The sequence below is a fragment of the Vicia villosa genome, linkage group LG7, assembly GCF_029867415.1.
Source record: "Vicia villosa cultivar HV-30 ecotype Madison, WI linkage group LG7, Vvil1.0, whole genome shotgun sequence".
NCBI classification, from domain to species: Eukaryota; Viridiplantae; Streptophyta; class Magnoliopsida; order Fabales; family Fabaceae; genus Vicia; species Vicia villosa.
The window spans coordinates 118,747,210-118,819,298 of NC_081186.1; the positions used below are offsets into that span (position 1 = coordinate 118,747,210).

The following is a 72,089-nucleotide window of genomic DNA, read 5'->3' on the forward strand; positions in this document are numbered from 1 at the left end:
GCTATGGCATCCACCACTACTGAAATAGTTTGGTTACGTTGGTTACTTTCTGATATTGGTATCATTCTTTCTGAACCAACTCCCATGTATTATGGTAATAAGAGTGTCATTCAAATTGCCCACAACCCGGTCTTTCATGAACGTACTAAACACATTGAGATTGATTGTCACTTCACTCGTCATCATCTTCGGCATGGGACAATTATATCGTTTGTCTCTTCCGCTTTACAAGTTGCTGGTTTGTTTACGAAGACACATTCCATTAAACATTTTTGTTTTTTGATTGACAAACTCTACTAATGCAGCTTAAATTTGAGGGGAGATGTCGATTATATAAATTTATTATATATTTGTAAGGATAATTTGATACTTTATCAACGTATAGTATTTACACTCTGGTGTAATCCTTATTCTCTGATTTTTATTCATTCTATTGAAACTCTAAGTTAATGGAGTCTTTTTCTTCTCTATGTTTCTATATATTTACTATATATTTACTATTGTTAACAATCTCCACACTTATTGTCACACAGGTAGTTCAAGCATCATTGTCCTAAAATAATTTGAAAACAAAGAATGAAAAGAAAAACAAATACTATAGAAAGTTGAATCATACTCCTATTCTAGTACAATACAAGATCCGCAGCATAGTTGTCTGGGTTGTGTCTTGTGATTAGGCCTCCCTATGCTTCTATTGACAACAAAAGGTGATAATCTATTCTAATTCATGACCCTACTAGTTCCCTCCAACCGTGCGGTCAACACCTTGGGATGATAAAGAAAATTATTTAACTATGATTACTTACAAGAATTTCAGTTTGAATAATTGTGTCTTGAACCAAAGGATGTCACCTGAACAAGCGGCAAATAAGCTGCTTAAGAATGTTAATTTATGTAGCTAATTAACGGGAGGTCAAAGAAAAGGCATGGACCAAATCAATATAATGACATCAAAGAATCACTTTTTATACTTTCATAATTCTTTATAGTCAAAGTATCTATAAATCTAGTGGCTCTAGCTTTGTATTAATTGTATTATGATCTCTTTTTCTCCCCCTTTTTGGTGTGATCTCTAGGAGCTATGCTTCTATTGTATGCAAAAGCCATTTCCACTCATGAGATATCTTCCTTTCTATTGTCAATGAAGCATGACCTTAATTATTACTCTCATTCATATATATATATATATATATATATATATATATATATATATATATATATATATATATATATATATATATATATATATATATATATATATATATATATATATATATATATATATATATATATATATATATATATATATAAGTTCATGCACCTTGTTCGTAACTACTTCTAACATTACAGTTCAATATGACCAAAAGCAACAATGACTTGTAAAGTTGAAAATTAATTAAGTAAAGACTTTCTTCTAAATGGGAAAATAATTTGACTCTTCTTTTTTAAAGGTAAGCTAGTTGAGGGAGCTCCTGTAGATCATCATCTACTCAAGATGATTGAGTATGCGAAGAATTTTGACATATTGAATCGCCTCCTCGAAAAAAAAAAGCTTGTGGCTGATCTAATCCTGCAATTATTGTTGGAGGGCTTTAGTTAATTTATCCTAAATTTCAATATGAATAGTATGGACAAAACTCTACGAGACCTGCTAAGAATGTCGAGAACTCCTGAGTAGAATTTGATATTAAAAAGGAAGACCATTCTCATGGTCAATAATGAAAAATTCAAGATATTATTATGGGGATGAACTTGTTAAAGTTCAACCATGTTCACATTAATGGTTTTGATAAGACCGTGTTGTTTCCCGAGCCCAAAGATAGTACATATTAGAGATTTCCTTGAAGCAGAATAATCAGGTGCTCGTGTTGCTCACTTGATTGAGAGTGGGTAACAAAGCTATGATTGTTGATATGCTTGTTGTGTGTGAGTTCCCTATTGTTTTCCCCAATGATATTAGTGATTTGTCGTCGGACCGTGAAGTGGAGTTTGCCATAGATTTAGTACCTGGTACTAGACCTGTGTCGATGACACCGTATAGAATGTTTCCATCAGAGTTGAGCGAACTGAAAAAATAGTTTGGAGATCTGCTGGCGAAGAAGTTTGTTAGGCCTAATGTATCGCCTTGTGGAGCACCAATGTTGTTGGTTAAGAAGAAATATGGGAGGATAAGGTTGTGTGTGGATTATCGACAATTAAATAAGGTTACTATTAAGAATAAGTATCATCTTCTTAGAATTGACGACCTTATGGATCAGTTAGTGGGAGCTTGTGTATTCAACAAGATTGATTTGAGATCAAGCTACCATCAAATTTGAGTGAAGTTAGAGGATATATCGAAGATTACATTTAAAACTCGTTACAGTTATTATGAGTATCTGGTTATGCCATTCGGTGTGCCTAATGCGCAAGTAGTATTCATGGAATATATGAATAGGATTTTTTATCCTTACCTGGATCAATTTGTCGTGGTGTTCATAGATGATATTTTGGTGTATTCTAACTCAAACGAAGAGCATGCGGAACATCTGCGAGTTGTGTTGAAAACCCTGAAGGACAAGAAGTTGTATGATAAGTTGTCCAAGTATGAATTCTAACCAAGAGAAGTAAGTTTCCTTGGTCATGTAATCTATAGTGGTGGAATAATAGTTAATCATGTTTAAGGTAAACACGATGTTGCAATGGGAGACTCCTAAGTCGGCTACCGAGATTAAAAGTTTTTTGGGTCTAGCCGGTTACTATAGAGGGCTTATCGAAGGCTTTTCGAAGTTGGATTTTCCTTTGACTCAGTTGACGCGGAAAGAGCATGCTAATGAGTGGAATGTTGAATGTGAAAAAAGTTTCAAAGAACTGGAGAAGAGGTTGATATTGCCGTCCGTTATGATCTTATCATATGCGAATGAATCTTTTGTTGTGTATTGTGATGAATATAAGATGAGTTTAGGTGGTGTACTTATGCAAAAGAGTCAAGTTGTAGGTTAAGCTTCTAGGAAATTCAAGACTCGTGCGAGGAATTATCCTACCCATGATTTAGAGTTGGCTACAGTAGTCTTTGTGGTTAAAGTTTGGAGACATTATTTGTATGGTTTGAGGTTTGAAGTTCTCACTGATCATAAGAGTCTGAAATATCTGTTTGACTAAAAGGAATTGAATATGAGACAGAGAAGGTGGATAGAATTTTTGAAAGATTACGATTTTGAGTTAAGTTACCACCCTGGTTATGATTTTGAGAATGGGGTTATGAAATTTTGGGATAGATTTTGTGTGCTAGATTTTCCAAATCTTGAGAATTCTAGAAGAAATTCTCAAGAGTAGTTTGAGCCTTCATACCAGAGCCACTAAGGTGTATCTGAAGGTGTAAAAAACAGTAGAAAGGGGGGTTTGAATAAGGTTTTAACGCCAAAACTTTTCCCTTTAAAAGAAGTAGTTTCTTAATAATAAAGATAGATATGCAAGAAGGAAAGAACGATGTATGTTTATACTAGTTCACTTGAAAAATATCAAGCTAATCTAGTCCACCCGCCAAGGTGATTTCGCCTTTTATCAACAAGGTCTTAATCCAATAATCTCAAGATTATTACACTTTCACAAGCTACCCGCGAGTGAATCACTTACAACTCTAAGACACACTAGTCTTAGACTTCTGACAACTGGTCCCTTAAGGGAAAATCAAACTACAGTTTGAAAAGAAAGTTTGTTTACAATATAATGCTTCTACACAAGCTGATAGTAAACAGTAATATGAGAGTTTTGACAAAAAGAATAAGGAGCTTAAGAACAGTCTTTCAAGAGCGTATGAGCGTGTAAAGTGAGCAGTCTTTTCTTTGAGTCTTCAAGCCTTTTTGTAGCCAAATAAAATCATATATTCGTTGGAGGGTGTTTCTGGAATTTCTAGAAAGTTGATAGCTTGAAATAACTTGGGAAACAAGATAGTACAATGCGCTCGTCCTTTCATGGTAGTGGAGCGAAACATTCGATTGTACTGTGTACCATGTACCACGTTAACGTTATCTTTCATTCTTCTTGGACTTCAGAGGCTTCTGATGAGCATGAGTTAGAAGAAAGAAAATAAGCCTGCGTCTTCAGAGATTCAAGTCTTTAGAGTATTCAGAACTGCGTCTTCAAAATCTTTAGCACTTGGTCTTCAATATCCTTTATCTTCAAAAACATAAGTCTCCAGCATCTGGACTGTTCCTCAGAACCTTTGTCTTCAGATCTTCAGAATTTGGTTTCTTTGATGGCGTATCAGAGACACAACTTCAGAGCCTTCTAAAGTGATTTACTACTGTTCAATATAACTTGTGTAGCCCAGAAGCGTAACTTGGTTTCTTCTGATGGTTTGGTAGCGTCTTTCATCAGATTCAGAACCTGTTTGTTAAATTATCAAATTAACAAACATTAAAGTACAAAAATTGTTCATACAAACACACTCATTATTATCATCAAAACTCAGAGGTATTATTGCAAAACTAAATCTTGTTATAAGAATCTCCCCCTTTTTGATGATGACAAAACTATCTATTTTGATGACACAATTTTGCACATAGTCAGAAAAAGTTTCAGAAAAGAAAGGTAAGCAATACTTTTCCTTTGTATGAGAAACTCCCCCTGAATCAAAGACTTGGTAAAGATCTGATAACCTGATTATGAACTGACTAAGTAACCCCCCTGGTTGCAATAGATCAAATACTGAGATCTTAAGAGTCTTGATTCTTGATATCAATTTTCCAATCGAGAACTTGAAAGCCCAGAGCTTGATGAGATCTTGAAATTTTCAGAAACTAATTTGCCAGTCAAGATCTTGAAATATTTAGAGCCTGATTATGAATTTACTTTTCTCAGAGTCTGATTTCCAAATAAGATCTTGAGTTCTCAGAGCCTGATTATGGATAAAATTTGAGCAGAGTCTGATTCCAAAAGTTTGATACAAACACTTGTTTATCACTTTCAGATCTTGATTTCAATTAGAGTTCACGTTACCTGAAAAAGAAAATGATTCTAACAGGAACATAGATTTTCATTGTTAGAATTTAAGCAGTTCATTTCAGGGAATATGACTATTAGAATCAAAATATTCACTTCCGTTATTACTCTCCCTTTTTGCCATAGTCAAAAAGGTAATTATGTGTTAAAAACATAAAAATATAAAAAGAGAAAGAAATAACATGATAAAATAAAAACTTTGACTAATAAAGCAGATTCAAACAATGACTGGAAAGAAAAACAAGGGAAACACAAAATCCCAAGGTTCAAATGCAAAAGGGAAAACAAATCCTAAGTGTCTAAGTTCCAGAAGATGACGACGTTGACAGCTTGGGCAGAATTTGTTGAAGCATAGTCTGAACAGATTCATTGACAACCTTCTGTATACCAATGCTTTCCTTGAAAACCTGTTGTTCTTCCCTGATGATACTAACATCTTGTTCCAGATGTAAGATAGCAGGATCGGCAAATGAGACAGCCAGATCATCTTTTCTTGCTTTCTCTGCTTCTTCAGCAGCTCTATCATCTTCTTCTACTTGAAGTCTGGCTTCTTCAGCTTCCTGAAGTGCTTTAGTTTGAGCTTCTCTTTCCTTAGAAGCAAGAAGATTGAAGAGTCTAATTCTTTCCTTCTTAGATTCTTCTCGTTCCATCACCATCTGAACATTAGCAAACCTGGATGCATCTAAAAAGCTCATCAGCCTCTCAAATTCAGTGTACATCCACTTCTGAAGATTTTTCCAAGAGTCATCCAGAGCCTGAGGATCAGAACTTGTACTAGCCTCTGCTCTGAGCGATGCAACCTTGTTCTTATCCTTGTCCCTAAAATATCAATGAACTCATCCAAGGTTTTGAGAATTTTGGGAACAGATTCTTGATAAATGACTAAGGTTAGATCTCTTTCAGAAATTTGGATTTCAGCAGATTGCTTGGTCAGATCAAGAAGATCAGAAATAGTAAAAGGTTCAGATGTTGATATTTCAAAAGGTTCAGTGGATGTTGTATTAACTGGTTCAGAGAGGATTGTGTCTAGAAGTTCAGTAGTGAGAGTCTCGAAGGAGTTAGATAAAATTCTTGAAGAATTTGGTGAATGTGGGTCAGAATGGTGAGAATGTGGAGAGGGCGAATCAACATTGATTGCTTCTGAGTTGGTGAAAGCAAATTCAAAAAGAGATTGTGAGGTGGCAAAATGAAATGTTTCAGATTCAGGTGGAGGAGGAATGGATTCAGAAACGAGAGTGATTATTGGTGAGGTGAATGTATGAGAAGGAGCTGATGGAATTTGATTGATTGAAGGAAAAGGATTAGAAGCTGGATTATTTATTATTTTGGGAACATTTGAGATTATTGTCGTAATAGGATCAGAGACACTTGTGAGAATGATTGTTATAATGGGAATTGTTTTGTTGGTTTAGATACACTTAAGGGAATGGTGGAGGGTGGAATTGAAAAAGAAGTAAAAGATGATGTTACTAGGAGTGAAGTGGTGGAGGATGAAAGTTCATTAAAAATATTAGCAACAGACTTAGAAATAGAAGAAGTAGCAGACTTACTAGTAGGTTCTGGATAAGAAGCTAATGATATGTTCTTAGAAGCTTGAGCTTTGTCCTTCTTCTTCTTCTTCTTCTTCTTCTTCTTCTTATTCCGAGGTTCAAAAGCTTATGTATTCTTCTTCCTCTTTCCTCTTGAAGGACCAATAGGTTCCACTGCAGGAGCCAAGTCTTTGTATGTGAAGCTTTACATGTCATAACCAGCTTATGTCGTCATGACCACATATGTAGTAATTCCTTCTGGACTATCTCCCTTGGTGAACAGAGGGAAATTATTAGCATAAATTCTTTTGCTAGTGATGTTGGAGGATGGAATAGTAGAAGGGTTAACACTGATTTTCTTGACCAGATCCATGTATCTTAGATTCCTTGCGTTGAAGAATTTTCCAATTGCAGGAGCCAGATCCTCGGTATATTTGGCTTCTTCAACCAAAAACTAGACCAAACCTCTATCCATGAAAAATATCAATCAGAAGCCTTCTAAAAGGAATATAAGGTGAAGTCTTCTTGCTCTGAGAATCAAAAATATTTTTTACAGAATCTCTGTTGGTGATCTTCTCATATTCTGTATACGAGATAGCACTTAGAAGTATAGTCCTAGCCTTGTGATGATTTCTGAATTCTTTCTTTTGTTGATCATTCATATTTTCTCTTTCGATCTTCTGACCGCTTTCATTGACCGGATGTTTGTAATGAAGGTGGAGAAAAACACAAGAAAGGGGGGATTGAATTGTGTTCTTTATCAATTAAAATTATCTTTCTTTTTCTTTGACGCCTTTTATTTCACTTAGTCATCTATTGGATTATGCTTGGATGTTGCGGAAGCATGCTTGGAATGAAGTTGCATAACCAATGAGACATTCAATTTAACTTCTTTACACATTATCAGAACATTTGACTAGCTTAGTACAGTTCTGAATATGTTTGCATGACTTGAATAGAGTTAATTGAATTGTGCAGAAAGTAAAAGACACGTTCATTTTTATCCTGTTTCACCTTCTAACTAAGGCTACCTCCAGTCCACCTTCTTCAAGTGATTTGCCTCTCAACAGAGGTCTTAATCCACTATAACCAATACTGATTACAACTGCACGATCCTCCGTCGTGACTAACAATCCTACACACCCAACTGATGTGACTAACCATCTGGACAATGACCCGTTCAGTGATCTCTGCGAGATATAATGTCCATTGACTCAGGAACCCTACACAAGCTACCTGCAAGTGACTAACCCCTAGGTAACTGAATCATTCAGTGATCCCTTCTGGATATAACGTTCATCAATCTAGTAACCTGCACAACAACGTGTTGTGACTAACTCCTTGCACAACTACCTGCTGTGACTGACTGCAATGGACTGTTCAGTGATCTCCACGAGATATAACATCCATTCACTTCTGGACTCCTGACCATCACATGGTCTCCAAGAGATTTCCACAATGACCGCAACCAATTGTCTTCTCAAGCTTTTGACCTTAACTGGTCGCTCAAGGCATCTTCTGGAGATTTACAGATGTGCTTCTTCTTCAAGCAGATGGTCTCTTATTCTCAATATGTAAGTTTACGACTCACTGACTCAAAGTCACTTCTGGAGCCTAAACATGTTACAAAAGATTCCTAAGAGATAACACACTTTGAGCAACAACTCTATGTGTTTTATAATTAATTACAAGAACAATACATAGTCTTGTAGTCTTCTATTCTTGAACTTCTGGATGAGATCTTCATCTTCTGAAAGCAGATAAGGAGCATCAGCTCTTGTCTTGATTGATTCTTCTTCATTTATCTTCTTAAGCAGATATGGAGCATCAGTTCTCGTATTGATTGCTTCTTTTGATAGATCTTCATCTTCTTCTTTTTGAATGCTGGTCATGTAGCTAGTCATAGCTGATAACATATTGATTAACATCAGTAAACATGAAACACTCTACGAGCAACAACTCAGTGTATTCAGTTTCCTCTGCTTTTCAACATGATTGATTAATGCTTGATCAAGTATTCATGAATGTCTTCATCTTCTCCAATGGAGCATTCTGCATAGCATGCATGTTTAGTTTCTTCATCCTTTGAGAGTTTCTTCATGGTAGGCATATGATGTATATTTCAACATTTAATCATCATACACATAGTATATGTTGCCTCTAATGGAGCAATTGAATTATCTTGTCAGCTTTCACATTCATGTTCTCCATTTCCATCTTCACACAGGCACATATTTAGTGTATAACAACACTATGGATTGATCACATACAGAGTATGCGTTGCCTCTTGTGTATTTTCTGATGTGTGTTAGCTTTCTCACACATATTCTCTCTTTTGTAAGGTACAGGCATATGATAAGTGCATTTCAACACTGTTGCTTATCACATACAGAGTATGTGTTGCCTGTTGTATCTTCTGATGCATGTCTTCATATTTCTTCAGTTTGATGTACATGCTTAGCTGCTTCATCTACAATTGCACAGATGTGTTCCACCCCAAAATTTGCCCTCTTTATTTGAGCTATAAGTTATTAACGACGTTTATTTCTTCGTTCAAAAATTGAAGAAAAATAATAAATATTTCTTATAGTTTTAAGGAAGTGCGACGTGAAGAATGGTTTAAACGATGAAAGTGCGAAGAAATTCATAAGTCCTATTTGGAAGGTGTTATGAGCTCGGTTCCCGCGTGAGTCGGGACTATTTTGACGTCCTCTACAACTTTCGTGTTTGGCTCAGAAATAAATTGTATGAGGAAGGTCCTCAAATTCGCAAATCACCTGAGTTTTTACAGTGGAAAATGGTGCTGAACCGCAGGTTTTCGGACACTAAAAAATTCATATCTCACAATTCGCTCGTTGGATTCGCTCGAAAATTTAACTGCAGCTCTGTGCCAATATTTTTCGATTCTTCTTCACACATGCTTGTTCAGATTCCGAGCCGAGGATGGAGTTTTATCGAGTTCTTTGAGCGGTACGCACAAAATTCTGCACAGTCGCGCCAGATGAATCAGCGTTTCTCGTCACTCAAACGCGCGTAATTTCTTCATCGCTTATCGAATTGAGACGATTCTCGCGGCTACGATCCACAAATCTAGTCATCTACGAGTTGATGTTGGTCCCATTCTTGAATTTCGCACCGAGCCACATTTCCTCGAAAACGAGCCAAAAAAGAGATAATTAAGGGCGTTTTGGACATTTCACCACTCATACTATATAAATCATTTTTCTTCACATTCTCTCATAACTTCACTTCACCCAAAATATCAAAAACACTTTCTCTCAATTCTCTCTCAATTTTCTTGGATCAAAACCACAAAAATTCACAAAAACTTCATCAATCTTCATCAATTCAAGATCAAATCTCAAGAACAAATGAAGATCAAAGCACAAATCAAGATCTTCTCATCCAATTGAAGGATCTCGCGCGCGCCTCTCCCCTCTCCTTGCGCCATACTCTCTCCCTTCTCATATCTCGGATTCGCGTTCGCGTTCGTGTTTCTCATGTGGATATTGCTTAATTGGTTCGAAGGTGAGAATTAAATGTGGTGTGTGTTGATAATTGTTGATGTTGTTCTTGAATTCAAAATTATCACATAACATGTTTGTTGAATTGAGTGTGAGAAGTGATTTTGACTATAATTGGTAGTATATTGAGTGGTGTTATTGTGGTTGCTAATTGATGATGCTAAATCATGGTTTTATGTTGATTTAGTGACTTATTATGTCATTTCAATATGTGTTCAAGTGCTGGAGCTTGTTGCTATATCATGCTTGTCGTTTTCTTTCCGAGCTTTTACATAATGCGCGTGATACGTCGACTTTGCTAAAAATGTCATATCTTTTGATCCGTGAGGAGTTTTTTCGACTTCTTTACATGTATCCATACTAACTCAAGGATTCTGAAGTTTTCTGCGCGAACAGAATTTTGATTCGGGTAATTTTTGGTCAATTCTGGAAGTTGTGACAGCAAGTGCGAAAACTGGCTTTTTAGGCCGAAAATTGACCGAATTGACCGTTTTGCCGAGTCCGATTGCGTGGAAATCATCACTGAAAATTCTGATAAATGATAATGTTTCTTGCTCGAATTTTGTATTGGTTTATATAGCGTCTCAATGCGTTTGCTTGTTATGTTATGTTTGCCGTAAATGAACGTAATTTGTTCGGTATTGTGTTTTATCATATCTTTTGATCCGCTTAGAGTTTTAACGCATGTGAATAACGTTTCTTGAGTAGAATAATGCTTCCGGAGCTGATGGTGAGATTTATTTTTGGTTTCGTCCGACTTTTTTAATCATTTTCGCTACTGTCCCGTTTTGGAAATCGTGCTTCCGAGCCGATTTAATAAATTCCGACTCTATATTTGAGTTCTTTGGCACGTTTCTAGCTTACCATAAAATTTTGGCTTAATTCTGACGAGTTTAGTTTTCACCGTTTTTACCCGGTTTCACCGTTTCGGTGTATCGTTGTGCATGTAAATACTTGTTTTGACTTCGTAGTTTCGGTATACATATTTGATTTGCTTTTGAATATTATCCCATGTTTCTTCTTGTTTGCTTTCGCTATGTTTTCATCCTCTATTCCATTATCCATTTCCGATTTAGCTTATCATTCAAATAACGTAATTCCGATTGCGATGTTTGTTATCTCTAACTTGTGTGCTAGTGTGCAAGGTTTTTGGATAGTCACCGATCGACGCTTATTACTCGAGTGTTCCGCTTTATTTGCGGGACACGATTCATTCACTCGTGTCGTGTTCTCATCTTGGAGACACGTTCCTATTACTTTATATCTGCTTGTTTGGTTTGCTTGTTCCTCTTGCAAGTGTATTGTGATTATGCTCGACGCGCATGTCGACCTTTGTGTGCTTTCATGGCTAATCGGTGTGCTGACTATTTGCTTTTGCTTTGCTAGCTCGCTCGCGGGATCCTTAGTTTCCTCGCTTTTCTTCGCTATAGTTTACGGATCATCATCCGTTTGGTATTGATCCCGTTTCATTTTATTTTTCTCGCACTTTATCGCTTTCTCGCATCATCCTTTAACATGAGAAGTAGGATTTAGACATGCATCTGGCCAAGCCCTCGAAAGAGGCTCTGTTTTTGTTGGTGTGTTTACATTTGTGCTTTGCGGCAGGGAGTTACGGTGTAATAAGTCCTATATGGCACTCTGTTAAGTCCTCATGGAAGGCATGCGGAAAGGGTTAGCAATCAACCCCCGCCCAGTCTCATCGAGTCTGTTCGGTATGCGCACGCTACACGTTGCTTGCTTCCGGACTAGCACAAGATCTTGTTATTGAGTATGTCAGGAAAAGGGTTCATGCAACCGGACCCCCGCATTTCCTATAGCTCGCGTCGCTCGACGTTGATGCTCGGTGTACGCACGCACCGTTTTCCTTTCAGATCCGTGACGGCTTGGTTACTGAGAGGGATCCGCTCCTCTTGTCTATGGCCCGATCATTTTCGCGAGGTCTAATGCTTGGTTGACTCGGGTGATTTGCTCCCCTTGGCTATGGCTGGACCACTTTTCTACCATTCGGCCAGTGCCGTTGGTTTGTTTGCTTTACGAGCGGAGCTCGTTTGCGTGATATTTTTGTTTGCTTTCCCTTTTTCCCCATAGGTTGCTAGTTTAGTTTAGACTTGTACCCTTTGTATGATAACATTAGGTAGCAAGCTTTCCCCCTTAGCTTAGGTTTTCCTCATGCATTCTTTAAAACATAAACCACACTCTTTGATTTTCTTTTCTTAAGAGCTTGTTATTTCCGTTCCATTCCCAAGCATAAGTCTCCAAAGGTCGAGCAGCAGAGTGCGAATGTAACTCGTTCACCTAAAAAACACAAAACAAATAGAAACTAGTTAGCCGAGCTACGGTACCTCTGATTCCGAAAAACGGATACGTAGGCAGTGGGGTAGGGCTCGTGCGAGCACAATCCTTTCTTTTCCCTACATTATGCATTCATTTTAGTCCAGATTAGCGATATTTGTTACCACCCATAGATTTCAACACTAGCGTGGATACCATCGAGTACGATGGGCGTGAGGGGTGCTAGTACCTTCCCCTCGCGTAACCGACTCCCTTACCCTCTTCTCTGGTCGTGAGACCGTTGTTTTGTTGTGTGGTTTGCTGGAATTCCCTTCCTTTTTAGGATAAATATGTTAGTGGTGACTCTGTGGTTGGTTGCACACAGAGTCTTTGGTTGCACACTTTCTTCTTATCTCCATAGATGATCCTTACTAAATATTGTCTTTTTCTCTTCGGATCTATTCAAGGGATGGATGATCACTCATTCTCCATTATGGATATATTGGTTCTTTACTTAGTGAAAGATGGATGAATTCCATATACTTTGGTCACTCCATACACTTCAAATTTGAATATTGGTTCTATTTATAGCTTGATGAGTGGTTACCGTTGGAATATAGTCGTTGCAATCTGATTGAGTATGGATTTGAATGCTTCGTATTGATTGGCTGCATGTGTCCATGACAGAACCTTATCTTGATGTCAGTTGGCGTGCTATTCTAGTTTTTCTTTCTTCAATGTGTTGCATGTAGCTTGCTTCTTCTTTCAACCTTGAGAGTTGTTCCTTTTAAATGTTGTAATCGTTTTGAACGTGATGATGTTTCTAACGACTCTCCCTTTGATTCTAAGCTCTTTATATTTTACTCAATTTATATGCTGAGCTGTAGATTCTTCATTGGATTGTATATGACTTCAACTGATGTTTGTAGTTTGAATGTCGCTGCGTTGTAGCTTCAGAACTTGTAATTTCAGAACTTCTGATCTTTCTACGTGCGTGATCTTCTGATCTCAACCCAAGCTTCTTATAGTTGCGTGCTCTTTCTAAATAAGTTTGTTTTCTTCTTTATCTGCTGTCTTTGGTAGTTGATGTGTTCTGGATCAGAACATATGATGAATGATGTTTAGCTTCGTCGATCTTCTAGATGTAGTTGTCATATTCTTTTTATGATGAATCCTGTATAAGATTTATAACATAGTATTTGCATACTAAATAAAACCATTAGTAATAAAATTTTTACTTACAAAATATATGCTTGTTATCATCAAAACTAGATTCTGAAAATAGATTTTCAATCTTGTTCTAACATGTAACCATCCGTTACCATACCCTAGAGATCAGCATCGTGAGCTAGAAAGAAACTCTCGATTCTGTCTTTCCAGTAATCGAAATTCTCTCCATCAAACACTGGTGGTCTACCATTGATTTTGTCTCTATCATCATGATTTTCATTGTTGTTGTTCTTGACTGGTTCCACCATGGTGTTTTTTGTTTAGGATCTTTTTCTGACACGGTTAAGTGTACGCACCCAGAACCAGGCGCTCTGATGCCAATTGAAAGATCGAAAAACACAATAAGGAGGGTTGGATTGGGTTAGTGATAAAATAAAACTTATGACACATTTGGTTATCCTGGTTCGTTTGAACTCAAACTATGACACATTTCGCTACCTTGCGACGTGAAAATCCCGTCGCAAATGTCATTATATATTTCTAATTTTCGTTCATTTTTCAGAAGCCCTTCCATTTTCTAGAAACGTTTTTCTCTCTTCTTCCACTCCACACATCAGCCCCAACTTCCATTCATTTTATCAACTCACACTCTTCAATTTCATTCTACATCAATTTAAAGGTATAGTTTTTGTTCCATCTCACTTCTTTCTTGTTAATTTTTTTTTTACTTTTCGTTTTTAATTTAATGACTAATTTATGATTTTAATTTTTTATTGAAGGTGAATTTTTTTTTCCAAGCTTTAAGATCCCAACAAGTTTGTTCATGCTTCATTGAGGTATTTTTGCAATTTCCTTTATTTAAGTTTTCAGATTTTTATATATATAATTGTTGGGTTGTTGGTTGCTAAATATATAAAACGTTATAATTTCGTTTTAGAATCAGTTTTTTAATATATATATATATATATATATATATATATATATATATATATATATATATATATATATATATATATATATATATATATATATATATATATATAATGTTATAAAATTTATTTTTAAATTTTGCAATTTCTTGTTTTATAATATATTATTAATATATATTTAATAAAAACAGATTTTATATTATAATTTTTGATATACATATTGTTATATTTTATTATAAAACGGAAAATATTATATATTAATTAAAAACATATTTTTTTTATGCATATATGTATTAAAAAACAAATTTATTATAGAAACAGATTTTTATGTAATATATTTATGTATTAAAAAAACAGATTTTTTTAATTTAATATTATAAAAAACCGTATACATGTATTAAAAATCATAATATATTATTAAAATAATTTTATTTTTATTAAAAACGAAAATTATTAAAATTATGTTTTATTTTTATTTAAAACAAAATATTTATCATTGTTTTTTTTTTTAACTTTATAGTATAGTATAAAAATAGAACATTATATATATATATATATATATATATATATATATATATATATATATATATATATAATTAAAAATAAAAATATATGGTTATTATATGTAATATATGTTATATGGATATTTTATTTTTATTTAACTAATGGAAGACCCGTGCGTCCGCACGGGTAAGACCATTATGAGTGATTAAATTAAATGATTTTTATTAGAAAATGAAAAAAAAATTACTTTAGTCATAGTGTAAAATAAATGACATGAAAAAAATAAGACAAAGTTGTTTATATTCATACATTGCGCATAGATTAGTTTAGGAAAAAAGGGTCATGGTAAATATTGTTGTTTCAATAGAAAAGTAATATTATTACATTGACATTAAAATAACATGTAGGAAATAGTGATGGAACAACGGTTGTACATAATAAAACAACAATAGTAATAACCAAAAAATTAATGAAAACTTAGACATCATTATGAAAAACTTTTTTGAATACCACATTAGTTGTTTGAGATAATGGATCTTTGTCTTTGGCATAAATTAAGATCTTCAAACCAACCTTACTCTTGACTCTTGACACTGTGACATAAAGTTGACCATGACTAAAGACATCTTTTGGCAAATATAAACCAACATAGTTTAATGATTGTCCTTGAGATTTGTTTATTGTCATTGCAAATGAAACAATGATGGGAAATTGTCTTCTAATAAGTTTGAAGGAACAACGAGATTGAGAATGAGAAAGAGACATCATAAGAATGTAAATAGTATTTCCAATATGGGTACCTAATAAAATTATTGTAGAAAAAATTTAAATCTTGACTATTGAAAAAAATTAGTAATTTTCATATATTGTCGCAAAAATATAACTCAACTTCTTTTACAATAAATCAAGCAATTGAAATTATTTTAAAGATGTATCGTCAAAGAAATAATCATATATATATATATATATATATATATATATATATATATATATATATATATATATATATATATATATATATATATATATATATATATATGAGGAGGGATCAAATTAAATCCGAAGAGTTACACCACGAGTTACACTCGCTCATAACTCCATTTCGAATCAATAATTTTGTAAATCAACCGTTGGATTGAAACAAAATATCATACCTATAAAGTTTTAGATTAATCTATGATGATTTACTATCATATAGAACATAAAGTCAATCGTTGGATAGAACGTAATATCATATAACGTTAATTTTGATGTAATTCGTTGACATAGTAAATCATTATAGATTAATCTCAAACTTTATAGGTATGATCTATATGATAATATGTTTTAATCCAACGGTTAATTTTAAAAAATATATATTCGAAATGAAGTTATGAGCGAGTGTAACTCGTGGTGTAACTCTTCGGGTGTAATTTGATTCCTTCTCTCTCTCTCTCTCTCTCTCTCTCTCTCTCTATATATATATATATATATATATATATATATATATATATATATATATATATATATATATATATATATATATATATATTGACATTTATATCAAATTATCTAAGATATAAATTCACTTACTTGATATAATTTTGGCTTTAATCACATGATTTGCTAGTCTCGTCAGCGTCAATCTTGTACCATTACAAAGTCCTTCCCATTGATCCAAATTCCTTATCAACATGATACATGTCCCAATTTTTAGCTTCAATGAATGATTTGGCAACCCAGAAATTTTCAAACAACTTAAGAATTCATGAGTTAAATGCTCAAAACCATCATTATCATTAGCTTCCGATCTGCCAATGGAGTCACTACTCAAAAATTATTTGCATCACCTAAAACATCGAAATTAAGTATTTAGCATAAATGGACTGAATTAAGGCATCATAAAAAGAATGGAGTAAGAAATTTAAAACCTTATATTATATGGTAGAAGATTTATGATATAATCATTAATTTCATCCATAATCTCAATGGTTGATGCTAATATAGCTCTACTTTGAAGGAAAGTACTATTTGTGTAATTTTAGGATATTATGATAAGTACTTGTAACAATAATCTCTATTGGATCATCAAAATTTGATATTATTAACTCAGGTGGAATACAAAATTCAGCATATCCATCATTTGGTTTAGATATCTTTCCATCTCCAACCTGTAAAATCCATTTAGAAAGCCTCTGTATCTCTGCTGCATTGGTTGGATTTGTCCCAGCTCTCAAACACATATTTTTGGTTAGTTTGAGAACTTTCCAATGATCCCAAATATATGATGCATTTATTATGGAATACACAATGTCAGACCTGGTACCTCTAGGAACTATGGGTAAAATTTGTCTAAAATGGCCACCAAATACCACAACCTTTCCTCCAAAAATTGTCTTAGAAGCAACTTTGTCATCACCCATTATATCTTTCAATGGCAGGTCATTGATCTGAGGTTCTCTGTTACAAACCATATATGTTTGATGTTCTAGCAAGTTTTTTTTTCCAATTATCAAGTTCATGGTTCCGTGTTATGACATGAATCTGGTTCTCCTAGTGAAACAACAAAGATAAGTAAGAGTTAGTGATAAATTCAAATCTGTATTCAAATTTGGATAATACAAAAAAGACCTTGGCATCTTGTAAAATTGCTTCTACATGTTGGTTACCATTTTGTTCCTTCACTATCCAAAGGTCGGTAACGCGAACCGCAATTTTCCATACATTGACATCAGGCTTCAAGTCAGTGATAAAAAGTGGTGCTCTTGACATGATGTCCTGAAATCAAGTTTATGATAACCTTATTAACCAATACACAAAATACATAAAATCAAATCAGAAATCAGGAAAATAAATCAGAAGGGCGCAGAACAAAAGATAAAAGTAACAAAAATGTTTATATACCAAAAAAATGTGAACAAAATATGATATCTAAATGTTTAAGGTTTGATATCAAGTTAATGAAAACAAAATATTAAGATTAAAAATAGGCTAAAGAAAAAGCAAATCAAAGAAAAACATCAAATTATAAGCTAGAATCATGAAACACACATTAAATAAACTATTTATTTTAACTGATACTACATGAAATTCATAAATACCAACTTAGAACACAGAAAATTCGAAATGGAAACTGAAATGGAAGCCGAAAAGTCTGGAAAAAATCGTTGTAAAAGATGGTGTAAAATGGAAATCAAATAATAGATATACACAACTAATACAAACTCAAAACAGAATCCACAAACATAAAAGATGGTGTTCAGTAGCAGCAAAAGTTCAGATTAAAATCTACAAACTCAAAACAAAATCAATATATACTCAACCGATACAACATAGAAATCGAAACTTGATATTCACAGCTTTTTTGAAGATCTGTTGTTATTAAAAAGAACCGAAAGAAAGGTTGTTATGCACATGAATAAGTCACTACCATGAACAACAACGGAAAATCGAAAAAAATAAGACAAGAGGGAAGAAGTTAGCCGTGAAAGAACCGGGGGAAGAAGAATGATATGAGACTGAAAATGAAGAAACTTGTTTCCTGGTTGAAGAAATGGAAATGAGAAAGAGAAGTGAAGTGAAGTGAAATGAGAAAGAGGAGTATTGGGAAGTGTTTGATATTTTCTTTTCCCGGGTAAAACCAATATCTATCAGATATTGGGGTGTTTTGAAATCAAATGAAAAATGTTAGCCACTTGTCACTTTAGCTTATTTTTATTAGTTGATGAATTTCTATTTAGTCAATTACAACAAAGGGCAAAGTTTAGTGCAAATTAAAAAGTAAGACTAGGGCAAATTAGGAAATTTATATGTAGGTTCCAAGCTTACTAAGGTAGTTGAAAACAATATCGTGTTTAATAGTTATAATATACGTTTATTAAAAAATAATAGTTTTTTTTAACATAATAATATATTTTTTAAAATAGAATATATGGTTAGTATATGTATTATAGTTTATGTTACTCCTTCCGTTTTTTTAAGTGTCATTTTAGCATAAAGCTCTTCTACCAAGATAGTGGATTATTCGAGTTGTTTTTTCTACTATACCCTCATTTATTTTCTCTTTCTAAATAAATTCAATAATCATTCTCTTTTTTCAATGGCTAATTAAGGAATTTATTAAAAAAGTAAGGGTATAATTGACAAATTATAACATTAAACTATAAAAACGACACTTAAGTAGAAACAAAAAGATCTATCTAAAACGACACTTAAAAAGAAACGGAGGGAGTATATGTTTGTAATATGCTTATAAAAACAAAATATGATTAAAATAGAATATATGGTTATTATATGTAATATATGTTATATGTATATTTTATTTTTATTTAAAAATAAAATTGTGTGTAATAGTTATAATATATATTTATTAAAAGAATAATAATTTTTTAAAAACATAATAATATATTTTTCAAAATAGAATATATGATTATTATATGTAGTATAGTATATGTTATGTGTTTGTAATATATTTGTTTTATATATTATATGTATATTTTATTTTTATTTAAAAAAAAATTGTATATAATAATTGTATGTAATATGTTATATGTTTGTAATATGTTTATAGTATATGTTATATTTTGTAATATGTTTGTTTTAAAATATAACATAATAGTTTTTTTTATTAAAAATATAAAAATATTATATGTTTATCTTAAAAACAAAATATTATGAAATTTATTTGTAGTTAATATACTAAGAATAATTATAAATGTGCAGGATGAAGTATTATCGGTACTATCGTAGTTGAATGTACGATAGCTTGTATTCAGGAAGACGTGGACATAAACTCAATTTTGAGGAAGGAGTTAAATGGTTTATCACGTGGGCATTTGCTTAAGAATATTGTCGAAGCGAAGGAGGAGTTAGATCTTGTAACACCCGAGGCCAATGAGGACGGGGAGTGGTTGTTGGTGCACGAGGCATGATAACGAGACACTCCCGAGGCCGAAGAGGATGATGAGTGATCGTCGAATTCACATTTGAATGAGAGGGATCCTATTCACATTCGAATGAGAAGGATCTTGAGGTTGTACAAGTATGTGACTGCTTAGTTGAAGGAAGACTTATAAAGATTAGTTGGGTACTACCTATACCAACAAGATGCATCTTCTTTTCGGTAGCCTAATAGATAAGAACTCTACAGTAAAGCATGTTTGACTTGGAGTAGTATCTGGATGAATGACCTTATGGGAAGTTTCCTGAAATACGTGTGAGTGAGGACAAAAGATACTGCAAAGGCCAGTGTTGGTTTGTGGGATCAATCGGTAATCCCGAAGCCAGTCTGGGGCATTACAAATGGTATCAGATTCAGACCAGTCAGGGACGAACCAAACGGAAGCTGGTGGGCATGTAACACCTGAGGCCAATGAGGGTGGGGACATTGGGTTTGATTATACAGTGGAGAAGAACTGTTGAGTAACGTACCGGAGACTAGTAATACGCATGCTTCAAATAGTCGATCACCAATGGAATATGGGGAAAACTTTAATTTGATCGCTGAGATAGTTGGCGATGCTTTTGGTGTGAACGTGACCTATGATGAAGCTGAAGATTTTGATGGGGGAAGAGTTTTTGAATGAGGAAGCCCAAAGATTTTATTAGTTGTTGAATGAGATGTGTAACACCCCAATTCTACCCGATAATTATATGGAAAATCAGAGTATAAAATTCAAGAAAACATACAATTGAGATGTCACATTTTGTCATTCAAATCATTTACGGCATTCCCGCCTTCACATAGATACATAGCACATAAACATAAACGGACAATTAAAATTAATCCTCAAAAATCACTTTATCAAAATAATTATTTTATCTCGTAGCAGAATTCACAAAACTTCACAATGATTTATTTTAATTATAACATATTCACAAAACAACTTTCAGTCACAACCAAAATAAAACATCACTCAAAACCCATCAAACATAAAAATTAATAAAACAATAGCTTATCCCCCTGAGTGCTAGGTATCAGAGCGACCACCGACTCGACTCACAACGTCTAAATCTTCATCAAAGCTATCACCTACACGTTACCAGTATAAAGGTAACGGCGAAACAAAAGAAAGGGGTGAGATATCAAACCACATAAACAGGTGATGATAAAGAGTATATTAAGGTTCAAGTCATAATAATCATCACTTTGCGGTATAATCATTACCTTCTAATGAACTTCACTGTTTTAAATTAAAACAACACACGTCACAATATCTCACATAATTCATATTCATAATACACAACGATTCACATAAGTTCACATATCATTTCACATAAATTCATAATCACACAAATGTAATGCGACTCTAACAAATGCACATGCATGTGGTACCCAGGGCTTCAAACCCCATCGCAAATTGCCAATAAATAGATGCATCAAAACAGGCATAAGCCTTCGTCGCTGTTTGCCAATCCATGCCGTCGTAAAAATGCAATCATGAGACTCAATGAATGCATCATCACAAAATAAATCACAACACATTGTCGTGAGGCACACGCCTATATCACAAATGTTACCGATCATTAGGGTAACTCAACGTCGCTTTATTTCCTGCATTTCATAGTAATCACAAAATCATAACATCGCATCGTCACTAGCCATGGGCCTACAACTTAATATCACCACGTCACAACGACACGTCAACAACAATGCATACACAACAAGTCAATAACTATAGTCGACGATCAACAACAAATCGTCACAATTAACACAACGACAATTCACGTGAATTCTACAATTGACTACATCACAACAATCACAAAAGAAAACATGTCGCTTCACGAAACAACGGCTAACGGATTATTTCCAGACACGCCTAATTTATTCTACTCGGTTAAATTAGTTCCGGTCTGTTATTGTTCATCTCCCTGTTACTGACATAATATCTAATCTTTTCTGCTACTGCTAAGAATTCGTTCTGCTATTGCTAAAAGTTGCTCTGTTACTGTTAACAATGGTTATCCTGCTAAATACTAGCACTGTGGTTGTCACAAAGTTATTCTACTAAAACACTAGAATTATGTCCCTCTGTTACTAACTTATTAGTTTCTATTCTACTAATCCATTTTAAATGTTGCTAATTAAATCCTAAGGATTATGCATTTTAACCCACCTAATTATATAACCTTAATAAACCATTAATGAACCAGATATCTATTTTATACTCTATTTTATACTGTTCATTTTATTACACAAATTAGTATTAGTGGAATTATGGGACACCCGTCCCTTATATTATACCACATGCATTCATTTTATTAACAAAGTAACATTAGAAGCATTGGTGGAATTATGGGACACCGTCCCAAACATTATACTATTCATTTATTTATATGGATTCTTAGCCTCATACATGATTAATTTTAATATAGTTACATGAACCATACTACTAGTGCCTAATTTATAAAAGAGGATATATTTTGAGTTGGGACCCTCGTCCCATATTGTGTGGTCACCCGTCCCATAAAAGGGACTTCTTTAAGCAATAGGGCGCCCGCCCCCTAGGCTGGGTCGCCCGCCCCCAACGTGTGTGGGGTCCGTCCCACTTTGTTTTCTTTTCTAAGGGAAGACCGTCCCACCTCATGGCCCCCGTCCCTTAAATGTCCTCCTTATATCCCAGACTTAGTTTTTCACTACGGTCTCAGAATTCGACTCAAATAGAATTTTTGACTTCAGAGAAAATTATCATCACAGCATCACAGATTATTCCTCATCATATAAAATCATCATTGATCAAATTCCAAGTTCATTCTAATCATCACAGACAACACAACCAATAATATTCACACATCAAAATAATTTTTTTATATAATTTTCATAGAACGTCAACAGCGACATCACCGACACTAAAAATCATATCAACACATAGAGATAATATTAATCCCCTAAACCCCACATACGATTCATCATATCACCGTTTATAGAGCAAGAACCCCACCCTTACCTTATATTTGGAGTCTGCTCTATAATTTGTTCATCCGATTTAAATTCCGGTCGAATCCACGCTTCCCAGTCTTTGCATAATCCTCCCGGTTTCTTTCCTCTTCATGACAAAGCTCTTCGTATCACCACCAACCTTGTTCCTCTTCTTTTCTTCACAGCAAACTCAATCCCAAAGCCCTTGTTTCTTTTCTGATAGCACTCTTTACTGATACCTCCAATTTTTCTTTTTATCAAATATAACCAAATAATATCAATTGTATTACTCTTATTTGGGCTTACTCTTGGCATACCCCCGATTTACTAACATCGACTTCCAATTAATTAACACAGTATTCCCCCTTTATGTATTTTGTTTCAAATTCTCGGTCTAACTTTAGTTACTCGAAAAATTCCCAAAACTTCAAATATTATTCCAATAATATTCCTAATACTAGAAATATTAAAATTTTCGATTAACTCTCGATCCGCTATCCCGAAATAATACCGACTAAATCGACCAAAATACTCCAAAATTCAGTAAATACCAAAATAATCCAATTTAAATAATAAATCGAAATACGGGCGTTACAAGATGAATGCTCCGTTGTTTGAGGGATCGTAGAACTAAAAATTATCAATGTATGTGAGGTTATTGACCGTCAAATCAAAATGGAATGTTCCCGGTCAGTGTTTGGAATTCCTCGGAAAAATGATAGACGTGACTCCTACGAAAGACAACTTACCAACAAGTTTTTATGATGTAAAGAGGTTGATGTTGAATTTAGGTTTAGAAGTAAGAAAGATTGATTGTTGAATTAATGATTGCATGTTGTTTTATGACAATGAGTTTGGTAATAATGATGGATTGTTGGAGGAATGTAAGTTATGTAAGAGTCCAAGATATCAAGTTTGCAGTAAATCCATTAACCATAAGCAAAAACATGTAGCAGTAAAGTCCATGTTTTATCTTCCGATAATACCAAGGTTAAAAAGAATGTTTGCTTCAATGCACAGTGCAAGTCAAATGACATGGCATCATACAAACAAAAAGTTCCAAGCACTATGCGACATCAATTTAATGGAGAGGCAAGGAAGAACTTTGTTCTGATACATCCTAATTTTTCCGCAGAACCTAGAAATGTCAGGCTTGGATTATGCTCTGATGGTTTTACTCCATATATCTAAGCATAGGGAGGCGAATATTCTTGTTAGCTAGTTATTGTAACCCCGTACAACCTCCCTCCTGAGATGTGCATGACAAAAGCATACATGTTTTTAACCTGCCTCATTCTAGGACCGTCGAGTCCAAAAGCCGAAATCGATGTGTACTTATAACCTATAATTGATGATTTTAAGAGGTTGTGGATTGGAGAAGGGAGGTGTGATATATCCTGTAAACAAAACTTTACTTTGCGAGCTTCCTTGATGTGGACCATTAAAGACTTCCTAGCATATGGCATGTTATCTGATTGGGGTACGCATGGCAAAATGGGATATATGCATTGCATGGGATACACCAAGGCGTTTACGTTGGAAAAGGGGGGGGGGAAGCTCGTGGTTTGACTGTCACCGCAGATTCCTACCAAGAAATCATCCCTATAAAAGAAAAAAAACTGATTTTAAAAAAAAGAACGGGTAACAGATTTGCCTCTGCCTTGATTGTCACCAAGTGAAGTATGGAACCAAGTTTTTGAACTACCAAAAATCACAGATACATGTAAAGCATGTAGAATTCAAGGATATGGAGTCACACACAATTGGATTAAAAGAAGTATATTTTGGGACCTCCCAAATTGGAAAGATAATTTGCTCCGCCATGATCTTGATATTATGCATATTAAGAAGAATTTTTTGATAATGTATTTAACATAGTGATGGATATTAAAGACAAAACAAAAGATAATGAGAAATCTAAAAAAGACACGGAAATTTGGTGTAATCGAAAAGAGTTGTAGTTAAAGCCTTAACCGAATGAAAAAGTATTAAAACTCAAGGCTAATTATAGTATAACTTCACAAAAAGCTAAAGCAGTTTGTCGATGGTTAAAGGAATTGAGAATTCCGAATAGTTATTCTTCAAATCTAGTAAGGTGTGCCGACGCTAACACATGTAAGTTGCATGGTATGAAAATTTATGATTTCCACATTTTTATAGAACAATTGCTTCCAATTACGTTTGGTTCACTACCCAATCATGTGCTTAATCCACCAACAGAAATTAGTCAATTTTTTAGAGATATTTGTGCGTTAGCTTTAAGAGTGGATGGCATCATTAAGTTGGACCAAAATATTCCAGTCATTCTCTATAAGTTGGAACAAGTATTTTCGCCTGGTTTTTTTTACTACATGGAACATCTATCTGTGCATCTTGCATATGAAGCTTGTCTTGGCGGTCCTATTCAATATAGGTGGATGTATCCGTTTGAAAGGTTCATGGGTAATTCAAAGCGATTGGTGAAAAATAAAGCTAAAGCTGAAGGATCAATATGTGCATATTACATGCATCGGGAAACATCACATTTTTATAATCATTATTTCAATCACTTGATGTTAACTCCCAGAATCATAAGGAATCCCGTGAATTTTAATAAAGAAGTCAATTTACCTTATCAATCTTCAGACTTCCAGGACGTCCCTATGGAAAGAAGAATGTGCATTGGTTGACCCAAAAAGAAATGCAATTTGCACATGTTCATGTCTTGATTAACTGCGTTGAAGTTAAACCATATCTTGAGTAAGTATACCCCAATTGTTTAATTTTATTTACATTGTGAATATAAAACTTACTACCTTGAAATTTATTGTGTGTTTCTTTTTATGGAATTTCACACCTCCTATTTTTATAGCACCGATGTATAAGCAACATCTTGTGACATACATGCTCATTTTCCAACATGGTTCAAGGAGAAATTGTCATGCATTGTTGCCACCGACTTAAGAAATACTCAACTTGAGAAACTTGTCTGAAGGCCCTATTCAAAGTGCAAATGAATGACACACATATTTCGTGAACGGATATAAATTTCAAACTGAAGCATGGTTTGAAGGAAAAAAAACCATAAACATTGGTGTATTTGTAAAAGGAGTTACAGATGATGATGAAGACGACCTCTATGGCTTTGTTAAACATATCTACGAGTTGGTATACAATTACTTAGACTCGAAAAATAAAGTTGTCTTATTTTATTGTGATTTATACGATCCATCTTACAGAGGCACAAAAATATATAAGACATATGGTATTGTTGAGATTCGAATGGACCGAAGGTACAAAGACTATGACCCTTTCATGATGTCACATATAGTTAGGCAAGTTTATTATGTTCCTTATCCTTCAATGTTCCACGTAAACGAGGGTGTTGTGTTGTAATCAAAACAAAACCATTGGGTCATATTGAAACTGGTGATCTAGTGGAAGATGTTGCTAACCAAGTTGATGAAGTTGAACAAATTTATGATGTGATTGCAGTTGAAAAAATTACAAGTTTGTCTGATACAGTGGTTGAGGGGAATCAAGTTGATTCATCTGTATTGATGGTTGAAAAGGATGTGGACGAAGAGCATGAAGAGTTTGGATCCGAGGATAATATCACATCAGATGATGAGAATGATATGGATGAAGAGCATGGTTGAATAATGAATATGTATTGATAAGAATGTTTTTTTTTGTAATTTTACTTAATAAACCACATATTAATGTGTTAGTGAATATATAATTATAAGAATGTTTTTGGTGTTGATGAGTTGAATGTTTTTGTATCAATGAATATGTATTAAATGTGTATTCTTTATAAATAGGTTAAATGCCACCCCGATATGATAAGGGTAAGTGTAGTGGTAAGAAGACCCAATGTCAGCGCCTGGGGGTGATAGTACGTGAGGCACCTCAGTTGACCAAGTGTCCTTCCTCGCAGAGTCAGGTAGATCCTATGTCCATGGCTAGTTCTCAGCCTCTTTTGACAGTACTCTCCTCTCATCAATATCCTATGTTCTCGTATAGGATTCCATCTTTTATTATCCCATCTAGGGAACATAATTATCTATTCCATCAGACTGGAGGACCTAGCTATCCATACCAGCAGGGGATCTAGTTTTCCACCTCCCACACATGTACCCTTATCCTTCATGCAGTCTGGGGGATCTAGCTTTCCACCTTCCACACAAGTACCCTCATCCTTCCAGCAGACTAGAGGATCCCGCATCCCACATCCCACACAGATACCCTCATTCTTCCAATAGACTGAGCGATCTCGCACCCCACATCTCACACAAGCACCCTCATCCTTCCAGTAGACTGGTAGATCCCGCACCTCACGTGCCACACATATACATGCGTATGAGGATGATCATGAGGAGCTGGATGAAGACGATCATGATGAGGAGGAGGATGACTCTATTATGGATGATTTGAGTGATATTCATATGATTGACGGAAGATGTTAGATTTGGCCTATCGATCTTCACCAATTTCTAATTTATAAATTTTTATTTAAGTTTACATGTTGCCATTTTTAATATAAATTTATATTTAATACTAATTCAAATTATTGTTGTTTAGTTTCGTGCAGAGTCGGATTGCTGTCCAATATATAAGTTATGTAATTCAACAAATGTATAAAAAATCTTAGAAGAGATTTAAAGATATCAACAAGAAAAAAAGAAGCTTAGTTTAGTAAATTTAAGGTAGAATTAATTTATTTATTTTAAGTTATTGTTATTTAAATTACTTTTTATTATAATTATCTAACTATTTATTTGAATGTCATACAACATTGCAGGAAAAGTGTACGTGAGAATTAATGGACGAAAGAGGGGTTGAAAGTTATTATGCCAGAACATCAGTTCTACTTTCTGACATGCTACGGCGTGCTAGAAAGCGTTGGGAACGTGAAAATATTTGCCCTAACTGGATAGGAAAATAAGTATTTGATGAACTTCTTGTCTATTGGGATACAATTGAATTTAAGGCTAGTTTTGAAAAAGCAAAGCAAATGAGAGCATATGAAAAAGGGGGTAGCCTTAATGCACTTTGCAGTATAAGTACTTACGAACATGTTCGACGCATGGTAATTATTACCAATTTTTTAAGTTATATTTTGATTTATTATATGTTTTTAATTTAATTATTTAGGCTAAGGAGTTGGAGACTACCACTAATGCTGGAGCTGGTTAAAAAGACTCAGACAAAAATATCGGTGGTTTTTGTTGACGAACGTACCAAAAAAGCTTTGGTAAGTAATTTTTTAAATTGTTTATATATATTTTTAATTAATGGCAACTTTGTGGCGTGATTTTCACGTGGCAAATATAGATATTGTGGCGTGAAAATCACATTGCTATATTTCATTCATTATTTAATTTAATTTAATTTAATTCTTGTATAGATTTAAGTTATTTAAACTATATTTAACTTAATTTTTTTATTGTATGTGTAGTATGATTATCAAACATTGCTCGCACTATTTTTAGTTGAAAATCCTCAAAATACTCTAAGAGATTCAGAGCCGCTTAATCCACGTGTGAATTTTTATATTTGGGGTTTAGTAAATTGCGGAAAGGGTCAAATGGGTGTTTTTTGTGTTTGAAATATGGCCAGGAGCTTGAGAAGTGGGGATAAAACTCTATTTCAAAGAGTTAGAGATGGGGAAGGAACGTAACATTAGGGGTGCTCGCGGTGCGGTTTGGGCGGTTTTGACGGAAAAAATCATCCGAACCGCAAGAGAAAAAATAGTGCGGTTTGGTTTGGTTCGGTTGACTTTAAAAAAAAATCCGAACCAAACCAAACCAAACTAATGCGGTTTGGTTCGGTTCGGTTGGTTCGGTTTTTTACAAATATTTTATTGAGCCATACATACACATATATATGACAACATAATTTTATATTTAGACATTCATACACTAACAAATAACAACAAAACTCGTCATATTTTGAAAACAATTTTCCATGTAATATGTAAAAATTAAATTAGACAAAAGTGGAATATTAAACATAAAATAATAGCATAAAACAATATAAAATTATTATAATGAAACAAAAAAATAGAGGAGACGAAAGATTAGTGAAGGTGAAAAAGAAAAAGTGTTAAGAGATTAGAGAAGAAGATGTGCGATAAAAATGAAACTGAAATACGGAACATTTAGAGAAGGTGAAAAAGAAAGAATATAGGAGAGTAAAGATTATAGAAGAAGAGGGAAGATGTATGTGGCAAAGAAGGTGAAATAATGTTATTAGAGATTTGAGAAGATCGGGACTGAAATTATATGTGTAAGGATGAGAAAATTGTTCGTATTCATAAGGCTAATGTATTATAGGTTTAATTTTGGGTTGGATGTGAGTTAAGTAAAATCTAGGTTGTAACATAATGCGGTTTGATTCGGTTTGTTGAACCGTGCGGTTTTGTTAAAAAATGACCCAAACTAATCCGAACCAAATGCGGTTTTTTGCGGTTTCGGTTTGGTTTGGTTTGGTTTGCGGTTTTCTATTGGGTTGGTTTGGTTTTGAGCACCCCTACGTAACATCCACCATAATTGACACCTAAAATGCCAGAAACAATAAGACAATTTGCGCTAACTGGGCCGAGACGCGAGTCAGTGCAACATATGGCGGCGCTAAAGGCCCAGATGGAGGAGAAACAACGGCAAATGGAGGCAATGACAAAGAGGCAACCTAATATGGAGGAGAAAATGCGACTATTTATGCAATTTCAAAGGACTGAAGGAGCGGTAATCAAACTTTTGGTGGAAATGAAGGAGTTGGTGGTCAAGAACTGATGGATGCGTAGAATGACGATGATCTTGACCTTGACGAGTTTCCCGACACATAGAAATTTCTTTTATTACTATTTTACTTTTAAATTTTAATTTATGTAAGATATTAATTAAAAAAAATTAATGTATTATAAAATTTTTATTTAACAATTTTATTATTTATTTTTTTAATTAATATAGTATAGTATATTTATTAAAAATAAAATGAATTTTATTAATATAGTAAATATAGTATAATATTACTATAAAATGAATTTTATTAAAATAAAATGAATTTTAAATAAAAATATTTTTATTGAATAGTTCATTGTATTGGTACTGACACGTCATCAATGTGAGCGTCATGTCTGAGACTAAAATCCTAAAAAAAGACGAAAATAAAGGGACTGAAATTCCGGATTTTAAAATGGAGGGACCAAAATTCAAATAAAAGAATAATAGAGAGACCAAAATTACAATTAAGCCTAAATGAAAATAAATAATTATTTTCATTTTATTTTTAATAAATATATTTATTATATTAATAAATCACGTCGCAATATTTAATAGTGTTGAAAATAATTTAATTGTAGTTGCGATGTTATATTCACGTAGCAAATTAACTTGTAAAGTCATAATCATGTTTTTTTTAAATAAAAATATGAAAATAAATAATTTTTTTTATTTTATTTTTAATAAATATTAATAATTATATTTACTATATTAATAAGTATATTAAAATAAAACGTGTTTGTGAAGTGATATTCACTTCACAAGTTTGCCACGTGAATATCACGTCGTAACTCCAATTAAACTATTTTCAACATTATTAAATGTTGCCACATAATTTTCACTTCACAACTTTGTCACGTGAAAATCACGTCGCAACTCACTGTCACATGTCTGCTCTGCTTTGCCTTCTCTGCGCCAATTGAAAGTACTAGTCAAAAAGTTGCGACGTAATTTTCACATGGCAATCTTGTGAAGTGAAAATCACGTCACAACTTAGTTGACACACGCCTCCAGCCGCGTGAATAAACATGTCGCAAATAATATGTTATGACGTGATTTTACGTGTTGTGACGTGAATACGTCGGTGGAAACAAATTTTTTGTAGTGGAAGACAAGTGAGGATTTAAAGTTTATGTGGAATATATTTTTGTGTTACTCAACAAAGGTTCTGATTGAAGTGTATCCTCGAACTAAATTTTCACAAAATAAGGGTGTTTTAGCAATTTAAACTGATGTATGTGTCGAAAGATTGCGTCCAAAAATACATCTTTGAATTCTAGAAATAACTTGAAACTTTTTACCGTGGTGTGGGTGCACCCTCACTATAAGATGAGATGAGTATGATTCCCCTCCTCATATTCCATTTGGAGGTTCTGGGCTTGGGATCATCACTTGGGCCTATTTCAAGTAACTAGAATTTTCTCACTCTCTTATTGTTTTGCCACTATTTTTGTATGCTCAATAAAAAAAAATCAAAATATACTTTAAAACCAATTTAAATCCAACACATACAAAATACTGAATTTGAAACGACAAGAAAAAGTGAAAGAGAAAGAACACTAGTGTCATGATGTTATCCCATAGGAAAACAATCTCGTACTCCATACAAAACCAGGGAATGACAAGAACCTGCAACACAAGTGGCCCTGCCACAAAGCAGTGAAAGAAAATCAACCCTTTTATTACCAGAACCACAGGGCACAAACAGTGTACGTTTCATTCACCTTTGGATCATCCACAGCACACTTGTTTTCATTCAGTCATTTTGAGAAACAGAAAAAAGAAAGAGTAAAAGCAAGAGGTGACAGGTTATAAGAATTACTACTAGGAAGGACATGTTTTTGTTTTGATAAGAAAGATGTTTGTTGTCTGTCCCACGTGGCTTTCCCAGTGCGGCGGTTGATGCATATGTCACCCTACATACTAACTCCATCACTCACCATTGTAAACTGTCTTTGCTTCACGCAAACACTCTTCTCTTCTTTCCTTTCCTTCTATATACTATTATTCGTTCATTCTCATGTCACAAACTATTTATTGCGTGCCTTTAAAGTTTCATACTTTCAAACCCACAAACCAACATTACTATATTTATATTTCATGTAAAAAAGTATGCTGTTTTACAAAAATATTTGTTTGGTCATAAAAATAATAATAATGGTAAAGTAGTGAATTTACAACGTCTCAAAAAAAATATGTATGCATATCTAATATTAATAAAAAAAATAGTTTAGTTTTGATATACTATTTCTGTCAAAAAAAATTAGATTATAAAATGGTTTTAAGTAAGCTTTCAACTGTGATCAAAAAAAAAAAAAAAAGTAAGCTTTCAACTTTTTTTTTCCTTTTTTTTGTTACAATTTCTCATTTTTAATACATGTAATTTATCAATAGAAAAACAAATTACATTAAACATTAAATACTTGATTGGTTTAAAAATAATAACGATTAAAATAAAACATTTTAATGACGGCCAATTAAAATTAATTGACTATAAAAATTAAATTATAGTAATAGTGTATAATAATACAACATAATATAAAAATAGTTAAATTAACTAAAAAAAATAATTAGCGAGAAAAAACATAAAATTCTCTTTTATTTTAACTATAATAAAGAGCTTTGAGATTGTTGATAATAATCTATGTGTTATAACAATTTTTATAAATATTACTATTTAATTGTTGTTAAACAATTTTTTTTTAAAATTTTAGAGTTTATATTTGTATTATTATTTTGTTATTTATTTTTTCTGTTAAAGTTTTTTTTAATAATTTTTTTCTTGTAAGTTACAATTTTTTAATTAAAATATGAGTAAGATGATACGAATGCCTTACGATTTAATCAATGATGTCGGCATGAATTGAAGTATGAGATTATATCTATAGTAACAATAAACTACTACCAAAAAAAAATTGTGACAATGAAATTACAAAAAAATTATCCTCTAATATTAGATATTTATTTAATTTTTTTTAGCTGTGAACACTATAAGAGAGTTTGTTGTCTATTTAAATATAGAGGGGTCCATTTGAAGTGATTGACTCACCACCAAAAGCATTCACTCATTAATATTCATTTCCATAATATCAAAAACCAAGTTAACATCATATCACCCTCATTATATACATATCTTTCTTCATGACTCACAAGAGTTTGGTCCAACTTCAAGTTCAACCCTAAACAAGAAAGAGAGAGAAACCAAGATGGATTATTATGGAGGAAAGATTGGTGGAAGTGATCAAAGAGGTAATGGTGGTGGTGGTGGGCCATGTGGTGCTTGCAAGTTTTTGAGAAGAAAGTGTGTAAAAGGTTGCATATTTGCACCCTATTTTGATTCGGACCAAGGAACGGTTCATTTTGCGGCGGTTCATAAGGTGTTTGGTGCTAGTAATGCCTCTAAGTTACTCATGCGTATTCCGGTTCATAAACGTCTTGATGCTGTTGTTACTCTTTGTTATGAGGCTCTTGCTAGGGCTAGAGACCCTGTTTATGGTTGTGTTGCTCATATCTTTGCACTTCAACAACAGGTTTATATATTTTCAATTTCCTTTCATTTTTCTTAGTTGTAGTGATCTCTTTGTTTCTTCCTTTTCCCTCTTTCGATGTTTTTTTAAGTTGGTAATTAGTTTTTGTTATAGATTAGTGCTAGTTATTAGTATTAGTATGATAGTATGTTAATAGTTAGAAATTTAACATTTCACCACTTAGATATTATCTAAAACTTGTTTTTAGGTAAAATCTATTGAAATATTGAAGAAGTTTTATGTAGAGTCTAGGGTTCGATTTCCAACACTAACATGTGTTTTTAAAAAATTGACATGTATAATTAGTAAGACTTAGCTTAAATGTTGATAGTGTTTTTTTTACTCAATTCTTAACACTTGACAATATTAATTTTTCTATAAAGATCTCGTTCGTTTTAATCCTTCTCAATTTCAAGTATTAATTTTTGTAGTTACGCGCAGAGAATATCTAATTTTAAAATGTTGATATGCTTATATTAAACATCTTATCATATGTTGGAATTCGAAAATCAAATATAAGTTTTTATAATAAGATCTTCAAAATCGAACTAGCAAAATCGAACTAGTTAACTACTAACTAATTACATATTCTGAAATTAATGGATTAGAAATTTAAGTGTAGAGAAGATAATCCAATGTTAGTGTAATACTTTTATAATGTTTTGTATCATTTTTTATAGAATCAAAATTGTATTATTGATAATGGCACTCTTAATACTTAACAAAGAAGAATGTAGGGGTTTATTAGGTGATGGTTAGTGATGATACTAATGTACGCCTTGGTGTGAAGTTGTGTAGTTTAGTAGTTAATGTCATTTGACAATAATCACTGTTTTGCATTCCTCGTAGGTCAAGATCTTATACCCTTTAGGATATGATATAGAATAGCAAGTACAATGTACTATTTGCTTTCACACGTTTGTAAGCTTTTATTTTATATGTTTGTATGTTACTAACTTAATTAGGGTACCCCTATAAGTGTAGCTAGCTATTGTACTTCCAAGTCTAAGGCCAATGTATGTATATGTTTTTATTTTTAAATTCATTAAATAATTAATGTATCTGATCTATATATAGATTAAATAAATTAATTATTTAATAAATTTAAAAAATATTTTTTTTTATAATATTGACGGAGTATATGATTTTATTTTTATTTATGTAACTATTGAACTTTGAAAACTAAATATAAAAATAAAATAAGGTAAAAAGTTAATACATAAAATAAAATGACTAGTATGTGATTGTGAGTAGCATAAAAATTTTGGGAGCTGTGAAATTAATGTATTGTTAAAACATTATGAAAATCATGTTGTAATATTTTAAGGGTGGTGGGCGGTGGTAGCCGCCAAGTGGGTGTGGCGGACTACGAAGGACTGTCTGTTACTTGCCGGAGCTAACAAGCAAGGCAATTAGGAGCTCGAGAAATATTTAAACATTTTTTATTATTGACTTTTAAACTTTTGATACACATGATTTACTTTAGTATATCATATAGTAGGCAATATTTTCCAAGTTAAGACTTTTGATAATTGAGATTGTACTTTGTCCCGATTAAAAATAGATAAACATTTACTACAAGATTTAAGATAATGAGTTTACTACTTTGGAAATATTGGCTACTATAATGTACAAATGTTTTGGGTAAATATATAGAGAAAATATTGTTTATTAATTATTAGGGTTAGGTTGTTTTTCTTTTAAAAAAATTAAGTTTTTATATATACTTTCAAAAATAATTTTTAAGAAAACTTTTTTAAAAGTATTAAAAGTTTTTTTAACTCATTTTTTATAAATCAAAAAATTAATTTTAGCATCAAATCTAATAGATATACATTATTAAAAATTAAAACATACTAAAAAATGACGTGATTTGTTTAAAAGATATAATTTAAAAATAATTTTTATGAGAAATTATTATAAATTTAAAAATTTCTTTATATTTAAATAATTTTTAAAATTTTAATATCTAAAAAATGTTTAGTAAAATAATCTTTTTTTTTAAGTATTTAAATTAGTATTTTATTAAAAGTGTTTTTAAAAAAATCTTTGTAAATTTAATAAACAAAATATAATTTAAAAAATTAATTCTTTAAAAAAACTGAAACAAACATGTCCTTAATCTAAAAAAAAAAAAAGAAACTAATTATTACTACTAATTTAAGCATTCTGAAAACTATAATTTTAAAATACACATTAGAGAGTTAAAGTTAAACACTTAACAAATTTGCTTTGATTAAACAAAACATGAATAATTCAATTATAAGCATATTAATGTAGCTTTGACTAGTTGACCTAAGTTGCATTATCTTATGCGTGATATTAGCAAAAACCTATTATACCTTATCTTTGAGAATACACTCATTGTATAATCTAAGTTCAAAGGTGCAATAATTGAGAAGTATGGCCTCTTTAGATATTCATCAATGAATCTTTTCTTTTTAGTGTTGACCCTTTAGTTTTTAGATAAATTTGAACAAATATTATTTCATTTTTTCTTACTATTTGTCTTTAGATTTTATAATTATAATAATTAGGCAGGATTCCATTGTCTAAGTGATTACTTGCCAAACAAGTACCAATTATATAGTCCAATTGTGCAGTCCCTTCTTGATTCTATACCCAATTATAGAAAAAAGAAAATTTGTTTGGATAAGATTGATTAGTCTTCTTTGATGCAATAAACAAATATTATTAATGTAAAATAGTCAAAATAAAATATTGAAGTTTATCTCTTGATGCCAAATAAGAATATTCTTCATGTGCATGTAGATAATTTAGAGTATGCCAACATGTATCAATCTCTATCTATTCACCTCTACCATTTCTTTACTATGGTATGTTTTATGATTAAAAAAATCATTTTTAATAAGGAAAAAATAATCAAATTTTTTCAAGAATTTGTTAGGTTAATTTGCATGCCTTTAATTCTTTAGACATTTTTCGTTGCATCTCGTTAAAATATCTTTTCAAGTTTATATCCGAATCTATGTCTCTGATCTCGTGTTTCTGCAGGTAGATGTTTATCAATTGAATTGACATAATAGGACAACACATATTTTTATTAGAATTAGAATCGTGCTTGAAGTGAAATTTTATATTTTTATAACTGAATTTTGTATGGTGTAGGTCATGAGCTTGCAGGCGGAGTTAACATATGTTCAGGCGACTCTTGCGACAATGCAGCACCTCCCGATCAACCCTCAAAACTCTTCTCCGACTCTACAATCTTCCGCGAATCACTTAGGAACAAATGCAGACATGTTAAGTGCCTCGAATTACATGTCCATGCACATTGATCCTCATCAACAACTTTCAGCATCATTGGACTTGAGTAGCTTCTTCAATCAATCAGATCAACAACAACTTGAGGATGATGAACTCCAAGCTTTGGCTAGAGAATTTGTCTCTAGGTACTTGCCTGGAGTGAGATTTCAGCCTTCTAATTCTAACTAGGATTTTTTTTCTGTGTTGTCATTTTTGTTGCATTTTGACGCTAATGTTTTTATTTTTTCGGAATTATTTCTAATGAGTCTGTTACTAATTGTACCTGATCGATATGTGCTAGTTTCAAAATGAAGAATTATGTAACCAAACTAGGGACTTTTCGTATTTTTTTGGCAATTCATTTTTTTGCATGTTGAGAGAATATAAAAATTCAGATAAACTTATGGAACAATCCATATCTAGAAAACGAGGGGATTTTTAAAGAGAGCTCAAATTATACGCTAAGTGATACACAAGCAAAATATTGTGATTTTGACTAGGCTTAAGATGATATTTTCATCTTTGGATTGCCAGTGTGGCCTTGTGGAGTTGGAATGTAAAACTGACAGCGTAAGTTATTTGCTGTTCATTTGAATCATCATGGAGCAGATTGTTTAAATAAATAGATCAGCTTTACTCATTATTATGCAAATATAACAACCACAAGGCTAAAATATTATATGTACGATGAATAATACTTAGAGATAAGGTATTGCTTATTGCATCTTTAGTAGTATAAAATACAACAAAATCTCTTAAAATACGCAGGTGTATAAAGTCTACTCCCTATTTATTTGTATGTAAGGTATATGTTGATTTTGTTATAAATTAGTATGGAGATGCATATATGTAAAAAAATACATAAATATATATCTAATGTAATTTGAGTCATATTAACGCGTCAGATTTTCTCTCTTCCTCATTTTCAGCAAAATTTCCTCAAAGCAAAACTTGCTTAGATGTGTGCGAGAATCCCAAATCCACCATTTTTCAACCTTGCTCAAATTTTTTACTGCATTGCACCTAATCCAAAAGTTTCACCAATCACAACTTAAGTTCATTCAATTCAAGAGCTTCCACTTCTTACATTTAATAAAAGAAAATTATTTCTCTTTCCTTTTTTTTTATTTGTGATGTATGCATTACTAAATAAATTGTTTAAGATACATTTTGTTGTAGTTACACTCGTGGTTTGGTAATTTATTGAGACATGGGTTTTCTGTCTTTTTTGTGTTCCATGTGTTTTCTGTCATTTTTACATTTCATGTGTTTTCTGCCATTTTTGTGTTTCAAGCAAATATGGAAGTGCACTTCCATATTTTTGTTTGCATTTTGATGCAGAAGCATCCACTTCTAAAATTCAGACACTCCAGTAAGGACTATAGATGTCATTCTATCCAAGACACAGACCAATTTGCAGTACAGGAGACAGAGAAGTAACATGGAGGTCATATATTCTCGATAATCCACTTTTACTTGTGTTTTGATAGTATTTGTATTATGATTTCTAATTTGTCAACTATGATGTTTAATTATAGATTTTAAATTGGCTCTAATATATGGCATTTTAATTTTATTACATCAATGTATGACTTAATTGATGACAAATTTATTATGATAATATACTTGTTATAAATGGCTTATTACATCACTATATTTATTATGCGTATTTCTTAAAAAAAACGTCAAATTATTACGGAAGTATACTTTCATATATTTTATAGAGATGCATCACTGTACTAATTTATATCAAAATGAAGATTTGACTCACTTGTAAATAAATGTGGTGTATATGAAGTGCGTACAAAAATGTACAAGCTATTTTGAATTTTAAAATGGTGGCTACCACTAAGGGTGGGAAAAGCAACAACAGATATTAAATTAGTAGCCTATTACAAATTAGGGTTGTTCATGGTATGGTTTATTAAAAGAACCAAATTGTACCGAATCGAAGCATAACAAATGATTACAAGAACCAAACTAAATCGTTTGAATTTGCTTAGAACTGAACTAAACCAAATGATTGGTTCGATACACCGGTTCTTAATTCTAAACCGTTCCAAACTATTAGCAAAAATAAATTTAAGAGATCCAATTATTAAGTTGAACAAAACCATTACATTTTTTTTGAATTTTTCTAATAAAAAATTATTTCAGACTTTTTAAAATTATTTTTATAAATATTATTTTTATCATTAATATGTATTGTAAATTTCAGACTTTTTAAAATTATTTTTATCACTAATATTTATTGTAAAGTATTTAAACTTAAATCAATTTAAATTAAAATCACAAATTTATTAAAATTATTAAAAATTAAATATTATTAAACTTAATATTTAAATTTTCAAATCCAATCAATTGATAAAAATCTACAACTTTATACATATTAAAAAGAACAGTATTGTTGTGTGTTGTTAGCCTAAATCAAAGATACCGATATATATAATATAGAGATGTTCAACCAATGCAAGAAGAACAGTAATATTCACATCAATATTCATGTTCAATTGTTTTTACATAATTGATTGATCGTTCAATTTATTTTTTATTGCATTTATCATCTATATAAAAAATTTAATATTAAATATTATTAATTTGAAAGGGAATATCACTAAACATATTATTGATAAAATATCAATGGAAAATATCACTAACCAAGTTCTAACATAAACCAACTAAAACCATACCTTAAATATAATTAGTGTAGTTCAGATCGGTATGTTTTAGTTCGGTTAACAGTTCAGTTCGATTATCAAACTGTTTTAAAAACTATGATTCAGTTCATAAATCAAAGAGAACGGTTCAATTATTTAGAACTGTATTCGGTTCGGTTTTGTGGCTCAGTATAGTTTTATAAATTTTTTGAACAGCCCTACTACAAATATATGTATTTGTCATCATGAACGTATCTATGCAGCGTAAAAACTTTATAAAATTTCCAGTAATCATGTAATATTGCATCCACTCCATTCTACCTTATACCTTTAATCCAAACAAACCCTTAGGTTTAATAAACACAGTTATATCTCATTCAAATCAGATTAACACTATTCATAATAGATTTGATACACTTTTCCCATCCCCTCAAGCACTCAATTATCAATGAATATGTTATAATGCATCATGCTGTGTCTTAGGATATCATCTACAAATATATACTACAAATCTGAAACTATATGTAGCGGTATACAACATGCAATCAATCATCATAACATTAGACACTAACACTGAAGAGTTAGACACCAGTCAAGTAACTAAGATCTAAGTATTGATGCCTTCACAGATAACGAACGGTCTTCAGTAATAAACATGGCAGCAGAGAATTAGAAACAAAAATTTTGAACTTTGGTAAAGGGAAACAATAGAACAGTTATTAGCACAACAGCCCAAAACAAAGAGAAACTAACCAACATCAATCTCGTTAGGTAAGTTCTCTCATCGTGAACAACATTGATCAAGAATAAAAGAGATTAGTTTCTATACAACATCAACTAAGTCTTATTCCACTAAGTAAGGTCGATTATATGAATCAACTTTTTTCATAATGTTCTATCCAAAATCATGTTCGTATCCAAATCATTAATCATGAAACTTTTCTTAATAACTTCTCTTAGTCTTTTTAGGTTTTCCTCTTCCTATAGTTGTTTGATAACTCTTCATCTAAACTACTCTCCTTCCTTATAATAGAATATATAGGTCTTCTCTCTACATGCACATACTATCTAAGTCTATTTTCCATCATCCTCTCTACTATAGGTGTTATCTCAGCACCCTCTCTAATATTTTCATTTCTACTCCTATTCTGTCTATTTTTACCACACATCTAACGCAACACCCTCATCTTTCGCCATAATGTTCTATCTAAGACCATGCTTCTATCTAAATCGTTAATCTCGAAATTTTTTTAATAACTTCTCTTATAGTCTTTCCAGGTCTTCCTTTTCCTCTAGTTGTTAGACTACTTTCCTTACAATAGAATCTACAAGTCTACTCTCTACATGCTCAAATCACTTAATTTTATTTTTCACCATCTTCTCCACTATACGTGCTACCCCAACACTCTCTTTAATATTTTCATTTATAATTATATCCTGTTTAATCTTACCACACATCCAACGCAACATCGTGCTACCCCAACACTCATCTCTGTCATACTTTATTCTCGTGTTGATTCTTAAACGTCCAACATTATGTCACGTATAACATTGCAAGTTTTACCGCAGTCCGATAAAACCTTCGCTTCAGCTTGAGCAGTATATTTCCATCACATAAAACACTTGAAACCCTCCATTTCAGCCACCCAACTTGAATTCGATGGTTTACATCCCTTTTAATTTCTTCATCATTTTATATTACAGAACCAAAATATTTAAATCGTGTGACTTGGGAGATGATATGATCTCCAACTTTCACCTCTAGGTTAAAAATACTTATTTTTTTTTGTTGAACTTACATTCCATATACTCTGTCTTACTTCCACTTAGGTGAAAACCATGTGTTTCTAAAGTTCGTCGCCAACCTCATTTAAATCCTTCTTCGACTCTTCAAGTGGAATTATATCACCTACACAAAAAAACATGCATCTTAGTTCTATCATTGAATTAAATGATTAAAAAAAGGATAAGATGCGTGCAACTATTTTCTTCTAAAAAAAAACTCAACTATTTGCAAGTTCAAAACATGTCTGCATCTTTTTGCTTCTAAGCCTTCAAAAGGGTATAATTGATGGCATTAACATGCTCTATCATGTTCAAAAAAAATCAGATGGTACATATGAATCAACTAATATACAGTCACATTCTTACGAAAACAGTAGTATTCCGTACTAAAATAAACTCAAAATGCTGTTTCTTATTTATGAATGAATTCAAAATAATTTTTCTTAATTATTTATAAATTAGTAAATTATGATAAAATTTCAAAGATATGAATGAAATCTATCTATTGGTGTTACTAAATAACATTTAATAGTACATTCAAAAAGTTGAGTACTTACAGCATAATACAAATTTCTAAGGCACAAACAAGTATCCAGTGTAGGAACAAATGAAAATTCTTTGCATAGACTTGATGAGGTGAAATAACAGTACAAGAATCAAAAGCTAAGTTAAATCAGCAATCAAAGAGTAAGAAAAACAAACTTTATCAAAGATTAAAAATACATGAGAATTTAATAGTAGAGAGATTCAGGACAAGAAAATGGACCATGTCTGGCACTGCGGTGATTCATGAATACAAGCACATAAAATCAAGATGCAAGCAGAGAAATTCGGGATAGAAAATGGACAAGGTATGGCACAGTGATGATTTGGACACAAAAAACTAGGTACAGACTGTATGATACCATGATGTGCTTTGTTTTAAATCAGCAAGCACATTATCTATATATGAAATATGAAATCATACCTATTTTTAAGGCTATGCCAATCTTCTTGGTCCTCTGGAATCTTTCTTCAGATCAGTTGCCTTCAGAGCCAGTGGAAACATGCATAAGCAATAAGACGTAAAATTACAATTAGGCATTGAAAAGGTTATTAATAAGTCATAGATTTAGTTCCAAATGTCATCTTTCTTTAATATGAATGCACTTAAAAAAGGCATCGAAGGGTGTAACTAAACGAGAAGCATGAAGCAACAGGTAAGTTTTAAATTGTATGCACTACCGAGACCAATTCAGACACAACAATGATCAAAGATAAAATTTAACACAAAAATTGTCACCACTGTTCACGAGAACTGTAAAGGAACTTGAAAAGTACTAACCTTCACTCATTCCAAGTAGCAAATAGCTTAGCTGCTGACTTGTTGTTGTTGTTGCAATATTTCAAAGAAAATTAATGAACAGGATAGGTTCCCTAAACATTATTAGACAGGCAAGACATGAACTTGCTGGACCACGGAATTTTCTATGAAGACAAGGGCATCAAGATCTTCGTTTCAGTAGAAAATATTTGTGTATCTATTGGCCTTCAAAGAAACCATGAGAATACAACAGTAGTGTGTTCATGCAGACAAACTACAGCAAATGCGATCAAATTTTAAACTCATCTATGATGTTCTTGACTGAATCATCAAACAAATGTTCCTCATACAGTATAGGGCACGATAGAAGGAAACCAAAGTCTCTGAAAAAAATTTCAAGTAGCTCTCTACTCATAAACATTAACTCAAACACAGATGAAAAAAGTGTCGCTCAGAATTAAATATTGGAAACCCTGCACATAATCAAAGGTCTGTCTTGAATACCTCTTGATATGGATATTAATCATCATATGTCCGTACAATAGTATGTTAATTGATCTGTCTATTAAGATTGCCTGATGAAAAGTACTACAAAAAGAAGGAACTAGGACTTGATGAAAAATTCAATCTCAAGTGTGATGTTCCACTGCTAATTATATACTAGGAGTCAGTATAAAGATTTGGATAACAGAATAAACAACACATACACCTGCCTGCCTCAAAACTATTATTGTTGCATAGCCAACCACGTATCAAGCACATATCACAGAACTTTTAAAAACCACAGTAAGAAAGGAGAGAAGGAAACCCGGATGTACCCTTCAATCTTCAATTCAGCGCAAAATCAATTGTCTAATAACCTTCTACGGTATGGTAGTTTATAGTCATCATACTACCAAAGCAGTGAAATCTTTTTACATATAAGAAATGAGTAGATTTGCATTGAAAATAGCTACATGCAATAAGATAAAGTTCGAAACACCATATGGCAATAAATCATCAGTGGCTCCTCATAATACATACAAAATTATCGTAAGTTTAAAAACAGGTCACTACAAACACTGATGTGCAGTATAAGAAGACTAAGATAAAGAATCAGAAAGCCGAGAGAGAAAGGTCAATAAATATAGCCATATTCATAACAAAGTTATGTGCAAGAAGCATAACTGGTCATACTTTACAGAACCACACAGAATAAAAACACCTAAAGGGCAAGTTGAGTAGCTCCAATCTTCTGTATACAAGAATGTACAATCCCACTTCTATTTGTTGGAAGGGGTACATAGGCGCGGTGTAATCTGATCTCTAGGTTAGAGAAGAATAACTTGGACGTTCATGGCATTATAAAATCTCTCCATGACGGAATCCAGTATCCTCACAATCTGCACCGGTACCCAAAGCACAAGGAGAATCATACCATTTAGGATTGTCTTGGTAGAAACTATCAACATGTATCGAACCAAGACCTACATCTGAAACTATAGCCTCGTCGTGTCTGATGGGCTTGGTTAGTTTAGTATCTTCACAATCAAGGATGCTCTTCTCGTCAAAGTCACTACACTTCAACCACTTTTCAGATTTACAAGTTTCCCCTATCAAATCCTTCTGACTTCTACACTCTGTCCTGATATGGTCCCCCCAAGAAACAACTTCTCCCAATGTGCGTCCGAAACTATCTTCATCGTCCTCAATCAGCTCAGTATCCTTGTCATCCCCGTAAATCCTTTCATGATGATGATTACTCCAGTTTGCAAGATCATTATCCCCAACCAAGACATCATCTGCATGTGACTTATCTGTCGAAAGTAACCCCATCGGCTTCAAACCCACTTCTCCTATACTCCTAATTCTATTCACAACATCAAACAAATCTCTTGAAACCGAACCCAACAACTCCTGTGGAATCTTTGAAACCCTCCCTTCCAACATCCCAACTTCAACTCTCAACTCCTGCACCTGTTGCAAAACCGAAAACTGCAAATCCCCTTCATCTTTCCCCATCAAACCAAACCCTTCATTATCCATTTCCTCACTCACCCCATACACATCAGCATCCTGATCCATCAAATACCCACCTTTATGTCCAACAACCCTATGCATAATCCTCGCATTCCCATCCAACGGCCCCGGCTCATGCCCCGAATGCACAGCATACAATTTAAAAACCGCCATCCCCTCTTCCTCATACACAAAACTCTTATCCTTCTCATTATAATTCGCAATCGGAACAATAGCCCTAATCCTAAACCCACATCCACACCTCTTCGAAGCATAAGGCTCCCTCTTCAAAATCTTCGATTTCTTCGCAGCAGCAGGCTGACCCGCTCTATGACAAGCATAATCCTTAACCTCGGCCATAAAAGGCTTATACCTAATATACTTCTGCCTAATACAAAGCACAACCTTATGCTTAGCAGCAAGTTGCTGTAACCTACTAGGAACTTCCTTAGCAGGCACATCAAATGACTCAGTATACTCAAATCTCCGCCGCTTGTTCCTCGCAGCCGCGGCAGCATCCGTAAGACTAGATCCAGACGCTGCCCCGGAGCAAATCGAACAAGCGGCAATACAAACACGAATGTAACTCTCAGGAATCCCATAGAACTTCGCTCCAACAGTCCAAACCTGTTTAATCCTATCAACAGTATCCTTAACCCCAAGATGCTTAAGATCAGCGTCACTATGAAAATTCATAACAATGTCTTGCCACTGATTCGTGTGCGAAACGAACTGATTCGTGTTGTTCTTGAAGCAGAGAAAGTGGTTCCCGTTTTGGTCGACACGCGCTGTTAACTTGTCTTGGATTCGTTTCCATGCGGTGAGGTAAGCGGTTTCTTCGTTGCGGTCCTTCCAGACGGTCCGCCATGATTTGAGGACGGTGCGTGGGGTTGCGGCGCGGATCTCGGAGGGGGTGGCGAGGCGGTTTTGGAGGAGGCAGTTGATCATGAGGGAGTGGGAGTCGGGGTTGAATGTGTAGAATTGGGAGGAGAGGTGAGGGTCAGGGCTTATGAAGAAGGGTTCTGTCGTTGTTGTTGTGGTGGTGGGTTGGTGACTCGGTGGTGGTGACTCGGCGGAGGAGTGACTAGGAGGTGAGTCGGAGGAGGAAGGGGAAGGGAAGAGGACGATTTCGGAGAGAGAGAAAGAGGGAGGATCTGGTGGGGGTGGTGGTGGTGAGGAGGGGAGGATCTGGTGTGGAGGGTGCACCAGATCCGGTGGGACTGGGAGGAAAAGATCATCGTCTTCTTCTTCTCTTTTGCTTGAATCCATCATTGGAGAGAGTAGGAAAATGCGATGACTAAGAAGAAGAAGAAGAAGAAAGTGTGAGACAAGGGAAAGTGAACAGTTTTTGTTTTATTTTTTTTATCTATCTTCTATCTAGTATGTGTCTGTTTTTTTTTTTGTTGTCTAAAGACTTCATGTTTTTTTTTTTAAGTTGAGATTTCACTCTCTCTTTTCTATGTTTAGAGAGTGAGAGAAAAGGAGTTACTACTCAATACTCATATCTATCTGCCTTCTTCTCAACCTACATGTTTTTGTTCTAATTTAATTGTCTCCTCTCTCTTTTGAGACATACCCACACAAACTTCACTCACATTCAAATTTAGTTCTATTGTAGTCACTTTCTCTACTCTTGTTGTGTCTTTGTTAAACAATTTCTTTCTGGTTGTTCTTAACTTTCTTGATTAATGAACAAAGTATTATTTTTACGCAGTGGTTAGATTAAGATCAAACGGTTTATATTATAGGATTGACTTTATAAATATGAATTTTATTATTCATATATTTGATTATAAATTTGGAGACATCATCTGTACATTTCGCGCGAAAAAATGAAATTAATGTTTTCGTTCAATCTCATGTCAATTTGAAATTTGAAACGACAAATTCAAACTTTCACAGTAAAGCATAATTTAAATAAAATTTTGAATTTTTGGTGATGGGTATATTTATCTAATTACCCATGATTTCTTCTCCAATTTTTATTTCATAAACATTTTTTCTTTTGTTCTTCTTTATTGCGGATCAAATCAAACTTCAATTTGTTTTATAGTACAAACTTTTTCTACGGATTTTATGAATTTATAATAGATTGTAAATGAATTGATGGATTGTTTTAATTATTCTATTAACTTCCAATTCATATTCCTTCAATCCATTCATTTTGTCACCGCTAGGTGGTTTAGATACAACATTTACTATTGATGTTTTAATGACAACAAAACAAGAGAATACTTTGTTCATTGATCGTTTTCTTAAATTAGTACAATAAGTATCTGTTAGAATAATAGTGCAAGTGTGAGTAAGTGGGAAAATAGTCTCACATTGGATAAGAATGTGGTGAGTTAAGCATTTATAAGTGGGAGAACCCACTCACCTATCACCTTAAGGTTTTAGGTGGATAAGTGGTGTGTCTCTCACAATGGTGCATAGTCCTACTGTAGCGGTGAAAAATTGAGATCGAGGCCATTGGATTGACACAACTCGTTATTTTAGTGAAAGTCGCCACCGCGAGAAAAAGAGCGAAATAAAACCCAAAGAAGTTTTTGAAATCAAAACTAATAAAATAACAGAGATCTTAGGTTCAGGGGTTGGTTACGCAAGGGGAAGGCATAGAGAAGTTTGAAACCAAGAAGGGTCAGTGATTGTCATAAGTGTGAAGGAGAATTGCCTTACCTTGTGAGAGAAGGTTAGTCTATTCATGCATGGCGAATACATTGACGGGTGACTTTGTGTTTGTCCAATGTTATGATTCATGAGTTACTATGGTCGTATTGATCTCTGAGAGTTTAGTTCTATCTATGAAGTTTATCAGTTGTCTGGGATGTAAAAGAAGATCTTAGCACTCAGCAATAATGTCAAAAGTGGCAGTTCTGATAGTATGGAGTTATATCTGATCTTATTTATAGGAACATGTTCTGGTAAAACATGATTGCTATCACAGTAAAGACAAGAGCAGAATGGCTGATGAAGAAGGGGTTTTTTTCTACTCTAAGTTACAAATAGTAGCAGTCTGAACTTTGTGTAGCAAGTTAGCTGGGAACATTGGTTCTGGAATATGTAAGAAATTCCTAATCCAGTGTATTTGGTGTGGAGGTAATTATGTATATATTTTTTGTTTGTTTTCCTCTTGTTAGAGTCCTGTTGTTTTTGGAAACCTAGACTTACTCTTAGTTTCCTGGGGTAATTTTCTTTTTGGGAGAAACTTATACTTACTCTTTGTTTCTTAGGGTTTGCTTGTTCGTGTTTTAAGTTTTTTTTCTTCTCATTGCCTATTGTCAAGGTTAGACTGAAGAGGGGGAGAAAAGAATGCAGTTGAGTCTTGTTTTGTGTTGACATATCGTTGACATGAGAGTTTCAAGTCTAGAGTATTGAGTCAGTCCTTGCAGTTGTTTTGCATGGATGTTCTAAATAATGTTCTGACATTATGTCCGTGTCAAGAATTGTGGTTGGTTGATTCATTGGGTAGCTTCAGAGGGAGTATGGTGTATTTGAGTCTCTAATCATAAGCTGGAAGGAAAAATGATCTGTGTTTTTGTTGGTACCTTTGAAATCTGAAGATAACTACTGATGGTTATCAAATTGCTGCAAGACTACTGCATATGCTCCATTGTCACCTAAACAATAATTTTTGTTGTTTATATTAATGACTACAACTACTGATGGTTGTAATACTAATGATACTTGATAACTACTGGTGGCTATCCTTCTCTAAGCCACGACTACTAACGGTTGTGTTGTCTCTTCCTATGCATATACTAATGGTTGTATTTGTGTTAAGTATCATTCAATGTCTTAACATACCAGTTGGAGATGATTAAAGAAAAAGTAGTAATCTTGAGAACTGAAGAAAAGGAACTGATGACTCTTCAAGCAAAGGAGGTTTTTAAGCTAGCCTGAACTAATACATGCGAGGACGTATTTTTCTACAATGTTTTGTGTTTCTGTGTTGTTAAGACATTAGAGGAAATGTCTGACCAGATGTCGGGACATGTTTTAAGAATACATTCCTTTAAAAGCTAGCAAAGAAATATTTTGGAAGATAACATCAACGCTTAGTCAGAAAGTCGGGTGCGTGACTATGCAAGCGCTATCTTAGGAAAGTGGTTCTTCTAGAAGAATTGGTCCACAACCAAAAAAGTTAGTCAAAAGGCAATCTTGGAATTGGAATATTTTGGTTTGACTACGCATGTGTATGTTATATCTGCTCAGTAGAAACAGTCCAACATTATTAAAGGCAATCGACGGTACACATTGGGTTGTGGTGGTTTTCTCCTCAAATAACGTTCTCTTTGACAAATCAATTTGTCATATCTTCGAGGATCATTATTTCCTAAGTCTGCTATCAGCTTATTTATAGAGCCTTCTGCTATTCATCGGTTCACAGTGTGAGAAAGTGATGATCATTATGAAGTTCATGCGGGTCTGGGTAAGTTGTACTTGGGTTTAGTTTTGTGATGGCCTTATTTGTCAATCTTTAGCCAAAAAGGGGGAGAAAGGGTGTGTTGCTCAGATGCTCAGCCAGGAGTTTATACTCACATCTGATATCCAAACATGTCGAAAACAATATTCAATCATAAGGTTGTATGGTGTCTGGTGGTGACTTGTGTTATGAGTTATGAAGAATTATTGTGACTTGTGATCTGAGTTACACCATTTGTGTACCCAGTATGACATATCATGCAGGTAGTTCTTTGATTAAGGGGGAGAGTTGTACATCTTCTTCCTCATGTACACCAAGTGACTTCAGGAGTTTCTATCTAACAATCATGAAGTTGTTGTTTCCTGGTGTTCAAGATTTGGAGCAAATGGAGTTGATTCAATATGTCAAACAAGATGTTTCGACAACATAAAACTCTGAAGAAGATTTATGTATTTCTACTCACAGTAGTTACTGAGGACTACTGTTGGTTAGGCTATTATTGTATTCTCTTGGGTTTTAAATGTAATTTTTTTATTTGTTTTAGCCAAATATGCCAGAGGGGGAGATTGTAAGTTTTGTATTTTTTAAAGTTGGCATTATTTTTTGTAAAAAAAATACTAGATGCAAGAATGGAATATAGTATGTTTGTATAAGAACAGGTACAGAAGATGATGAAACATGTTGGGTTGAAGTTATTCAAAATATAGAACAACATGTCCTAGAAGATGTGGAGACCTGTTGCATTCGACATTGCGCCTGCTGAGTTGGATTCAAGAAAATTCAGTTTGATTTAAACAGATGTAAAATATTCAGAAGAATATTATGCAAATCCTAATTGGCGCAGAATAAAAGGTCAAAAAGAATCAAGAAGAATATTGAAGAATAAAGACTTTCTATAATTGGAGACGATTTAGGAAGATTTGATTGAAGACCTAATTTTTAGCAGAAGGTTTTACTGGGTTATAACAACAAATATGTTGCAATTAGAAGCCCAAATCCAGTTGGGGAATAGGTTATAAATAGAAGCATTGTAACATAAGTTTAAGACGATAACCGAGTATTTTCAAGATGTAATCATTAGGGTTTGTCGAGGTAAACCTCTTAGGCTGTGGGAAGGTTACCATATGAACCTCGAAGCCTGTAGGTAAGAGGTGTAGTGTTCTTGAAGGAAGCTTTGAAGTAACTTCAAGTTTAGTATGTGGAAGAATGTAATCAATATTAGGAGAGTGATTAAGCCGTTGCTACAGCTCCTGGGACTGGAGAACTGTAAGACATCATTGCGGTGATAGGAAGTGGGATGGGGATATTCCATATCTAGAAAGGATCTAGGTAGAAGGGTCATTGGGTAATGATTAAGTGAGAAGTTTTAAACTAGGATTGTTTAGCTTTGAATTGATACTAATGATAGTGAACTTCATTCATGGCTTGGTTGCCCCCAGAGTAGGTGTATTTGTCACCGAACTGAGTTAACAATTCTGGTGTTGATTATTATTTTTCAGTCTGCTATGTTTATACCTTGCTGCTTTAAATATCGGATCAGATGTCTAGACATGTCATCTGAAGTCTGACCTACCAGAATTTCAGATAAGCTTTAACAATACTAAGCACAAAGTAAAAGAGGAGGAAAAAAGTGTGAGTACCTTGACAATTTTAGTCAATAACATCTCATTCTTTTGGATTTTTAGCAATAATGAGGAATCATACATCTTAAGCAAGCATATAAGGATAAGCATCTCAAGTGATGTGTGAGACATGACATGTGTATCATAAATACAATCAAGATGAGTTAAGATATCAATGTATACAAATAAACTCAAGTATAAAAGGTTACGAATAAAAGGGATGACATACCTCAAAGTCAATCATATCATGTATGTATGAGTATGATGTATGATGGATGAATATCTCATGTATGTGGGGTTAGTAAACAATGTATATATACAAAGATAAAACATAACCAAAATGTATGATACAAGAATGTAAATCAACAAGTATATATACAAGTGAAAAAACAAAGAGTAATCATGCCAACAAGTTAATATTAACATGGTGTTGTATTAAAAATAAGGGGAGAGAACAAAGGATTTTAAAATTAGGGTTTTAGGTATATACACTAACCTAAACATTTTAGAAGTTAAATAAACCCTAGGTAGAAAACTAAAGGGATCATGGTATGGTCTTCAAGAGATAATAAACTTAACCCTAATTAGTTCACACACACACACACACACACACACACACACACACACACACACACACACACACACACACACACACACACACACATATATATATATATATATATATATATATATATATATATATATATATATATATATATATATATATATATATATATATATATATACAAGTCATTTGGTAAAGAAATATTTGAGAAAAAAAAGGCCTTTAAAAGGCATAAAAATACTATTCTTGATTTAATTAAAAGATGATCAAATAAATAATATTTTTCGGGTTTTCAAATTTATTCACAAAAGATATCACATAAATAAGGAGTGTACAAAAAATCAAGTTAAAATGATTGAATTTGCTAGGTTAAATAAATATTCAAAGTGGTAAAGAAATTGAATAAAACAAGTGGTGAAAATTAAGTTTGACACCAAATGGTCTTGAACCCATGCCCTTTGCCTCACATATCAAAATACTAACCACTGGGCCACACGCCAATGGTATCTAAACAATACCCTCAGTTAATAAAGCAGCGAAAACAAGTGAAAAACCTTTAAAGAAATAAAATTAGCAAAAAGGGGGATTCTAACCCACGCCCTTAGGGATAAAGAGAGGCTTAAAACACGCACTTCTACCACTGGGGTGGCCATACATCTGTTGATTAAAACATAAATAATTGAATATATTTAAAATCAAGTTTTAGAAATCAGCTTTAATTTCATCTTCAACCTCAAGACAAACATGGTTTTCAAATTCGAAATATTTCAAAACTCAATCATTTTAAAAAGTGTAAACATGAAACTTGCTCATAATTTCAACACAAACTCAACCATGTATCATTTATAAATTATTTAAACTGTAGATCAATAATTTCCCATAAAACCTCAAGAACCCTAATTCTTAAAAATTAAATTAAATGATGGATATCAATGATAAATGAAAACTAACTGAGGTATTTTGATCCTCACATGATGTTGAACACAATAGAATCGAGTTTTATTCAAAATGATACACATATGCTAGTTCAAAATCAGAAAAGTTACCTCTTGTGGTGCAGATCGAAATTGGGATTAGAGGACTTCCAGAAGTGTTTTGATGATCTGGATAGCTTCTTGGTACCTAGGTGAAGCTAACTGAATGCTTGAATTTCTTTGAAGCGGTCTGAATTGCTCTACTCGAACCAAGTTGCAAGTGGAAAAATAATAATGGAAATTGGACTTTGAGTGATTACAGATGTAATGTGATGGATTGAATAACTTTAATGAGGTGTATGGAAGGTGTTTGAATGCTAACATTGCATAGAACTTGCTTGGAATAAAAAATCATAAGTTTATGCAAAGTGAAAAAAATGGAGATTTCAAGTGAGGTAGTGGCTTTGGGATTTTCTGTGTGTTTGAATTCAGAGGCAAGGCCTCCTATTTATAGGCAAGATTTGTGGTTTGTGGGAGGGAAAATATGATAAAAAAGATGTCACAAGTTCAAATTGTGTTTGCTTGCTTCTTTATGAAGAAAGCTTGAAGTTCACGGTTCCAAGACCTTTGGTAAGCTTTAATACAGACATAGGGTGGCTCTTCTGATCTTTAGATGGTTGTTTGTTGGGTTTGTGTTGCATTGTAAAGCAGAAAATTAGTTGTTGTAAACCTTATATTGACCTATAAAACATTAGTTACCTCTTTTATTCTTGTCGATCCATTTTGCCTAATGGTTCTCTTGCCTTCCAAATTGCCCGCATCGATTGTTCTATTTGGTTATTGCAAAATTTCTCATACAAATAATCATGAACCAGTTGGGTGAGTTCTTATTTTTTTTCTATCCATTCCTTAATTTCTTAGTTCTTATGAAATATCTTTCAATCGCCAAACCATATGTCAGAAATCAAGACACTCCTACCTTTAAGGAACATGTAATGTTTTCAAGAATCCCATACTGCAACGACTTCCTTAATAGGGTCAAAGTTATCAGAACGGGCTACCTAATCTTAAATAGATCGGCCTTGACACACTTATGGATTTATAAGGTCAGGCCAAAAAAATCTGTGTTACAATATGGGCTCAAAGTATATTACTCTAGCTCGGCCTTAGACGGGTTACAAGTTACCATGCCTTAAATGAGACATTAATTTATAATTTTTATTAAAAAAACAAAAAAAAAAAACTCTACAATATTGATCATAAATACAATATATAAAGTATATTAATTTAAATGGGTAGTGGGATTTTTAAGGCCAGACTTAAAAAGGCCTAACACAATTTGTGCTATAATTTTAAAGTCTAAACCCTATGTTTATCGGGCATGGAGATCCGACCCATATGAGCTAACCAATTTTGATGGCTCTAACTTTAGTACCCTAACCATACAAATGGAGGTATTAGTAAAAGTAAAAAGACCTAGTTGTGGTATTTGATCTTCAAGAGAGCCCATAAAACTTTGCTTGTAAGAATCATAAGATATCACTCGCGAAGTTAGTCATTTTATTTGCTGTTTTGGCAAAATGAGGTCGACTCTCTTGAACCGATTGACTATTTTTTAGGTCAAGAAAAACCGCCTCATCCATGCTTTGGAGAGATTGGGTCGTGTTGTCGAAGAGGCGATTCAACATATTATGTCATCCTATTCATCAACCTCATATACTCGTCATGGGGAATCGGTGTTGCATCCTACTAGCATTTGTATTTTATAGTTGTTCTACTATCGTCCTCTACAAACAATATAGGCGTGGATACTAAGTTAACACTTGGGGTTTTTGGATCAGCCCACCAAAGTGTGGTTCTATGTGTTGTGTAGGTAATATCATTAAAAAAACTATGATGATAACTCTTCAAATGGTTTGTGATGATTACATATTATAAAAAAAAAAGATATCTAAAGTATCATCTAAAAAATGTTTCAAGTTCCAATTGAAAGTTCTAGGGAAAGTCTAATCAAGCAAAGGGACTTGAAGATATGAAGTAGCAATCTTGAAGATGCGAAAGTGTGGAAGCTCGCCAGGTCTTGTACTTATACTTAACGTTTTATCTAGTTTCTGATTAGCTAATTGTAAAAGGAACAAGAGTAAGTTGAGGTATTGTGGCAATGCTGTAACTCGGTGAACTGACTTTTATTTTAATAAGCAACAATGTTGCGGTGAGCAAGAGTCGCCACCGACTTTTATTTTGTCCAATTTTAGGAAAGGTAAAAAGTACAGAAAAAGACCTTAAAAAGAAAACGGGCTCGGGGGGTAAGTTATGAAAAGGGAAGGTGTAAGCACCCTTTTCATCCGTAGTTATCTACGGGCTCTTAATTTGCTTAGCTCAATGTTCGTTTGTTTTGAGTTGAAAAAGGGGCGTAAGGACTTTAGCGTAAATGCGTAGCCTTAGTTTTTTTGAAAGAGTAATGAAAAGATGTTTTTTATTGAGCTAGGCAGGTTAAGAGAACTACCCTAATTAACTGGTCCTTTTCTATACTTTTTACGATTCCCAGGATTATCCATACTATATAGAAGTAGGAAATCCTTGTTATATTGGACGTCTGGGTCATCGAAGGGTCATCGAGGTCGTTTGAAGGCAACAAGTAGAAGTACCTTTAGCAATTTCGAAGGGACGATCGTCACTTTTTCGTAGGCAACAATCGAGGGTCATCGAGGGACTTAGTGACGATTTTATACCGAGGGACTTTTGCTAATGGGTACCTCTACCTTTTGAGGGACACGACCTTATATTCGAAGGCAACCAAGAGGGGCGTACCCTAAGGGTGAGTGAATGCAAGTGTGTTGAATTCGATTATATTTTATCTTGTATTTTTATGTGATCTATCGTTCAATTCGAGCTTGTCATACATGTCCTAGTTTAAGCATACATCTAATAAAAATACGGAAATTAAAAGTGCGAGAAAGTAAAGAGGTTCACTATAATATTTACATTTGACCTATATACATTCTAATACCCAAAGTACTAAAATAAACAAACACGCGTCATACAAGTGATTTTGAGATGAGAGAAGAAATCGAGAGAAAATTGTGATTTGACAAGATTTAATTAAAAATTCTCAACCTAAGTTAATTACCTAATTGTGAAAATTAACCTAAATCTAATTATAATTATATACAAATTAAATCAATTTAAATCTAGTTAAATTTTTAAGTGTTCAATTGATTTTAATTAATTTAAAAAAAAAAGGGTCTAATTAAATCCTACTTAAGTTTAAAAAAAAACACGTTTAAAAATAAAAATAAAAAAAAAGGATGTGCCAATGAGAAGTTTGTTGGGCCTTTAGCTTGGTCCAAAGATCCATTTGGAGTTCAGGAGGAGGTGTATAAGTCAGAGATGGGATGCATAACTGAAATCGGATTGGGCCACACTCAAGCCCAAATCATCAAATCAGAAAAAAAAAAAAAAACCTAAAGTGAATGAGAGGGTGGTCCGCCTCCCACGATTCAATTTCCTCTTTCTCTGTTAACTCTGTTCATCTTCTTCTACCTACATGCCCTGTTCAAACAAAGACAAACAGAAGGGTAAATAAATCATGAAATTGAAACAAGATTGATTACTCAAATGGATCCTGGGGCGGAGCAATTGAGGACCGGAACAGCGCCAGATTTGTCGTCATCGTACGAGGCATTGCGGTGGCTCTGAGCGTCGCTTTCCGACGGGGCTGCTACACGAAGCGACTGTGTCGCCGGGATTTGGAACGGTCAGGATTTGCAGAGAGTATCTGGTTTATTTATGGAGATTATTACATGGAAGGTTTGTATGGTCTTTGTACATGGTTGGTATTGAGAATATATGTGGAAGAGAAGGTTAAAAGTGCAGGTAAAATATGTACGTGAGTGGAGGAATTTTGTACTGTGAAAAGTGTGTGTTAGGGTTAAAATTGTTGCCCTCCTTTTTGGGTTCATTTCCTTTGTTTTTATAGCCTCACAACAATGTTACAAATGGTATTGAACAACAGATTAATTGAAATTATGAGCTTTGTCTATCATGTTTATTTCTTTTAATATTTGAAGATTTTTTGTCTGGAGGTTGTTTTGGTATGTTTGAGGAGTTTGTCGTGTAAATGTTTTGGAAATAATTGGAAGTCTTTTTTTTTTTGTTTTTTTTTTTTTGTGAATAAAAATAGAAAAAAATTAGAATTAAAAATAAAATTATGTGAAGTAAAGAAACGAAAATTGATATTTAAATAAAACAAAAGAAGTTATTTTTGGTGATTTTTTTGAATATATGTAGAAATAAAATTAAAGCTAAGTTAGAAATAAATAAAAAAATGTCAAAAGTGGGATTTGAACCCGAGACCTTGTACTTGCAAACCTTACCTCCTTACCAATTGTGCTATATTATTTGTTTGAAATAAAAGCCAATTGAAAGTGTATGAAGCATTGTCCAACATTTTGCTATTTATTAAAATATAAATAATTTAAGGGTAAACTATTATATTTTAAAATAGACTTTAAATCGGATATTTATAAAATTCAGGATGTCAATGTAAATGAATCCAAGATTTTATAAAAATCCAATTTTGAAAATAATTTCGAATTTTTTCTTTCTTTTGAAAATGTGGGCAAATTTTGGGGTATGACAGCTGCCCCTGTTCAATCTTCTTAAACCTGAGGATGTAGATTGGCTTGTGTGCCAGTCGGAATCTGAAGGTGGAAGAGGATTGAACACTAGAATACCAAGAAATTTGCCCTTGCGGATGTAGGGATTTTTAGCGGAGATGGGCTTAGAGATGCCATCTAGCTGAGTGGGGGGTCATGCTTCCCATGGTGTGTATATGATAGATCTTCAGAATGTTTGGGGTTCAAGCTTCCAAACGTATATTTGGGATAGAGATTCATAGATGTTCGGGGTTCGAGCTTCCGAAACATTTCTGTCGTAGATTTCAGATTATCCGGGGTTCAAGCTTCCGGAATATATCTGTTGTAGAATTCAGATCATTCGGGGTTCAAGCTTCCGAAACATATCTGCCGTAGATTTCAGAACATCCGGGGTTCATGCTTCCGGAACGTTTCTGTCGTAGATTTCAGATTATCCGGGGTTCAAGCTTCCAGAACATATTTGTTCAGATCATTCGGGGTTCAAGCTTCCGAAACATATCTGCCGTAGATTTCAGAACATCCGGGGTTCATGCTTCCGGAACGTTTCTGTCGTAGATTTCAGATTATCCGGGGTTCAAGCTTCCGGAACATATCTGTTGTAGAATTCAAATCATTCGGGGTTCAAGCTTCCGAAACATATCTGTCGTAGTTTTTCTTTTTAGAACATCAGGGGTTCATGCTTCCGGAACATTTCTGGCGTAGAAATCAGATCATCCGGGGTTCAAGCTTCCGGAACATATCTGCTGTAGAATTCAGATCATTCGGGGTTCAAGCTTCTGAAACATATCTGTCGTAGTTTTTCAGAACATCCGGGGTTCATGCTTCCGGAACGTTTCTGACGTAGAATTCAGATGGTCCGGGGTTCATGCTTCCGGAACATATCTGTCGTAGATTTCAGATCATTCGGGGTTCAAGCTTCCGAAACATATCTGTCGTAGATTTCAGAACATCCGGGGTTCAAGCTTCCGGAACGTTTCTGGCGTAGAATTCAGATGGTCCGGGGTTCATGCTTCCGAAACATATCTGTCGTAGATTTTGGATCCTCCGGGGTTCAAGCTTCCGGAGTGGATTTTTCAGGAATCTGGGGTTCAAGCTTCCAGACTATACATTTGATAGTGATTGATTTGTTGATGATACTCGCCTGACTGGTTGGTAGACCTGAAAGACAAAGTTAGTTTTATGCAATGTCATGATGCATGTAATGTATGTTTTTTGAAATGAATGAGAGTGTTATGCATATGACATGAGGTGTATGATGTATGAATGCAAAATGTTGCTAATAACGACAAAAAATTGTAGCCGTGTTTGGCGGGGAAAATAAATCCCTGACTGTTCAGCGCCTTTGAGAGATTTTTTTTTGAATCTCGACTTGACTGCCCCAGATGAATTGGATAATAACATGTCATGCCCCTTGTACATATTGGCGTTTTAACCAAATGAGTCATTTGTAGGAAAAATTTCTGCTTTTGACGTGCTTTTGAAGCGACTTCGTCTGTCTGGAGGACTTTCTGAATTCCATGATACCACAAGCAACCTGCCCCAGTATCATGAGTTTAGGAATGATGCCCCTGATTGATCACCACTTTTTGAGAGAGTCTTCGAGTCTTGACTTGGTTGCCTCAGATATATGAATTCTTACTCAAAAAGGGTATTCAACTTTTTTTGTGCCCCTAAGGGTGATCAGTATTTGAGATATTCTCGCTTGAATTCAACGGAGTTCTGAAGACAAATTGTCCCTTGGGAGGATTAAAATTTTCATCTGCAGTTCATGATGTAAGCTTTCCTGGTGTCAAGTACTTGTTCATATGCAAAGAATGTTTATTATGAGAAACATAGTTTTAATGCAAAGTTCATGTTTGTCTTGAAGTTTTAAAGAGGAGAATTTTTTTTGAAAGGATGTCAAAACATCGTTTTTTTTTATGAAAGGTGGTGTGATACCAACTCAAACGTTTTAGCAAAAACTCCTAGGAGTCGGTTTACCGTATTCTCGTTACGACATGCTTTCGAATTAACCCTGCTTCAATTAGGACTTTTGAGGGTTGTAGCGTGGCCAGGTTCACGGTTTTTAGAAAAAAAGATTTTTAGGCTCAAAATTTTATTGGTGCCCACCCCCTTCGTGATGTTCTCCAACCTAAGATCAGTTAATTTGATGCGAGCATTCGTCCTTCAAGAGGAGCTTAAGACGATTGAGGAATCAATGAGGTGTTTGGACATGGCAGTCACTTTACCTTTCGTATTTTATGTTTGATCACACGACTTGTTCTTTGAATTTATAGTCACACGACTTTGCCCACTTTGTTGAGGATTTTTCTTTTTTTTTTTTTTTTTTTTTACATTTCCCTAACTTTTGCCTGGACAAACTCTTTTGAATTTTGGGTTTGAAGTCCAGCGGGATGCCCTAACTTTTGCCTAAGTCATATGTTTTCAATTTATTGACTTAGCGGGCTTTCTTTTCTCTTTTTTTATTCGTTCTTTTTTGAACAAGTCGTATGATCCTGACACGTCTTCAATTTGTTGGAAAGATTGTAACTGCCTCATTTCTTGGTCGACGAGGGATAGTCGTTGTTGCATTGTCATATTTTGACCTCCTGTTGCGAGAGATGACCATCGCGGTCTCGAATTTTCCACAACCTTTTGAAAGATAATCATTGTTGTATCCTTAGACGCGTGCTCCTGATGAATTTTGAATGCTCAATCAAATTAACTGAATATTACCCTGCCCCTGGGTTAAATATGAGGGTTTTTCGTATAGAAAAGAAACTCCTACTTCAAGGCTCAAATGGGTTGACAAGGGATTAACTTCCTTATATCTCCAGTGTTTGGATTTGAAACAATGCCTGTACATCATCAACAAGGTTTTACTCGAAAGCACACCATTTAAGATTATGGGTATTATATGTTCGTCATTCTCCCTTCAGAGTCATCATGCTTTATCACTGAGAGTTTGGTATCACAAGCAAAGAAAAACATATTAGAGCGAGAGCGAATGGATTTTTTCAAGACAAACATATTCAATGCATCATTATTATAGTTCAAAAAGAAACAAGCATGACATATAAGCAGTATTGAATCAAAACAAGAAAGACTACGCATAAACATGCATGATGATGTAGAGATTGTCAAAGTTGGGGAGATTTTCTCCGTATGGACTTATTGCTTCAGAAGATCCATTGAGTCGAAGGAGAACTTCAAATTTGGCTTCCAGGTACAAATGATGATAACCTTTGTGTCGATCAGGCTTTGAACCTTGTCTCGGAGTGGCTGACGATCATAAATCAAATGGTCAAGTGCCATGAGTTGTAAGTTTCCAGCTTTAGGGATTTGCGGAAGAAGATGAGAAACTTTGTTCTTTAGGGACCTGTTATGCAATGATATGCATGTAAATGCTTCAATGATATGCATGTAAATGCTTATGCAATGTTTTCAAGGATCTTTATGGAATTTATTCTGCAACATTGAAATGTAGTTGCAGCTTTGTTGAAGATCTTCGACTTCCATCTTTGGACGTCCTTCTTTAAGAATCAAGCTCACCATATCTAGTGGGTCATAGCCTCTGATTCGGGATACCTCTGAATTTGAAGGTACATGGCTAAAGGAAAATAAATCCTCTTGCCCCTTGATAGGTATGGTGCCTATAAACTGAAGACATATGGCTAGAGGAAAATAAATCCTCTTGCCCCTTGTTAGGAATCTGGCCCTTGAGGATAGCACCTGGAATTGCGCGCCCTAAATACTTGAGATCCTTGAAAAAGGTTAGTTAGGTAAAGAGTTCAAGTTGTTAGCGTACACAAAAATCCTGCAAGGAAACCAAGCGGTTAGGGTATAAACAAATCCTGCGAGGAAACCAAACGGTTAGTGTATAAACAAATCCTGCAAGGAAACCAAACGGTTAGATAATGAATACAAACGAGTCACACAAGTAGCCTTAGGTTTAAAGGCTTGCATGAAGTTCAAAGGTAAGTACCCTCCCCACTGAAGTTTAGTTGGTTCAACCTGTCCTATATAAAGATCGGGTTCTAGGGTGCTCATATCCCTGATCTTTCTCGTGGGCATTGTCTCAACATAGCACTCAATCGGCCAGCCAAAAGCATCCCTTGAGTCCAATCTCAATGAGTGTAGCATCGAGTATCAACCGGCTTCAGTCAGGAATCCAAAGCCAGCCATCTCACTACTTCCTATAGGCCAAAGTCAAGTTCACTAAGGTTCTAAAGGCGAATTAGTGCTTAATGACACCACGCGGTAGCCAAATGTCTCCTCGATCATATTCAAGGGCCATCAGGACAAACCAAAGTGTCGCACTAACGGTGGCCACCGGTTCAACCATAACGATACATGTCGTACAGTTTCCCTGGTCTCATGCCACATACTTAAGGTACACTAGATCCGGGTGTAGGACCTTTCACACAATAGCAAACCCAAGCAATTCCTTTAAAAATAAAGCATACAAACAAACAATTAAAAACATTTATAATGAACTAAGCCCTAAGGTAAACCCCTCTTAAAGACTCCCCAGCAGAGTCGCCAGTTCTGTAACTCGGTGAACTGACTTTTATTTTTATAAGCAACAATGTTGCGGTGAGCAAGAGTCGCCACCGACTTTTATTTTGTCCAATTTTAGGAAAGGTAAAAAGTACAGAAAAAGACCTTAAAAAGAAAACGGGCTCGGGGGGTAAGTTATGAAAAGGGAAGGTGTAAGCACCCTTTTCATCCGTAGTTATCTACGGGCTCTTAATTTGCTTAGCTCAATGTTCGTTTGTTTTGAGTTGAAAAAGGGGCGTAAGGACTTTAGCGTAAATGCGTAGCCTTAGTTTTTTTGAAAGAGTAATGAAAAGATGTTTTTTATTGAGCTAGGCAGGTTAAGAGAACTACCCTAATTAACTGGTCCTTTTCTATACTTTTTACGATTCCCAGGATTATCCATACTATATAGAAGTAGGAAATCCTTGTTATATTGGACGTGTGGGTCATCGAAGGGTCATCGAGGTCGTTTGAAGGCAACAAGTAGAAGTACCTTTAGCAATTTCGAAGGGACGATCGTCACTTTTTCGTAGGCAACAATCGAGGGTCATCGAGGGACTTAGTGACGATTTTATACCGAGGGACTTTTGCTAATGGGTACCTCTACCTTTTGAGGGACACGACCTTATATTCGAAGGCAACCAAGAGGGGCGTACCCTAAGGGTGAGTGAATGCAAGTGTGTTGAATTCGATTATATTTTATCTTGTATTTTTATGTGATCTATCGTTCAATTCGAGCTTGTCATACATGTCCTAGTTTAAGCATACATCTAATAAAAATACGGAAATTAAAAGTGCGAGAAAGTAAAGAGGTTCACTATAATATTTACATTTGACCTATATACATTCTAATACCCAAAGTACTAAAATAAACAAACACGCGTCATACAAGTGAGTTTGAGATGAGAGAAGAAATCGAGAGAAAATTGTGATTTGACAAGATTTAATTAAAAATTCTCAACCTAAGTTAATTACCTAATTGTGAAAATTAACCTAAATCTAATTATAATTATATACAAATTAAATCAATTTAAATCTAGTTAAATTTTTAAGTGTTCGATTGATTTTAATTAATTTAAAAAAAAAAGGGTCTAATTAAATCCTACTTAAGTTTAAAAAAAAACACGTTTAAAAATAAAAATAAAAAAAAAGGATGTGCCAATGAGAAGTTTGTTGGGCCTTTAGCTTGGTCCAAAGATCCATTTGGAGTTCAGGAGGAGGTGTATAAGTCAGAGATGGGATGCATAACTGAAATCGGATTGGGCCACACTCAAGCCCAAATCATCAAATCAGAAAAAAAAAAAAAACCTAAAGTGAATGAGAGGGTGGTCCGCCTCCCACGATTCAATTTCCTCTTTCTCTGTTAACTCTGTTCATCTTCTTCTACCTACATGCCCTGTTCAAACAAAGACAAACAGAAGGGTAAATAAATCATGAAATTGAAACAAGATTGATTACTCAAATGGATCCTGGGGCGGAGCAATTGAGGACCGGAACAGCGCCAGATTTGTCGTCATCGTACGAGGCATTGCGGTGGCTCTGAGCGTCGCTTTCCGACGGGGCTGCTACACGAAGCGACTGTGTCGCCGGGATTTGGAACGGTCGGGATTTGCAGAGAGTATCTGGTTTATTTATGGAGATTATTACATGGAAGGTTTGTATGGTCTTTGTACATGGTTGGTATTGAGAATATATGTGGAAGAGAAGGTTAAAAGTGCAGGTAAAATATGTACGTGAGTGGAGGAATTTTGTACTGTGAAAAGTGTGTGTTAGGGTTAAAATTGTTGCCCTCCTTTTTGGGTTCATTTCCTTTGTTTTTATAGCCTCACAACAATGTTACAAATGGTATTGAACAACAGATTAATTGAAATTATGAGCTTTGTCTATCATGTTTATTTCTTTTAATATTTGAAGATTTTTTGTCTGGAAGTTGTTTTGGTATGTTTGAGGAGTTTGTCGTGTAAATGTTTTGGAAATAATTGGAAGTCTTTTTTTTTTGTTTTTTTTTTTGTGAATAAAAATAGAAAAAAATTAGAATTAAAAATAAAATTATGTGAAGTAAAGAAACGAAAATTGATATTTAAATAAAACAAAAGAAGTTATTTTTGGTGATTTTTTTGAATATATGTAGAAATAAAATTAAAGCTAAGTTAGAAATAAATAAAAAAATGTCAAAAGTGGGATTTAAACCCGAGACCTTGTACTTGCAAACCTTACCTCCTTACCAATTGTGCTATATTATTTGTTTGAAATAAAAGCCAATTGAAAGTGTATGAAGCATTGTCCAACATTTTGCTATTTATTAAAATATAAATAATTTAAGGGTAAACTATTATATTTTAAAATAGACTTTAAATCGGATATTTATAAAATTCAGGATGTCAATGTAAATGAATCCAAGATTTTATAAAAATCCAATTTTGAAAATAATTTCGAATTTTTTCTTTCTTTTGAAAATGTGGGCAAATTTTGGGGTATGACAAATGCACACAAGCACAAACAGTATTTCAAAACTTCTATTCACTTTTGATAAAATTTACTAAAACCAATATAGGGCAAGTGCTTAATTGATTATAATCTTATTTAAACTATTAGAAAGGTAAAATACACCGACTAATCGGTTAAGAGGTCCTTTTAATTGATTAAATCACAGTGTTATGCCTCCTAATTGATTAAGGAGGTTGGTAATTGATTAAGTGATGTCAAAATTCAAACTTTGATACACCGAGCTCAACTTCAAAGTAGTACCTAAAGCATCTTGTAAACTCTTCCAAAACCTCGACATATACCTTGGATCTCTATCTGACACAATACTCGAAGGTATTCTGTGAAACTTCACGATCTCCTCAATATACATCTCAGCCAACTTATAAATAGGATGTTTAATATTCATCGGTAAGAAATGAGTAGACTTAGTCGACCTATCCATAATAACTCAAATAGAATCATTGCCCTTAGCAGTCTTTGGTAAACCCATCACAAAATCCATGGAAATCCTATCTCACTTCCACTCTGGAATGTTCAACGGTTGCATCAACCCAGAAGGGCTATGATGTTCAACCTTCAACTTCTAACAATTTAAGCAAGCATAAACAAACTCAACAACATTCTTCTTCATACTAGGCCACCAAATTAATCGCTTTAAGTCCTAATACATCTTCGTAGCACCTGCATGAATACTTAAACCACTTCTATGTCCTTCTTCAAGGATACTCTTCTTAAGTTCTGGAATATCTGGAATACACACTATATTCCCGAATCTCATCACACCATTATCATCAAGCCAGAATTCACCTCCTTTACCTTGGTTAATCAATGTTAATTGTTTAACATATTTCAAGTCGAATTTATATCCTTCCCGAATGTCTTCAAGAATACTGCTCGTCAACTTCAACATTCCTAATTTCACACTATCAAGAGTCGATTTGCACACCAAAATTATGTCTCTGAATTGTTCAACTAATTCCAATTCACGCACCATCATCATTGACATATGTAGAGACTTTCTATTCAATGCATCAACAACTATATTTGCTTTACCGGGATGGTAACTCAAATCAAAATCATAGTCTTTCAACAATTTCAACCACCTTCTCTGCCTCATGTTCAACTCTTTATGATCAAACAAGTACTTCAAACTTTTGTGATCACTAAACACTTCAAATTTAGATCCAAATAGATAATGTCTCCAAATTTTCAAAACAAACACCACAGCAGCCAATTCTAAATCATGTGTAGGATAATTCCTCTCTTGAAGTTTAAGTTGTCTTGAAGCATAGGCAACAACTTGGCCGTTTTGCATTAATACTCCACTAAGTCCCATATTTGATGCATCACAATACACCACAAAGGACTCACTTGAATTAGGAAAAATTAATATCGGAGCGGTCGTCAACTTCTTCTTCAATTCTACAAAACTCTCTTCACATGCAATGTTAGAACAAGATTGAGAATCTATATTTAAAATCTGGTTTTAATGATAACAAACGTATATTTTGTGAGTAAAATTTTTATTACTAATGATTTTATTGAGTGTGCACAAGTTACACAACAACAGTATCAAAAAAGAGTATCAGACAAGCTTCAAGGAATTAAACATAAATATTAAGATACATGAAGTTTCGTTACAACAAGAAGATCACATGAATAGATGATCAGAAGTTCTGAAAGTGTAACGCAGTGACATACAAAAAGCAACAACAACAACAAAGTCACATGTGAACCAGTAAAGAAAATACAATCTCTGCTTACAAAATGTAAAAGTTCATAATCAAGAGGAAAACCATTAAAAACATCATCATTAGCAAAACGGTTGCAACAATTAAAAGGAACAACTCCCAAGGTTGATTGAAAAAGCAACCCACATGCAGCGTGTTGGAAAAACAACTTTAACCAAGGAAACACACTACAAACATTCATTATCACGCGAGAGATAAGATTCGGCCGTGAACACATGCAATTCCTGATCCAATCGAGACAAAAATTCAATGCAATCTTCAAACAGATTTCAACAGCTATGTTCCAACGGTAACACATCAAAGCTATATATAAAAAGCAAACTTCAAACTTGAAAGTGTGCATCTGAAGAGAGTGTCGTAAAGCATGAGAGCATAAACGAAGAAGTGTAAGAGTAAGATAGCGTGAGCAAGAAAAGAATAAGATTTATTAAGCTGCTCTAACAGAGGCAACACACACAAAGTGTGTGATAAAACAGTTATGTTGAAATATACATCATAAGCCTATGAAAAGAAAATCAATTGAGTGAAAAAGAAAACTCTGCATGTTTTTGCAGTATGCTCTAATAGAGTTATAAGAAGTCCACAAATACTTGATCGAACCAAACACTTCTCATGTTGTATGACAAAGAAACTGAATACACTGAGTTGCTGATCTAGAGTGTTTCATGTTTACTTGTGTTCATTATTGTTTTATCAGCTGTAACAAGCTTCATGATCAGTATTGAACAAGAAGAAGATGAATATCAATGAACAAGAATCAAATTCATACAAGAACTGCTGCTTTTAATCTGCTTTCAAAAGAAGAACAAGATCTCACCCAGAAGTTGAAGAAAAGAAGATTGCAAGAAGATTTCTTGTAATTATATGTAAAACACATAGAGTTGTTACTCGTATTGTGTTATATCTTAGGAAACTTCTGATAGATTGTTTAAGCACCATAAGTGACTTCTAGTCAGTGTGTCGTAAACATATGTACTTAGAATAGGAGAAAATCAGCTTGACTAAGAAGCACACTTGTAATCTCCAGAAGTACAATTCTGATAGAATTGGTGTTCATTGGGTATCCTCTGATATGGATACTTGAGAAGTCCTTGAGATCTAGTTAGACTCTATGAGGATTCTAGTCAATAAGCGTTATATCTCGTGGAGATCACTGAATGGTTTATTGTCTAGGGTTAGTCACAAGCAGTTGGCTTGTGCAGGGTTAGTCACAAGCAATTGGCTTATGCAGGAGTTACTAGGTTGATGAACGTTATATCTTGCTGAGATCACTGAACGGTTCATCATCTAGGGGTTAGTCACTCGCGGGTTGTGCAGGGTTAGTCACAGCAGTTGGCTGTGTAGGAAGTTTGTCACGACAGTTGATTGTGCAGTTGTAATCAGTTTGGTTATAGTGGATTAACTTCTCGATTGAGAGAGGCAAAATCACCTGAGGAGGGTGGACTGGATGTAGCCTTATTGAGAAGGTGAACCAGGATAAAAATGAACGTGTCTTTTATCTTCTGCATCTTTCATTTGACTTAGAATATTCACGGAGAATATCTTCAGAACTGTGCTAAGCAAAGTCAGAAGTTCTGATGATATAAAGAAGGATAAATGAATATGTATCTCTTTGGTTATGCATCACAAAGCTTCCACTATATTGCCTGAAGCATATCCAATGGAATGAGATATAAAAGAAGAAAAAGAAGTTTATAGAAAGGGAAATTTTATTCTGTAAACAACACAATTAAATCCCCCCTTTCTTGTGTTTTTCTCCACCTTCAATTGGTATCAGAGCATGGCTCTGTTATTGATCTCAGGATCAAACACTTAACTGTGTAGAGAGATCCAGAAGGAGAAAAACCATATTGAGTAGAAAACAAAGTCATATTCCAACACTCAGTATAATCAGAAGATGTCTGAACAAAATCTCAAGACTCTGTGAACATTATCTACACATCATAAGGAGTTTATGGATCATCATCAAATCTAAAAGAGGCTCAAGACATCAGAAAAAGGAACATGTGCTTAAATTAAGACATTCAAAATCAAAGATAAACAAGTGTAGTTGGCTCAAGCCAAGATGGTCAAAGTCAATCCTTCGGATCAAATCAAAGGAAGAAGACAAGGTAGAACAAGATTTTGAAGCAAAGAACACACAAAATTAGTACATCAGAAGATGCTCTCTCTCTCTCTCTTTCTCAAAAGACTAGGAAGAAAGGTGTATCTTAAAAAACGGTCAGATCTTTCTAAACTCTCTGATTATTTATTTAAAGTTCTTGATGACTAGATAGCTTGTTCACTTTTACCAAAACATCCTATTTAAAGTTATTAATTTTGAATGCAGTTAATTATTCACGTTATGGAAGAATGGTTTTGTGTGTTTAATTTTGCATGAAATGACATTATGGAAGGCAAAAAAAATAAAATAAAATACATTAATTAAATGGATGTAAATACAATTGAAAGAATAATAAAACATAATAAAAGTTGTAGCCCAGTGGTTCATATGGCTTGTGCTTTAGGCAAGGTACCTATATTCGATTCTTGTCTTCAGCAAAACTTTTGTATTCTTCTAAAAAAGCCAACTTGAAAGTATATAAAAAGAAAAATAAAAAAAAACTAACGTGGATTTTTATAAGTTATTAAAAAATAAAAAAAATCCACCTAGACTGCCATGTCACAAGTAAAATAGAATCTGAAGTCAAATAATGTCTACGGGGGCTATAGTGAGGGAACCTGGATATTACGAGGGAGATTTTACAAAAAAAAACTTTACCAGAGGCTAAAAACAAATCTCGCTAACATTACAGGGGGTGTTGTATATTTAACCCTTAAAAATATCATGAAATAAAATGAAAAATATGGATGTTACATATTATTTTTGCAATTATGATCCTAGATGGAAATCTAAATAAAATATGCATTACACTAACATTCAAGGATCCAATATGATTTAGATACCTAAGTTTAAGACTTGAGCTCTCAATGTGCATGCTTTACAATAGGAAACGCAAAGTGGGTGCCTTGATATCATATGCTTAAAGCACATGATAGGAGACAAATCTCTTTTGTCTTCTTTCTCTCCTAAAAAGGGAGGTTTTGTGTCTTATGGCGATAACAATAAATGAAAGATTATTTGTTCTAGTACTATTCGTAAGCTTCCGAGTCCATTGTTTATGCATGTTCTTTTAGGTTTTGGCTTAAAATATGATTTTCTAAGTATTAGCCAATCGTGTGACAAAGGTAATATTATGACATCTCTTTCTACTTACTTTAAATAACTCTCTCAAGTCAAATACTCTCTCGATTGGAAAACACCTTCATCCTCTATAAACTTCTATTTACTTAATCACTAAACATTAACTTTAAGAATCTTCGCAAACTTCTAAGTATTCCATCATCAAACCTTCACTTTTGAGTTTTGAAAGACTAATTTATTTATTTTTATGATATTTTAAGAACAAAATTAATATATTTTTATACTTTATCTAATATTAATTATAATTTTAACAAAAAATTTAAGTGATTAACTATTTTTTTATAAATATTTTTAATAATTTAAAAGACAATTATAAAATAATAAAATTTTCTCAACCACTAATACATCTATGAATTCTACTATACTTTATAGTTATAAATTACAATTTATCATATTCAGACATTCAATCGTTTCCTCTCCTTGAAGAAGAAATACTTTTAATGTTCCTATCTACATCTACTTGGTAGAAATGTGTATCCCTCATTGGTTCAAAAGGGGATGATCCTTCTAATTAGTTTATTCAAGATATCCTTAGAAAAGTTAGGTCAGGCCTCCATACTTCCTTTAGGATGGATATGTGGCTATACCCCATTCCCCTAAAGGTTAAGTTCTCTGGTATGTCTTCTAACTCCATTAAATTAGGTGGATTGTGTTGGAATTAGACTCTCAAACCTTTGAGTAATTCCTTATTGCTAAAGATGACAATGAAGAAAATAAGAACAAAAGTAGAATTAGGGTTGCAGAAATTAAAAGAGAAGAAGAAAGTATTTTCTGCAGAGTTTCTCTCTGCCCACAATTTGTGGAAATTCTGTTATTCACTTGCAACTACAACTTCTGTGAATACAAGTTATTGACTTGATTTTAAAATAATGAGGGTTACTCCCTATTTATTGATTTATGTTAGCTTTCTCCCTAAGCCAAAGCCCAAAACTATAAAAGCCCAAAATACCTATTTTAGAACTAAATCAAATCTAATTTATTTTAAATCTAAATCAAATCCATCTAGATCTAAAACAAATATATGTGTAACAAACTGTTACACACTTCGATACACCTTGTGTTCGAGCAACAACCTGCTTCGACACAAGGAATTACAAATTAACACACCACCTAATTCATTGTGTCTAAGCTATCTACATTCATCATAGCTCTTAGTCTTCTGAATATTTCGATCAACACTCCCTTCATCATGATATCTGCAATCTGATTCTCAGTTCTGCAGTGTTCCAAATTCATCTTCCCTTTAGCTACCTGCTCTCGAAGATAGTGGAACCTCATTTCAATGTGCTTGCTTCGACCATGTGATGTCGGGTACTTCGCCAGATTGATAGCTGACATGCTGTCGATCTTCATGGTAATTTCTCCATGATCTTTCCATGTTATCTCTTCGACTAAGTTCACCATCCATGTTGCTTGACATGCACAAAGAGAAGCAGCTATGTACTCTGCTTCACACGATGATAGTGCCACTACTGGTTCCTTTCTCGAAGTCCACGCAACTGGTGCACCACCTAGCATAAACACATAACCAGCTGTGGATTTTCGATCCTCAGCATCACTACACCAACTCGAGTCGGTGTAACCCACTAATTTGCATTCTTTTCCCTTATCAGCTGCAAGAAACAGAATTCCATAGTCGAGAGTTCCTTTCAGATACCTCAGTATCCTCTTCGCCGCTGCTAGATGCAATACCTTTGGCTTCTGCATGAATCTACTTATCATACCTACACTGTATGCTAAGTCAGGCCTTGTGTGAAAAAGGTATCTCAATGACCCAATAAGTCTTTTGTATTGGGTTGGGTAGACATCCTCTTCATCTGGGTTCTTCGACAGTTGCAATCTTGTTTCAGCAGGTGTCGAAGTCGAACTGCATTCTTCCATCTCAAATCTCTTGAGAATTTCACTTGCATATCTTCTTTAATGCATCATAATGCCTCTATTACTCTTATAGAATTCGATTCCAAGGAAGTATGAAATTTCGCCCAAATCCGACATTTTGAATTCCTTGCTGAGATCACCTTTGAAGCCTTCGATCTCTTTCTTGCAGCTACCTGTTATCAACAAGTCATCAACAAGTCATCAACATAGATACATAGTATAAGAAATTCACTCTGGCTTCTTCTTACATATTCCCCATGTTCAGTTGTACACTTCACAAATTCTTTCTCCCTTAGGAAACTGTCGATATTCTTATTCCAAGCTCTTGGAGCTTGCTTCAATCCATACAAAGCTTTATGCAGCATGTACACTTTTCTATCTTCGCCATGTTTCACAAACCCAACTGGTTGTGCAACATAGACTTCTTCGTCCAAGGGTTCATTCAGGAATGCACATTTAACGTCCATCTAACACATGTGCCAATTGTTCATGTTCGCCAGACCAACAACCAACCTAATCGTTTCGATCCTGGCAACAGGTGCGAAGACCTCATCGAAGTCAATTCCTTCCTTCTGAAGAAATCCTTTTGCAACAAGGCTTGCCTTGTGTCGAGTCACTTCACCTTTGGGATTACACTTCACCTTGTATACCCACTTCACATCAATTGCCTTTTTTCCTTGAGGTAATTCAACAAGTGACCAAGTATTATTGTCTTCGATGGACTTCAATTCTTCATTCATAGCTTTCACCCACTTCAAATCCTTCAATGCCTCAATTGCATTGACAGGTTCCACATCTGCGTAGAAAGCGTAATGTACCAGCTCACCTTCATCATTGACTACACCATCTGATGTAATCACACATTCTTGCAACCTTGCAGGCATGTGTCTTGTTCTCTAAGGTATGCTTGGGCCTGCATCACCTCTGACTTCTTCTTGTCGAACTTCTTCTCTTTCGACTTCAGTAGCTGGTTCGTCATAAAAAAATTCTCACTAAATCCTTCTTGACATTTTCAGTCCAATCCCATTCTTTAAGCTCATCTATGATCACATCCCTGTTGATCACTACTTTCTTGTTCACTAGGTCGAACAACTTGTATCCTCCAGTCGAATGATATCCTATAAGAATCATTTGACTCGACTTGTCGTCAAGTTCTCTTCTTAACTGATTTGGCACATGTCTATATGCTATAGATCCAAATACCTTCATATGACTCAAGCTAGGCTTCACACCAGACCAACATTCTTCTGGAGTAATTCCTTCTAGCTTCTTCGTCGGACATCTGTTCAGAATGTATGTTGCAGTCGACACTGCTTCTCCCCAAAATTCTTTAGGTAAATGTTTGCCTTTCAACACACTTCTCACCATATTCATGATGGTTCGATTCTTCCTTTATGCAGTTCCATTCTGTTATGGAGTGTAGGGTGGGACCACCTCATGTACAATCCCTTCTTTCTAACATAATATGTCGAAGTCTTTCGACACATATTCTCCACCACCATCAGTTCTCAAAACCTTGAGCTTTCGACCACTTTGTCTTTCGACCATAGATTTGAACTTGGCAAATACCTCGATCATTTCATTTTTCTTCTTGATCAGTTAAGTCCATAGTTTTCGACTGAAGTCATCTATGAATGTAACAAAGTATTTGTTACCTCAATTCAAATCCACCTGGATTGGTCCACATACATCAGAGTATATGACATCAAGGATTGCCTTCGACTTGCTTCCTGCATCCTTGCTGAAGCTACTCTTGTGCTATTTTTCATGCACAGATTCCTCACATACCTCGTTTGAAATGTCGATTTATGGCAGTCCTGAAACCATATTCTTCCTTTTCAAGTCTCTGATGTCTTTGAAGTTGAGATGTCCTAGTCGATAGTGCCATATCCATTCATCTCTGCTAGCTGCAGTTGCAAGG

The 72,089-nt window shown here is 34.0% G+C and overlaps 3 protein-coding genes across 3 annotated transcripts; 1 reads left to right on the forward strand and 2 right to left on the reverse strand.

Annotated features, from left to right (window-relative positions):
* Nucleotides 1-6,735: 6,735 nt before the first annotated feature.
* Nucleotides 6,736-17,363, reverse strand: LOC131620078 (uncharacterized). Its single transcript, XM_058891099.1, has 3 exons — nt 16,952-17,363; nt 8,213-8,418; nt 6,736-6,966 (listed from the first exon to the last, which is right to left on the reverse strand). Exons 1-3 carry the CDS (start codon nt 17,361-17,363, stop codon nt 6,736-6,738), a joined length of 849 nt encoding a protein of 282 aa, XP_058747082.1.
* Nucleotides 17,364-32,616: 15,253 nt separating this feature from the next.
* Nucleotides 32,617-36,776, forward strand: LOC131618417 (LOB domain-containing protein 19-like). The gene is made up of 2 exons (XM_058889643.1): nt 32,617-33,101; nt 36,228-36,776. Exons 1-2 carry the CDS (start codon nt 32,778-32,780, stop codon nt 36,552-36,554), a joined length of 651 nt encoding a protein of 216 aa, XP_058745626.1. The 5' UTR covers nt 32,617-32,777; the 3' UTR covers nt 36,555-36,776.
* Nucleotides 36,777-43,229: 6,453 nt separating this feature from the next.
* LOC131616718 (uncharacterized) lies at nt 43,230-45,570 on the reverse strand. The gene has a single exon (XM_058888141.1). The coding sequence runs from the start codon at nt 45,378-45,380 to the stop codon at nt 43,452-43,454; it is 1,929 nt and encodes a 642-aa protein (XP_058744124.1). The 5' UTR covers nt 45,381-45,570; the 3' UTR covers nt 43,230-43,451.
* Nucleotides 45,571-72,089: the final 26,519 nt, after the last annotated feature.

Bases quoted from the DNA above. Each gene is read 5' to 3' on its own strand.
- LOC131620078 (XM_058891099.1), bottom strand. From the start codon at position 17,363: ATGGTTTGTAACAGAGAACCTCAGATCAATGACCTGCCATTGAAAGAT. The intron at 8,419-16,951 runs GTACTTATCATA...ATATGTTATCAG, and splicing joins AATAGAGATTATTGTTACAA to CTATGACTAGCTACATGACC. The intron at 6,967-8,212 runs GTATTGTTCTTG...GGTTTGGTCTAG, and splicing joins ATAGAAGACTACAAGACTAT to TTTTTGGTTGAAGAAGCCAA.
- LOC131618417 (XM_058889643.1), top strand. From the start codon at position 32,778: ATGGATTATTATGGAGGAAAGATTGGTGGAAGTGATCAAAGAGGTAAT. The intron at 33,102-36,227 runs GTTTATATATTT...TGTATGGTGTAG, and splicing joins TCTTTGCACTTCAACAACAG to GTCATGAGCTTGCAGGCGGA.
- LOC131616718 (XM_058888141.1), bottom strand. From the start codon at position 45,380: ATGATGGATTCAAGCAAAAGAGAAGAAGAAGACGATGATCTTTTCCTC.